The sequence below is a fragment of the Anolis carolinensis genome, chromosome 6, assembly GCF_035594765.1.
Source record: "Anolis carolinensis isolate JA03-04 chromosome 6, rAnoCar3.1.pri, whole genome shotgun sequence".
Taxonomy (NCBI): Eukaryota; Metazoa; Chordata; class Lepidosauria; order Squamata; family Dactyloidae; genus Anolis; species Anolis carolinensis.
The window spans coordinates 118,243,661-118,314,304 of NC_085846.1; the positions used below are offsets into that span (position 1 = coordinate 118,243,661).

The window sequence follows — 70,644 nt, forward strand, 5'->3', positions numbered from 1 at the left end:
GCCTCAGCCCGGCATTCACGACGAACGCAGCCATCCGCACTGGCATTTCCTTGGCCCCGAAGGCAGCAGAGGCCGGCCGAACGGAGGACGACAAAGCAAACATTCCCTTGACCGAACAGAAGAGTCCTTAGGGCTGTGACACATGCAGCAAGCGTTACGTAAGCTCCCCACAATTGGGAAGCATTTCTGAACATGTGCAGATATACGATAATATAATACAACGTCCGCTTTCCAGCCGCACAGAGGAGACAGAGGGCTGTAGGGTGACCAGGGCTGTACATTTATTCGAATCCTCATGTATTTACACAGCAAGAAAGGCGAGACCAGAGATGCCCTGCTCGGAGCTTCCGTAAACACCAATCCTGGGACCGACTCCCCTGACGGTCACTTGGCCATCTCTTCGGCCACCGCCTTGCTCATCTTGTCCCGCAGGAAGGCTTCCTTCTGCCACTCCGACTTCAAGTCCAGGAATTCGTAATAAGGGACCTGCAAAGGAAGGAAGGAAGGAGAGCGGGAAATAGGTCAAGGATGAAGCCCTGGATTCAAGTCACAGCAGGCATGGGCCAACTTTGGCCCTCCTTCCAGGTGTTTTGGACTCCAACTCCCAGCATTCCTCACCGCCTCAGGCCCTTCCTTTTCCCCTTCAGCTGCTTAAGCGACATGCAACATGATGCAAACATGCGCCCACCTCCACTGAGGTGTAAAGCAGACTGACTACAAAATGGAGTCTTGTGTCTGAACATGCTCAGTACAATCCCATGTCTATAACCCCTCCCACACCACATGCTTAAGCGGCTGAGGGGGAAAAGGAAAGGGTCTGAGGCTGTGAGGAATGCTGGGAGTTGGGAGTCCAAAACACCCCAGCTATGTCCAGGCGCCCAGCCAGGGACCATTGCCGCATCCCTTTTCTGCTCTGGTGGCTCTCAATGCTCAGGATAAACAATCTGAAAGGAATAAAGGCTCAGACCGCCATGGGAAAGGGAAGCAATGTACACAGGGAAAATTCAGCCATGGGTGGAGGGTGCAAGATAGGGCTGGACTGGATGGCCTTTGGGGGTGCCTTCCAACTCTGGGATTGTAGGCATCTATATGGAGGTTGGACTGGATGACCCTTGGGGATCCCTTCCACTTCTGAGATAATATGACTCTATGTATCTACCTATCTATCAAGGTTGGACTGGATGGCCTCTGAGGGTCTCTTCCAACTCTGGGATTATAGTAATCCATCCATCCATCTATGGAAGTTGGATTGAATGATCCCTGGAGGTCCCTTCCACCTCTGAGATTATATGACTCTATCTGTCTGTGTTTATCTATGGAGGTTAGACTGGATGGTCTTTAAGAGTCTCCCCCAACTCTGGGATTATATGACTCTATCTATCTGTCTGTCTGTCTATCTATCTATCTACAGAGATTGGACTGGATGGCCTTTGAGGGTCTCTTCCAATTTGGCGATTATGACTGACTGACTGACTGACTGACTGACTGACTGACTGACTGACTGACTATCTATCTATCTATCTATCTATCTATCTATCTATCTATCTATCTATGGAGGTTGGACTGGATGGTCTTCGGAGGTCCCTTCCAAATCTGGGATTGTAGTTTTTCGGGCTTTCCCCTGTGTTTGCCGCCCCAAGTCCACACGGAGAGATGGAGGCAGGATAGAAAAATTAAGTTGTTGTTGTTGTTGTTATTATTATTATTATTACTATTATGCAATACAATGTAATAATAATTATAATTCACTATTATAATTGTATATTTATATTACATGCAATATTACTAATAATATTGCAATATATTCATATAATATATTGTATGTACATATAACTTGTAAACCGTCCTGAGTCCCCTTCAGGGTGAGAAGGGCGGGATATAAATGTAGCTAATAATAAATAAATATTATTGGAAACTATCCATCCATCAATCCATCTATATATGGAGGTTGGACTGGATGACCCTTGGGGTCCCTTCCACCTCTGGGATTATAGGACTCTATCTAATCTATTTATCTGTCTGTCTACAGAGGTTGGACTGGATGGCCTTTGGAGGTCCCTTCCAATATCTATCTATCTATCTTTCTGTGGAGGTTGGACTGGATGGCCTTTGAGGGTCCCTTCCAACTCTGGGAGTATATGACTGTCTCTTTATCTCTCTATGGAGGTTGGATTGGATGACCCTTGGGGGTCCCTCCCAGCTCTAGGCTCCTACCCTGTTTCCCCGAAAATAAGACATCCCCAGAAAATAAGACCTAGTAAAGGTTTTCCTGGATTGCTAAATATAAGGCCTCCCCTGAAAGTAAGACCTAGCAAAGGTTTTGTTTGGAAGCATGCCCGCCGAACAGAACACCAGAGCACACAGTATTGGTAAATGTACATACCATTGAGTGTTGTACATGGAAATAATGGTAGTAACAATAAATTTTTGATAGGATTCACAGTTTGTCTGGTTACGCTGGTATGTGATGACAACTACTTTACAGTATATAACAGGGGTCCTCAAACTTTTTAAGTGGACGGCCGATTCACAGTCCCAAAGACTGTTAGGGGGCCGGACTATAATGAAATTGTCCAAAATTAAGATTGTTGTAGTTGTGTGCCTTCAAGTTATTTCAGACTTAGGTCAACCCTAAGTCTAAAGTTTAGGACAGGGGCCAGGTCAATGACCTTGGAGGGCCGCATCTGGCCCATGGTCCTTAGTTTGGGGACCCCTGATCTAGACGAACTCATAAGACCATAAGTAAGCAAAGAGACCTCCAAAGACCATCTAGATGGTCTCATAAGACCATAGATAAGGAAAGGGCCACCCAAAGACCATCTAGATGGTTTCATAAGAACATAGGTAAGGAAAGGGACCCTCAAAGGCCATCTAGATGGTCTCATAGGACCATAGGTAAGGAAAGTGACCTCCAAAAGCCATCTAGATGGTCTCATAGGACCATAGGTAAGGAAAGTCACCTCCAAAAGCCATCTAGATGGTCTCATAGGACCATAGGTAAGGAAAGTCACCTCCAAAAGCCATCTAGATGGTTTCATAAAGCCATAGCTAAGCAAAGAGACCTTCAAAGACCATCTAGATGATCTCATAAGACCATAGGTAAGCAAAAAGACCTCCAAAACCAGATAGACTTAGGTCAACCCTAAATCTAAAGTTTAGGACAGGGGCCAGGTCAATGACCTTGGAGGGCCGCATCTGGCCCATGGTCCTTAGTTTGGGGACCCCTGATCTAGACGAACTCATAAGACCATAAGTAAGCAAAGAGACCTCCAAAGACCATCTAGATGGTCTCATAAGACCATAGATAAGGAAAGGGCCACCCAAAGACCATCTAGATGGTTTCATAAGAACATAGGTAAGGAAAGGGACCCTCAAAGGCCATCTAGATGGTCTCATAGGACCATAGGTAAGGAAAGTGACCTCCAAAAGCCATCTAGATGGTCTCATAGGACCATAGGTAAGGAAAGTCACCTCCAAAAGCCATCTAGATGGTTTCATAAAGCCATAGCTAAGCAAAGAGACCTTCAAAGACCATCTAGATGATCTCATAAGAACATAGGTAAGCAAAAAGACCTCCAAAACCAGATAGACTTAGGTCAACCCTAAATCTAAAGTTTAGGACAGGGGCCAGGTAAATGACCTTGGAGGGCCGCATCCGGCCCCCGAGCCTTAGTTTGGGGACCCCTGGTATATAATAAATGTTTTTTTTTTGTTCAACAATAAATATGAATTCTTCTTCATGGAAAAATAAGACATCCCTTGAGAATAAGACCTAGCACATCTTTGGGAGCAAAAATTAATATAAGACACTGTCTTATTTTCGGGGAAACACGGTATGGTCTCCAGCCTGGCTCTCTCCTCTCTGCAGGTGGAGGGAGCAGGGAGAGAACCGGGAGTGGCTGCTGCCTCCTGCCTTGAATTATTCAGAGCTTCTGGCTCCGGCTTCCTGTGAGGCTCCTCTGGTGCGGCTCCAGAGCCAGGCCCTTTTGCAGCAGCGGCTTAAGTGCTGCTCTGTGCGGAACGGGACCAAGGCTTCCTGGCTGGGAGCCCTGTCTGGCCGGGATGCCTGGCGCATGCGGAGGAGCGCATGGGAGTTGGCCCCACCTGCGCATATATGCATGCAGATACATGAATGCGACCCATTCCCAGATTCCGCACACGGCAGACCCACTTGCAATGACAGGCAGTCCCAGGTACAAGTACATTTTTAAAGTATGACTCCAGCCATACATACATAAACATACACATCTATATATATAAAAGAGTGATGGCATCACGGCAGCGGACAAAACAACAAAAGTAAACACCCCACAACCTCGAAAATTGACATCACAACCCCTCATCCATGCCTCTAGGTTGATACAACAAAAAGAAAAGAAAAATAAAGTCCTCATTAGAGGGAGAGGAATAATTGCTTTTATCCAATTGCTGCCAGTTAGAAGGCTAAGCTCCTCCAACTTGGTCTCCTAGCAACCCAATAAAAATAATAAAAAACACTAAAAATTAATACAATAAAATACTATAATAACAGAAAATAACTAAAAATAATACAAGAAAATAATAAAATATAATAAATAAAAATATAACTTACAATAAAATTAATAAAAAATTGCAAATAACGTCAAATAAAAATTACACAACAATTTTTAACCAATACCACCACCACTTTGCCACAGCAACGCGTGGCCGGGCACAGCTAGTATACATATAAATAGGTAAAGGTAAAGGTTTTCCCCTGACGTTAAGTCCAGTCATGTCTGACTCTGGAGGTTGGCGCTCATCTCCATTTCTAAGCCGAAGAGCCGGCGTTGTCCGTAGACACCTCCAAGGTCATGTGGCCACGGGCATGACTCCATGGAATGCCATTACCTTCCCGCTGGAGTGGTACCTATTGATCTACTCACATTGGCATGTTTTCGAACTGCTAGGTTGGCAGGAGCTGGCGTTGTCTGTAGACACCTCCAAGGTCATGTGGCCACTGGCATGACTACATGGAACGCCATTACCTTCCCACCAGAGCGGTACCTATTGATCTACTCACATTGGCATGTTTTTGAACTGCTAGGTTGGCAGGAGCTGAAGCTAACAGCGGGCGCTCATTCCGCTCCCGGGATTTGAACCTGGGACCTTTCGGTCTGCAAGTTCAGCAGCTCAGCGCTTTAACACACTGTGCCACCACCAGGTGCCCTATACATATACAGTAGAGTCTCACTTATCCAACACTTGCTTATCCAACGTTCTGGATTATCCAACGCATTTTTGTAGTCAATGTTTTTAAAACATCGTGATATTTTGGTGCTCAATTCGTAAATACAGTAATTACTACATAGCATTACTGTGTATTGAACTACTTTTTCTGTCAAATTTGTTGTATAACATGATGTTTTGGTGCTTAATTTGTAAAATCATAACCTAATTTGATGTTTAATATACTTTTCCTTGATCCTTCCTTATTATCCAACATATTCGCTTATCCAACATTCTGCCGACCCGTTTATGTTGGATAAGTGAGACTCTACTGCATACATACATATATATATATATATATATATACACATATATATTTAGCGGAAAGATGAGGCATAAATCTATATGTCTGTTTGTTTGTTGTCAGGTGAAGTGGCCCTCTGGGATGTCACTGGGAAGGAAAAGTGATGTGAGGAAAGAAGGAAGGAAGGAAGGAAGGAGGAAAAGAAGGGAAAGAAAGGAGAAGGAAGGCAGGGAGGAAGGAAGGGAGGGACATGTGTGTGCCATGAAGCCAATGTGAAGTAGACCTCCTCAGAGCTGGGGAAGAGAGAAAGCAGGTGGGCAGCCTTCCCAACACCACCTGGGCAAGGCCAGGTAGATCAGCTAGTGCTCCAAGTATCTCTATCTAGTCTTAAGACAAGCCTTTCCCCGTCTCTGCAGAACACGAAGAGACTCACGTCAACAACCACGAAGCCTGCGGCCTGGACGTGCCTCCTGGCCATGGCGAAGCGGCCCAGCAGGTCTTTGCTCCGGTTGCTGAAGTTGGGGAACTCCCAGGTCAGGAAGGCCAGCCTGGAAGAGAGAGAGAGAGAGAGAGAGAGAGAGAGAGGAGGTCAGGACGGGAGGCCTCTCTCTTCTGGGGCAGGAAGGGGACTGAGGCCTACAAACGAGCACATCCCTCCCTCCCTTCCTTCTTCTTTTCCTCTTTTTTCCTTCCTTCTTCTCTTTCCTCTTCCCCTTCCTTTCTTCTCCCTCCTCTTCCCCTTCCTTTCCCTTTTCCTCTTCCCCTTCCTTATTTTATTTATTTATTTATTTATTTACAGTATTTATTTTCCGCCCTTCTTTCTCACCCCGAAGGGGACTCAGGGCGGATTACAATGAACACATATATGGCAAACATTCAATGCCAACAGACAAACAACATACATTAGACAGACTCAGAGGCATTTTTAACATTTTTCCAGCTTCATGATTCCGGCCACAGGGGGAGCTGTTGCTTCACCGTCCAGAAGTGGCTGTACTTCCTCATTCCTTTCCTTGTGTTTTGCTGGCAGTTTTATGGTGTTGTAAATTAGCCTCCCGCATAAAGCGTCCCGAAATTTCCCTAATTGACAGGTGCAACTGTCTTTCGGGGCTGCATAGGTCAACAGCAAGCCGGGGCTATTAATGGTCGGAGGCTTAACCCGACCCGGGCTTCGAACTCATGACCTCTCGGTCAGTAGTGATTTATAGCAGCTGGTTACTAGGCAGCTGCGCCACAGCCCGGCCCCCCTTCTCCCTTCCCTTCCTCCCTCCTTCCCTTCCTTTCTTCCTCCCTTCTTTCTTTTCTTCCTCCTTTGCCTTCTTTCCTTCCTTCTTCCCTATCTTCCTTCCTTTCTTCCTTCTTCCCTATCTTCCTTCCTTCTTCTTTTCGTCTTCTTTCCTTCTTCTCCTTCCTTTTTCCTTCTTCCCTTCCATTCCCCTTTCCCCTTTCCTTCCTTTCTTCCTCCCTTCTTCAATATCTTCATCCCTTCCTTTCCCTTCCTTTCTTCCTCCCTTCTTTTCTTCCTCCTTTGCCTTCTTCCCTATCTTCCTTCCTTTCTTCCTTCCCCCTTATCTTCCTTCTTTCCTATTTTCCTTCCTTCCTTCTTCTTTTCGTCTTCTTTCCTTCTTCTCCTTCCTTTTTCCTTCTTCCCTTCCATTCCCCTTTCCCCTTTCCTTCCTTTCTTCCTCCCTTCTTCAATATCTTCCTTTCCCTTCCTTTCTTCCTCCCTTCTTTTCTTCCTCCTTTGCCTTCTTCCCTATCTTCCTTCCTTTCTTCCTTCCCCCTTATCTTCCTTCTTTCCTATTTTCCTTCCTTCCTTCTTCTTTTTGTCTTCTTTCCTTCTTCTCCTTCCTTCCTGCTTCCTTTTTCCTTCTCCCTTCCATTCCCCCTTTCCCTTTCTTCCTCCTTCAATATCTTCCTCCCTTTCTTCTCCTTTCCCTTCCTTTCTCCCTCCCTTTTCTTCCTCCCTTACCTTCTTTCCTATCTTCCTTCCCTCATTCCTCCCTCCTTTCCTTCCTTTTCCCTTCTCTTCTTCCCTTCCTTCTTTCCTCTCTCCCTCCCTTCTCTTCCCTTTCCTTCCACTCTTCCTCTTCTTCCTGATTTCACCTTCAAAGGGATGCCACCTTCTCTCCCAAACCCTGCTCAAGAGCCCTGCTTTGGGTGTGTTTTTCTTCTTTGAATGCAGGCCTGGGCCAACTTGGGCCCTCCCTCCAGGTGTTTTGGACTTCAACTCCCACCATTCCTAACAGCCGGTAGGTCCAAAACACCTGGAGGGAGGGCCCAAGTTGGCCCAGGCCTGTTCTAATGCGTGTCTTTCCCGCCCAGGGATCACATACACAAACACAAGACTCAACTCACCGTTTGACCCCCGAAAGGAGAGGCTTGGACGCCCCAGATCTAGGCAGAAGAGGAGCAGCAGGAAAATCTGCCAAAGGCAAAGGCCGGTTGTCACTGTCAAGCACCATCTCGGCCTCTGCAAAGAGACAAGGAGAGAAATCCATCAGCCTGATGGTCTCCCCAAGGGAACAAAGTCGGATGCTACAAATTGCCACGAAGACACATTCCTGGCAGTGGAGTTTACGTCCTCTAAGCCAGTTTGATCTTAGTGTTTGTGTTTTATATTATTATTATTATTATTATTATTATTATTATTATTATTATTATGACACAGCAATCGGCAGGAATTTCTGCAGTACAGCGGTTTAGCCCATATAACACTAATACACATTATTATTATATTATATTATCTTTATTTATACCCCACCCTATATAACACTAATAGTGTTATATTATTATTATTATTATTATTATTATTATTATTTTATTATGGCACAGCAAACAAGATAGATATGCTGGATTTCATATCACAAAACCACAAGTTGAACACTTCCCAAGTGTCTAGGACTGTGTGATGTATTTTCGGATGAGGCATATTATTATTATTATTATTATTATTATTATTATTATTATTATTATTATTATATACACAACTAGGTTAGTACACAGCAAACAAGATCACTATGCTGGCTGTTGTATTGGGATCACAAGTCGGACACCTCCCAAGTGTCTAGGACTGTGTGATGTATTTTCGGATGATGCATATTATTATTATTATTATTATATACACAACTAGGTTAGTACACAGCAAACAAGATCACTATGCTGGCTGTTGTATTGGGATCACAAGTCGGACACCTCCCAAGTGTCTAGAACTGTGTGATGTATTTTTGGATGATTTATATTATTATTATTATTATTATTATTATTATTATTATTATTATTATTATTATTATTATTATTATATACACAACTAGGTTAGTACACAGCAAACAAGATCACTATGCTGGCCTTTGTATTGGGATCACAAGTCGGACACCTCCCAAGTGTCTAGAACTGTGTAATGTATTTTCGGATGATGCGTATTATTATTATTATTATTATTATTATTATTATTATTATTATTATTATTATTATTATATACACAACTAGGTTAGTACACAGCAAACAAGATCACTATGCTGGCCTTTGTATTGGGATCACATGTTGGTGTGTGTGTAGGACTATGTGATGTATTGGCGAATAATTCATGCAGATCTGAGTAAGTTGGCCTTTTGCAACTGACAGATGGTAATTTTGATTGTTTTCAAGTTCTGGCCAAGGTCTTCAGGCCCTGCACCCAGTGTGCCAATCACCACTGGGTCCCTTGATTGGCTTGTGCCAGAGTCTTTGCAGTTCGATCTTCAAATCCGCGTATTGTGTCAGCTTTTCCAGTTGCTTTTTGTTGATTCTGCTGACATCTGGGATTGCAACATCAACGACCCATACTTTCTTTTTTAACACAATTATGAGGTCATTATTATTATTATTATTATTATTGACACAACAACATTGTATGACACAGAAAACAAGATAGATATGCTGGATTTCGTATCACAAAATCACAAGTCAAACACTTCCCAAGTGTCTAGGACTGTGTGATGTATTTTCAGATGATGCGTGCAGATCCCAGCAGGGTGGCCTTTTGCAGTTGGCAGATTGTGATTTTGTCAATGTCTATTGTTTCCAAATGCCGGCTGAGATCTTTTGGCACGGCACCCAATGTGCCAATCACCACCGGGACCACCCATACTGGTTTCTATTATTATTATTATTATTATTATTATTATTATTATTATTATTACTATTAATATTCTTGTTTTTATTAATTATTATAGGGTTGTTGTGCATTTTCCGGGCTGTATGGCCATGTTGCAGAAGCATTCTCTCCTGACGTTTCACAACCTCTGAGGATGCCTGCCATAGATGTGGGCAAAATATCAGGAGAGAAAACTTCTGGAGCATGGCCAGACAGCCCGGAAAACACACAACAACCCTGCGATTCTTGCCATTAATATGTTGTAAACTGCTTTGAGTCCCCCCAGGGGTGAGAAAGGCGGTATATATAAATATACTAAATAAATAAATAATAATACAGTAGAGTCTCACTTATCCAAGCCTCGCTTATCCAAGCCTCTGGATAATCCAAGCCATTTTTGTAGTCAATGTATTCAATATGTCGTGATATTTTGGTGCTAAATTCGTAAATACGGTAATTACAACATAACATTACTGTGTATTGAACTACTTTTTCTGTAAAATTTGTTGTATAACATGAAGTTTTGGTGCTTCATTTGTAAAATCATAACCTAATTTGATGTTTAATAGGCTTTTCCTTGATCCCTCCTTATTATCCAAGGTATTTGCTTATCCAAGGTTCTGCTGGCCCGTTTAGCTTGGATAAGTGAGACTCTACTGTAATAATAAATAATGATTGCCATTTATTTCCAAAGGAATATGTGCCTAGAGACTGGGTGCAGTTACTTCCAATACTCTCAGAGTCTGGTGGAAGCTCTTTCCTTGGAGGTTTTTCAACAAAGGTTAGATGGCTATCTGTCAGGGGTGCTTTGATTGTGCTTTCCTGCATGGCAGGGGGTTGGACTAGATGGCCCATGGGGTCTCTTCCAACTCTATGATTCTATGATTCTAAGATGACCACTACAAGAAGGGAGTCATGGTTCCACCACCCCCTGGCCCTCTCTCAATGCAACGCAAGTGTTGGGTTATCTAAGCAATCATGCATGCATTTTCAATGTGGGATGGTTTATGTAGTTAGTTATGTCTGTTGCTTAGTAACCTGTGCCAAGATGCATTACAGAGTTGAAGCCACCAATTAAGGGTTTTGCATATGAAATGGGAAATGGGTGTATCCTTTCTGGGGACACACAGGAAGTGATGTACAGATGCCTCTTCCTGTCTCTTCCTCTTTGCTCCTGACCATGCCATGCTGATGTTCCTGTCTGTTAAGAGATATGTAGTTTCCTGAACTGTTTTTCTTTGGAACTAAGATGTTTTTTGCCTGTATGACCATCATCATACAAGATTGTGAGTAAACATATTTTTGCTATTTTATTTGATGTCTCTGATGCTTATTTTATGCGCATGACTTTTTAAAGGGAAAGGGAGGCTGGATATTTTGTCTTACTGTTTAATTTCCTTTTACCTCTGCTCACATAAACCCCTAGTCGTCTGCGTTTTTACTGCTCTGCACGAATGTTTAACCATATTGGAATCATAATCTTAACAGGTTATGAAAATATATTCCTATGAGCAAGAGACGGATGGGACTCACCCAGCAGCCATCCCCAGGGAGTGTCCACCTCGAAGCGCACCTTCCCTTCCTCTCCGGCCACGGCTCTCAGCGCTTCCCGGAAGCCGCTCTGCAAAGGGCTGGCCTTCCGCTCTCCTTGCAGCTCCTTGACCCACAGGGACCCCTCTTCCTCCGGCAGGAAAGGCCCCTCGTAGTCGGGGCACTCCAGCCGGGCCGTGGCGTTGATGTGCAGCAGCTTCAGCTGGTAGTTCCGGCCCTTTGGGGACTGGTCACCTGCAAGGGGTCAGAGAAAGACACCTGAGGCCAAAGGGCAGGAAAGGGACAGGCAGCGAACATTATGTATTGCCAGAATCACTGGGGTGTTGTGTGGTTTCCAATGTGTTCTAGCAGCATTTCCTCCTGATGTTTTGCCTGCATCTGTGCCTGGCATAGTCGGAGGATCCGATGGTGGTCAAGCAATTTATTTATTTATTTACAGTATTTATATTCCGCCCTTCTTTCTCACCCCGAAGGGGACTCAGGGCGGATCACATTATATACATATAGGTCAAACATTCAATGCCCATATACACATAGAACCGAGACAGACGCAGAGGCAATTTAACCTTCTCCTGAGGGGATGTTCGATTCTGGCCAGAGGGGGGAGCAGCTGCTTCTTCATCCACTGTGACGGCACTTCCTCATTCCAACGTCGTAAATTAGTTAAATTTGCCTCCCCACTTTATAAGTGGTAATTTATATCCTGCTTGATAGATGCAACTATCTTTCGGGTTGCTAGGTCAGCAACGAGCAGGGGCTATTTTTTATTTTTTAATTGACCACGGGCTGGCCTCGAACTCATGACCTCATGGTCAGAGTGATTTATTGCAGCAGGCTGCTCACCAGCTTGCGTCACAGTGCAGTGGATCTATACTTGTGGGAATGTCCAGGACCAATGTCTTTTAACCAAGCGTGAAGGGTGAAATTAGCAAGCCTGATTTGCAAGGATGATCATAAGTGATGTTGCGTCCCTTCCCGTCCCCATTTTGCAGATGTTTTAGGTGTTCCCTGTGTGGGCCTGGGGTGGTTTTGCTCCCCACCTTTGCGGCTGATGAGTACGTTCCCTTTCCTTCTTGAGAGACAGTGCCACCTCGTGGCTGCTTCTTAATTCCAGCTCCTGACTAAAGGAGAAATACTCATCTATAACTAGAACTCCTGTATTCTTCTTCATCAGACATCATGACTTGAGCTGATGGGAGTTGTGATAGTTGTGATACGGTAGGTTTTGTTTAGTTAGGAGAGTGAGTTTTGCATCTAGATCAGGACTGGGCCAGCTTGGGCCCTCCCTCCAGGTGCCTTCCCAAAGCCTTCCTTGCCTGGAAAAGGCCTCAAAATGGCCAAAATTTGCCCATGGCTGGTGTAGACACACACCTTTGCTCTCTCTTAAAGTCAGTGTGTTTACCATTCATCACAACACATATATGCAGACTGACTACAAAACGGAGTCCTGCATCTGAACATGCTGAGTACAATCACATGTCTATAACCCCTCCCACACCACATGCTTGAGGGGGGAAAGGAAAGGGCCTGAGGCTGTTAGGAATGGTGGGAATTGGAGTCCAAAACACCTGGAGGGAGGGCCCAAGTTCGCCCATGTTTGATCTAGATACAAGTCTTGTGGATCTGATGCCTGACTTTAAAATGTCCTTGTAATGAAGTGTGATTTTTTTAGTTTACAGATGTCATGTATTGTGTTTTAAAAGGGTCAATATTTCAGTTATTGCATCTCTGCACTCATGAGTTGGTTGCCATGGAGAAGTGGGCGGAGCCAACTGCCATTTTGGTGGAGAAGTGCAGATTTGAAAAGAAGCAGTTAGTCTGTGCCCTGATGAGGTACAGTGAAGACTGATCCTCAGTTGAAGGGATCAGGGAGGCTCAAATGCTTAATTTTGAGTCAGTTTAAAATAAGTTTGGTGACTTATTTTAAGGTAGTCTGTCTCCTGATAAGGAACAGATAATCTGTGATTGCAATTCACAGGGTGACTGCAGTTTAAAGCAGTAGAGAAAGAAGTGACATTTTAAGGCGTTTGAAACACCTCAGTCTAGCTTTGCAACTGTTAATCAAAGTGCCTCTAAAGAGAAAGTTACTGTAACCATTAAGCTTTGTGCCTGAATAAATGTGTTATTGTTCTTCAAACATCTCAGCTTCTGTCACTTATATTACCATCAAGAGTAAACAACAAGAAGGAAGAAAACCAAAATTTAAAAGGTCTCCTCTGTGTGTAGCTAGTGGCTGCATCTTCTCATAGTGGTGGCAAGCGTTGATAATCCCCTTTACATCTGGTGGCCGCATTATAAACATCTTTACATTTGGTGGCAGTGTTTAAATAAAAACATCTTTATACTGGTGGCAGTGGTTATAATTATATAATATACTAGCTGTGCCCGGCCACGCGTTGCTGTGGCTTAGTCTGGTGGTGTTGGTCAGTCTACATTAGGTTGTATTTATGCTGTCACCTCCACCCTTCTTTATACTCACATTAGTAGTAGTATTTGAAGTCTGTTACCTTCTTCAATTTTTGTGTTGATTGATAATTGCTTGAGATCCCTGTTGTCTTTGGTTTGTTGTTAGTTGTAATGTCTGATTCTGCTGAGTGCGGTTTATATTTTTATTGTGGTACAATAGTCTTTTTTTTGTTTTGCCTGTGTAGCTGTTTATTATTGTTGTTGTTGTAGTGGTCATGAAGGTTGGATAAGTTAGATGCTACTGTATTGTTTTTTGGAGGCCCAGTGTAGCACTGACTGGCCTCTCAGCCTCAGTGCCTGGCTGTTTCTTGCCTGTGATGGTGTTGATTCTTATTGTTGTTGTCGTTGTTATTATTGTAATTGTTTTTTTGGAGGCCAAGTGTGAATGTAGGGATTGGGGAGGTGGATGAGTTGTGTTGTCAAATTTTGTATTTGTTATAGTCACAATGTGTTGTTGTGAGTTTTGTGGGTCCGGATTGTGGTTTTGTGGTGTGGTTGTGTTGTTACAACTGAGAGGCAAGGCTTTTGCGTTGTGTTGCCAAGTTTTGTATTTGTGGGGCATTTAGTTGTGTGCCAAGTTTTGTATTTGTGGGGCATTTAGTTGTGTGCCAAGTTTTGTATTTGTGGGGCGTTTAGGTGTGTGCCAAGTTTTGTATTTGTGGGGCGTTTAGTTGTGTGCCAAGTTTTGTATTTGTGGGGCGTTTAGTTGTGTGCCAAGTTTTGTATTTGTGGGGCGTTTAGTTGTGTGCCAAGTTTTGTATTTGTGGGGCGTTTAGGTGTGTGCCAAGTTTTGTATTTGTGGGGCGTTTAGTTGTGTGCCAAGTTTTGTATTTGTGGGGTGTTTAGTTGTGTGCCAAGTTTTGTATTTGTGGGGCGTTTAGTTGTGTGCCAAGTTTTGTATTTGTGGGGTGTTTAGTTGTGTTGTTATAGTCACGATGCACTGTTGTGTTTTGTGGGTCCAGATTGTGGTTTTGTGATGTGGTTGTGTTGTTACAACTGGGAGGCAAGGCTTTTGCATTGTTTTGTCAAGTTTTGTATTTCTGGGGCGTTTAGTTGTGTTGTTATAGTCACGATGCACTGTTGTGTTTCGTGGGTCCGGATTGTGGTTTTGTGGTGTGGTTGTGTTGTTACAACCGGGAGGCAAGGCTTTTGCATTGTGTTGCCAAGTTTTGTATTTCTGGGGCGTTTAGTTGTGTTGTTATCGCATGATGCATTGTTGTGAGTGTTGTGGGTCTGGATTGTGGTTTTGTGGTGTGGTTGTGTTGTTGTAACCTGGAGGCAAGCCTTTTGCATTGTGTTGCCAAATTTCGTATTTCTGGGATGTTTAGTTTTGTTGTTATAGTCACTGCGCCCGCAACGTTATCCTTTTATATATATAGATATAATTAATTAATACTCCCTCTCCACAGTCCTTTACCCATTCCCCAACCTCAGAGCCACAAATGCTGTTTGGGTTGCCATTCCCATTATCCACAGATTAAATAATAATTGCACCGGAGGAACGAGAGAGAAATCCCATCTAGGCATCTGCAGGTCTTTCTAGGACAGGCCTGGGCTAACTTAGGCCCTCCCTCCAGGTGCTTTGGACTCCAACTCCCACGATTCCTGCTCCAGATAATATTTCATTGGAAGAGTCTGGCCCCAATGCTTTTGGGTGTTGGCTTGTGATTTCCTTTTTTTTTTCATCATTTTAAAATGTATTTGTTATGCAATGCTTTTGACACGAAATAAATAAATAAAGTCTGGCCCAACCACCTCTGAGTCTTCCATGTGTAAGAAAACCCTCTGGAATGTGACTTTGAGTCCCATACAAACGCACTGGACCCTCTGGGCCTACCTAAGAAGCGAGCGTGGAAGGTGGGCTCCAGCACCTTCTGCAGGTGGGCAACCTGGGCTTGCTCCAGCACACAGAGCGACCAGACCAGGTCCAGCAGCAGGTGGGGCTCCAGGTCATCCAGGCAGTCGCCCAGCCTTTCGTGGACCTAGAGACACGTAGAAGAAGAGTCAATGCTCCTGTCAGAACAGCTTCAAAGGCTAAAGAAGAGTTAACATGTGATAAAGATCCGACTTTTGCTTGGCACCTCGAAGAGGCAGCGCATTGCTGAAGACCAGCCACAGCCAGATTTGGGCTGGACTTGTCAATATTTTAACTTGTAACAAAATCCGAAAAGATTTCCTGTTCCAAGTTTAAAAGTACAGTATTATTTTCTATTTATAATACAGTAGAGTCTCACTTATCCAACATAAACAGGCCGGCAGAATGTTGGATAAGCGAAAATAATAATAATAATAATAATAATAATAATAATAATAATAATAATAATAATAATTGGGTGCCGTGCCAAAAGATCTCAGCCGGCATTTGGAAACAATAGACATTGACAAAATTACGATCTGCCAACTGCAAAAGGCCACCCTGCTGGGATCTGCACGCATCATCCGAAAATACATCACACAGTCCTAGACACTTGGGAAGTGTTTGACTTGTGGTTTTGTGAAACGAAATCCAGCATGTCTATCTTGTTTGCTGTGTCATACAACATCGTTGTGTCAATAATAATAATAATAATAATAATAATAATAATAATAATTTATTCATTTCTATCCCGCTTTTTTCCTGTGGGTGGGATTCAAAGCGGCGTACAGCATATAAAATTCATACAAATACATTAACAGCAATATATAATCAATTAAAACATCATATCCTGATTAAAACCCAATTAAGATATCAAATAAAACAATTTTAAAAAACTTACAGCAAGCACCATATTAAAGATAACCTGAAGTTATTTGTCAATTACAGTAGAGTCTCACTTATCCAAGCCTCGCTTATCCAAGCCTCTGGATTATCCAAGCCATTTTTGTAGTCAATGTTTTCAATATATCGTGATATTTTGGTGCTAAATTTGTAAATACAGTAATTACAACATAACATTACTGTGTATTGAACTACTTTTTCTGTCAAATTTGTTGTATAACATGATGTTTTGGTGCTTAATTTGTAAAATCATAACCTAATTTGATGTTTAATAGGCTTTTCTTTAATCCCTCCTTATTATCCAAGATATTCGCTTATCCAAGGTTCTGCCGGCCTGTTTAGCTTGGATTAGTGAGACTCTACTGTATTATTAAAAAAATTATCAAACTGTCAGTGCCTATTTTCATTTGTCTGGGAAGGGCTGGCTCCACAGAAAGGTTTTAATTTGCAAACGAAAGGCAATTAAGGAGGGGGCTGATGTTGGATAATAAGGAGGGATTAAGGGAAAGCTTATTAAACGTCATATTACGTTATGATTTTACAAATTAAGCACCAAAACATCATGTTTTACAACAAATCATCAGAAAAAGCAGTTAAATACATGGTAATGTTAAGTAGTAATTACTGTGTTTACAAATTCACGAATGTTTGCTCATGCCCCAGCACCGCAAATAAAGCAATTACGTACCACTTTATAGAAGGCCTCTTTGTTGCTGGGTTGGAAGTTCAAGCGAGCAAAAGCGAGGATGACGTTGCTCAGCTGGACCGGGGTGACTTTGCCTGCGTTGTCCATGACGTACTAAAAAGAGAAGGAGAAACACAGGAGAAGAAGCGGTGAGTGTCTTCGCTACGAACTATTCCATCTTACTTTTCCATTCATTCATCAAAGAAACAGAAATCACAAAATGCCAAACAAATAGTTTCAACCAATGCATTAAAGAGCTGCAAATCCTATAGTGCTCTGGCCTATTTTCCAAACTCAAAAGTTCCTCCAGCAAACCTGGACTTCTATTTTTTCCCAATTCTCTCAAATGATGAATGGCTTGTTCTCAGAACCTGTTTATTTATAGGATTTCGAAATTCCATATTGCTAAGGTGGCACTGTAACTGTCTGCCGGGTTAGTAGCCAGCTGCAATAAATCACTGTAAAACTTTATTTATATGCCATTCTATCTCCCCGAGGGGACTCAGGGCGGTTTTCAATCATAAAACAACAACGTACACTACTCACATTGGCATGTTTTCGAACTGCTAGGTTGGCAGGAGCTGGGGCTAACAGCGGGCGCTCATTCCGCTCCCGGGATTTGAACCTGGCACCTTTTGGTCCGCAAGTTCAGCAGCTCAGCACTTTAACACACTGTGCCACCAGAGACCCCCACATTGCAATATATTGGTGCTAAATTCATAAATACAGTAATTTAGCACATTGCAATATATTGGTGCTAAATTCATAAATACAGTAATTACTACATAACATTACTGTGTATTGAACTGCTTTTTCTGTCAATTTGTTGTAAAACATGATGTTTTGGTGTTTAATTTATAAAATCATAACGTAATTTGACATTTAATAGGATTTTCTTTAATCCCTCATTATCCAACATCTTTGCTTATTCAATGTCTTGCCGGCCCATTTATGTTGGATAAGTGAGACTTTATTGTGTTGTTGTTGTTGTTGTTATTATTACCTGAAAGTCCAGTGAAGTCTCCTTCTCAGGGGGGGGCTGGACTGGATGGCCCTTGGGGGTCCCTCCCTCCCCAATCTAGGGCTCTATAAGAATGGCAAGCGATGCTGGAGGCCCCCCTGGCCCCTGGCCCCCTCCCAGCAGCTCACCTGCGCAACGGCCTCAAAGAGGGGCAGGTTGAGCCACTTGAGGTAAGCAAAGGACTTGACGCAGCGCACCACTTCGACTGGGGAGAGCTCAGGGACGCGGGGCTGGAGGTCGGAGGCGATCTTCTGGAACACCTGCGTCTGGTGGAAATTCAGCTTCCCTGGGGAGGGAGGGAAGGGAGAAACAGATGGTGAACAAGGAAAGGAAACTGAGCACAGAACAGGATGCGGTGGAGCGCGGCCAAAGGGGAAAGAAAGAGGCCGGGAATGGGAGCAAAGTAAAATATCCCCCCATGTATTTGGTGCCTAGAGCAGAATAGACCATGCAAGATATGAGCCTATGGTAAGGAAGAGGAGATAAAATACTCAGGATACGCTGGCATGATTAAAACCTTACTGTTATTGTCTCAGGGTAAAGAGTAGATAGACCAGGCATGGGCAATGGAGATAGTCTGATTCAGTTCCTTGTATTTTCCTTGTACTGCTCTTTCAATTTCGAGTCCCAGTTATCTTTAGAACATCCGTTCGTATATTTAATTCTCCTTTTAATGATATAATAATAATAATAATAACCCAAATGATTCATTGGAACTTATGCCTCAAGTACCACCTCCCTGCAGGAAAGAACTGGTGGGATCACAAACCTGCAAAAGTATTGGAAAATGAGCACACAAAGATACTGTGGGACTTCCGAATCCAGACTGACAAAGTTCTGGAACACAACACACCAGACATCACAGTTGTGGAAAAGAACAAGGTTTGGATCATTGATGTTGCCATCCCAGGTGACAGTCGCATTGACGAAAAACAACAGGAAAAACTCAGCCGCTATCAGGACCTCAAGATTGAACTTCAAAGACTCTGGCAGAAATCAGTGCAGGTGGTCCCGGTGGTGATGGGCACATTAGGTGCTGTGGCAAAAGATCTCAGCCGGCATTTTGAAACAATAGACATTGACAAAATTATGATCTGCCAGCTGCAAAAGGCCACCCTGCTGGGATCTGTGTGCATAATCCAAAAATACATCACACAGTCCTAGACACTTGGGAAGTGTTCGACTTGTGATTTTGTGCATGTCTATTTTGTTTGCTGTGTCATAATAATAATAATAATAATAATAATAATAATAATTCTTACCAGTCTCTCCTCACAACTTGAGGCAGGTCACAACAATATGCTCTGCCAAGTAATAGTCTGCTAAGGATCCAAACTATTTTTGTTATTTCCCATTGACTGTGCTCTTTCCAACCTTCCAATCCCTTTGCATGGCAGGAAAAGGAAGGCATGCACTTCTGCATCCCATCTGCACTGCTGTGAACATACTGTACTGAATAGAGCAGTGGTTCCCAACTTGTGGCCCGTGGATCACCAGTGGTCCACAAAAACAAAAATATCGTTTGTGGCTCACCGTTACTGCTACGGATAATAACACAGCCCAACCAAAAAAAAATCTTGGTGTCTTCGTTTTTAGGCCTGTTCCTGGGATTATTTGGGGTGCTGATTCAGAAAATTGCCTTGGACGGACCACATCAGCTCTAGATGATTAAATATGGTTTTCTGCTGGTGACTACTGGACGGCATATGTTCTGTGTCAGAAACTAGACCTGATGTGGTCTATCCAATGCAATATTCTGAATCAGCACCCCAAAACGAATCTAAAGTTGACCAAAAACTGATTTTTAACCCTTTTGGTATCAATGTTAGAGAGCGGTCCCTGGTCAAAAGAGGATTGGGAATCACTGGAATAGAGAGAGGCGAAAGAAGAGGTCCACCCCGCTCACCATAGGCGAAGGCCAGGTCCAGGAGGATGGTGGGGCTGAGGGTGAAGTGCTTCTGGACCAAGTGGTAGGACAAGGCCCGGAGCAGCGGGACGGAGCGGCGGTTCTGGAGCGCCAGGGCCAAGGCCACTCTCCGGGTATCTTCTGGGCTGAACTGCTCAGCCATCTCCAGGCCCTGAGGGCGAATACAGCCGGGGTCAAATACACAGATCTCTCAGCAAAGGGGTGACATCAAACGGCATGGTTTCCCCCAAAGGAGGAATGAGTTCAAAACACAATCCCCTTTCTAGCTGTGATATCAGGATGGACCAACTGCAGTAGGCATGGACCAACTTGGGCACTCAGGTGTTTTGGACTCCAACTCCCACCATTCCTAACAGCCTCAGGCCCCTTCCTTTTCCCCCTCAGCTGCTTAAAGTGTGTTGCATAGAGTTTATAGTAATAATAATAAAATGTTATGTTGTCAATGGCTTTCATGGCCGAAATTACAGGGTTGTTGTGTGTTTTTCGGACTGTACGGCCATGTTCCAGAAGTATTCTCTCCTGACGTTTCGCCCACATCTATGGCAGGCATCCTCAGAGGTATATACCTTACAACTTCTGAGGATGCCTGCCGTAGATGTGGGTGAAACAACAGGAGAGAATACTTCTGGAACATGGCCATACAACCCAGAAAACACACAACAACCACATAATAAAAGTTTATTTGTATTTCACCCTCTCTCACCAGGAGGACTCAGGGCGGATTTGAACATACAACGGCAAACATTCAATGCCTCTGTAAAAACAAATGAATACTGACATAAAATCCCAGAAAAAACCACATGTGAAAAACCCCACATATAAAAACATTAAAACCTCACATCAAATTAAACCTAATATCAATGAATGAAATCACAAACGTAGTCAAACAAAAATATGATGACTTAGAATCTGCACAAATATCCACATTAATCACAAAGTTGTATATATTCACAGAAGAGTTCATGATATAGTATGTGGTATAGTATGAGTTAGGACTATTTTTAATGTTCACTCTTAAGCAACCAGATATATTTATTTATTTATTTATTTATTTACAGTATTTATATTCCGCCCTTCTCACCCCGAAGGGGACTCAGGGCGGATCACATTATAACACACATAGGGCAAACATTCAATGCCCATAAACACATCAAACAGGGACTGAGAGACACACACAGAGGCAAGTTAACCTTCTTCTGAGGGGATGTTCGATTCTGGCCACAGGGGGGAGCAGCTGCTTCATCATCCACACTGACGGCACTTCCTCATTCCAGGTCGTAAATTAGTTAATCTTGCCTCCCCACTTTATAAGTGGTAATTTATATCCTGCTTGATAGATGCAACTATCTTTCGGGTTGCTAGGTCAGCAACGAGCAGGGGCTATTTTTTATTTTTAATTGACGGGTGCTCACCCCGCCACGGGCTGGCCTCGAACTCATGACCTCATGGTCAGAGTGATTTAAGACAGCTGCGCCACAGCCCGGCCCCATTTATACCATTTATTTGACACCTACCAATCCCCCGCTGCCTGTTAACTGAGAGTCTAGTGTGCTTTAAAAAAAAAAGGAAGCCTCTTAATAATCATCATCATATAATCATCATCATCATCATCATCATTATCTTTATTTATATCCCACCACCATCTCCCCAAAGGGACTCAGGGCGGCTTACAAAGGCACTCCAGGGTGCACATATAACATAAAATAGGTTAAACGGTACATAAGTATAAAACAAGTCACATAAAATTATAACAATTCTGTGTTCCCTTGTCTCCCTTAATAGGAATCCGTACCTTGTCCTCCAGGCGCTCCATCAGGACGGGGGAGAGTGCCCCCACTTTGCCCATCAGGCCCACCACGGTCCTGGTGTCCTCGATCTCCGTCCAGCGCAGTTCCAGCTGCTTGACCAGGTCACTCAGCAGCACGCTCTGCCCTCCCTCCGGGGCTCCGGCGGCCACCTGTTCGGCCAGAGAGGCCAGGTGCCGGAAGCTCAGCCGCCGCAGCCGCCAGCGCACCTCCTGCTCCACCGACAGCAGCTCCTTCCGGCGCCGGTCCAGGCCCAGCAGGTAGAGGCTGCGCAGGAGGTGGGTCAAGGCGGCGTTCCACACCCGGGACACCTGGGCAGGGAACATGGGAGAACGGGCTTGATCTGAAGCCATTTGGAGGGGTGACTTGCCTGTGCAGATGGACTGTTCCCAGTCCCACCAAAGTGGCCAAGCCCTTGGACATGCATCTATTTGCCGAATGCTGATAGCCAGATGCACTTGTTTGCTGCTGATCTCAACTCTAAAATTGCAAACTGCTGATAATAATAACAATAATACAACTTTATTTATATACCTCTCTATCGCCACGAAGCCCCGGTGGCAAAGTGCGTTAAAGCGCTGAGCTGCTGAACTTGCAGACCGAAAGGTCCCAGGTTCAAATCCCGGGCAGCGGAATGAGCGCCTGCTGTTAGCTCCAGCTCCTGCCAACCTAGCAGTTCGAAAACATGCCAATGTGAGTAGATCAATAGGTACCGCGCCGGTGGGAAGGTAACGGCGCTCCATGCAGTCATGCTGGCCACATGACATTGGAGGTGTCTACGGACAACGCCGGCTCTTCAGCTTAAAAATGGAGATGAGCACCAACCTCCAGAGTCAGACATGACTGGATTTAACGTCAGGGGAAACCTTTACCTTTACCTATCTCCCCAAAGGGACTCAAGAGTGGTTAGATAAGGCCATTCTCTTGACATTCTGGGACACTAATGTGCTTAATATAGGCATGGGCCAACTTGGACCCTCCCTCCAGGTGTTTTGGACTTCAGCTCCCACAATTCCTAACAGCCTACCGGCTGTTAGGAATTGTGGGAGCTGAAGTCCAAAACACCTGGAGGGAGTGACCAAGTTGGCCCATGCCTGGTTTAATATGTTGTTTGTTTATTTAATCTATTTTCCTTGTCTTAACACATCCTATATCTGGTCCAGCACTCAAACTACGATGCCACACTTAGGCTGGAGTACATAATAACTGTGATGTAGTAGTTTGAGTGTTGCACTAGATATAGGATGGTAACACTTGGGCTCAAAACAGTACATGGGAAAAGGATTCAAGAGAATAAGCCACAGACTGAGCGTGAGTCAACAGTGTGATGCTGCAGCTAAGACGCCCAATCTGGGTTGCATCAATAGGACTATAGTCTCTAGATTGAGGAAACTCCATTCTGCTTTGGTCAGACCTTCTCACCTGGAATAATATTGTGTCCAGTTCTGGACAAATAACTCAAGGAGATGGACAACATGGAAGGTGTCCAGAAAATGGGGCACCAACATGGGAAAATGTCTGGAAGCGAAGCCCTATGAAGAATGGCTTAGGGAGATGGGGATGTATAGCTTGAAGAAGAGAACTTCCTGATGGCAAGAGCTGTCTGGAATCATCTGTCGGGAGAGCTTAGATTATGTCTTCCCACCTCAAACTACAGGAAAGGAGATTCCACCTGAACATTAGGAAGAACTTCCTCACTGAGAGAGCTCTTCAGCAGTGGAACTCTCTGCCTCAGAGGGAGTGTGGTGGAGGCTCTTCCTTCTTTGATGGCTTTTAAGCAGAGGCTGGATGGCCATCTGTCAGGGGTGCTTTGAGTGTGATTTTCTTGCTTCTTGGCAGAATGGGGTTGGACTGGATGGCCCGTGAGGTCTCTTCCAACTCTAGGATTCTATGATTCTAATGTATTTTATACAATTAGTTTACTATTATAGTAGAGTCTCACTTATCCAACATAAACGGGCCAGCAGAACATTGGATAAGCGAAAATATTGGATAATAAGGAGGGATTAAGAAAAAAGCCTATTAAACATAAAATTACATTATGATTTTACAAATTAAGCACCAAAACATGTTTAAAAGAAATTGACAGAAAAAGCAGTTCAATACACAGTAATGTTATGTAGTAATTACTGTATTTACGAATTTAGCACCAAAACATTGCAACATTTACTACAAAAACAATGACTACTAAAAGGCAGACTCCATTGGATAATACAGAACATTGGATAAGTGAAGCTTGGATAAGTGAGACTCTACTGTATTATTATCCTGCTTCCCCTCTGGTAAAGTGACTCAAGCTATATATCATAATTATATGGTATGGTTCATATTACGATATTTACATCCTACTTTGTTTTCAATCTGGCACCCAAAGCAGCTTAAGAAAGTCAAACTCTCCACAAAATATGACAATAATGTTCCCGTTAGACAGAACAGTGACCCCCAATTCCTCCTCTCTCCCCCCTCCTCCTCTAGGCTTGAAGTTTTTTTAGCAGCATCAGCATTGTTTCTAGAAGGGGGGTGGACTGGATAGACATTGTGGTCTATTGCACTATGTAAAACAATTTTTGTTCCTGGGTTATAAATGTCATTTCCCGACTGGGTCTATAATATAAACATGGGAAAAGTTTAATAAACTGCAAAAACATTGTTTTTTGCGGGAGTTCTTCAATGAATATCTTATCATAGAGTTTCAGCCTTTTCAACATAGTTTGTGGCAGCCACAAAAACGAAGTTTCTGAAGTAGAACGACTTTCAAAGTAAGGACCGCACAATTAAACAGGAAGTAACACTTTCAAAACAGAACATCTTTCAACCTTGGCTACATAGCGTTGTTCTTATTGTCATTGTTATTATTTCTACCCTGCGTTATCTCTCGAAAGAGAGACTCAGCAGCCTCTTCCACTTCCATTATTCTATTAAAGAGCAGAGCTGAGAGAAGCAGAACCCTGGGGGGGGGGGGGGGGGGCTCCAGCATCTCAATCTACAGAAAGACTTCAGCTGGAAGTCTGCCTAGATTAAGGGCAGGTCTTGAGGGACTTGCATCATCCTAAGTAGCAAAATTTATTTATTTATTTACTTATTTACAGTATTTATATTCCACCCTTCTCACCCCGAAGGGGACTCAGGGCGGATCATATTACACATATAAGGCAAACATTCAATGCCTTAACATAGAACAGAGACAGAGACAATCGCAGGCTCGGACTCATGACCTCTTGGTCAGAGTGATTTGTTGCAGCTGGCTGCACACCAGCCTGCGCCACAGCCCGGGCAAAATACCAGAGTACCGTCATTGTAGCCATGTCTGACTACATAGGATTCCAACCACTGTTTCCAGCAAGAAGCATGGGCCTTACCTGCGTGTGCACAGTCTGAAGCAGCTGCTGGAAGCGGACATCTTCCATAAAGCTCCCAGGGTCGAGTTTCTTCTCGGTCACCATCCGGGAGAGCCGCGTTATGATCAGGGCGGCCTGGTTTCCATTTATGGGGTAAATGTCCACTAACTGCAAGAGTTCCTCGGCCGTGGGGGCCTTGCCGATGAGGTGGTCCAGGGGGCTGAGCTCCGGGAGAGCCCTGTCCGGCGGCTCCTTGATGGAGGGCTTGTCCGTCTGCACTGAGCCGCTACAAGTGGTCACTAAGGCGAGCGGAAGCTGGGATGAAACTCTTGCCACCTGGATCCTTGCGGAAACAGTGCTGGCCTGGAGGCACAACGGAGAGGAGACCCTGTAGAGCCGGAACCAACGCTGGGCCAGCTTGGCAGCCATCCTGTGAAACAGCCCTGGAAACAAAGGTGCGCTGGAAGGGTATCAGCTCATGGCCTCTGAGGAGATATAAATGGTTTATTAGGAACATTTATTTCCAAGCCTAAGGAAGGAAGAGGGTGACCCTACAATACAGGAACAACACTAGTTCTGCTAAAATTATAAGAATGATATTGAGAAACTAAAGAGAAATATAAAGACAGCAACCATCTCACACAACCTTTTGTTATCAGCAACCATGAATGAGCATAATAAGCATTTTTCGACAGAATTAAACCCTTAGTCCTCCTAATCTTTGGACCTCTGGATGTTTTGGACTCCCAATTACCAGAAGCCTAAACCAACACAGCAACGAGAATGGACAATTGGAGTGAAACAAGCTTGATTCCCCATCTTTATCTCTTATTCTGAGGGTCCTTGCCATTTGTCGGCTAATTCTAGATTCTGTTTGGAGCCACTTTAACTAATTTCTCATCGCACAGATTATGATATCTGTGAACCAGGCAAACCAGATCAACATAAACACTTCCAATATATTGATGCTGGAATGAACACATTCTTTTGGAAACTTTCTAGGCTCTTTTTTTTTTTAAATAAATAAATGCATATAAATTGCTAACCAAAACCCACTACAAGGCAATTGCAAGGCATGGGAATATTGTATGTGTGTGTGTATTACTATAAAATTTGTAAAGACAGTCCTTTTCCACACACCAATTATAAAGGGACGAGCTTTAGCTTACCAAGTTAAAACACCAGCTGCAGTTAATGTTACCTATCTGGTCATTACAGTGTTTTTGTATTTTGTGTTTTTAATTCGTTTATTATATTTGAATATCATGTGTGATATTGTTTTTATATTGGTTTTATCTGTCATATTTTGTTTTGTTTGGGCTTGGCCCCGTGTTAGCTGCCCCGAGTCCCTTCAGGGAGATGGTGGCGGGATAGAAAAATAAAATATTATTATTATTATCTTGTCAGTTGACAGTTCAAAGCCCAGGTCAGGGAGAGCTCCTGACCTTTAGCCCAACTTCAGCCTACCTAGCTACCTTTTGCTTCAAATAAACACATCGTTGTTGAGCATGGGAGTTTCTACAGCAATGTGATGCAACTGCACTCACTCAGGAAACAGAAGTTGCAATAAACAGTTAACAAGCTAAAGTTACAGATGGGGAAACTATTGATTCAGACCTCACCTTTTTTTTTTTATAGTAAACACCTTAGTTTGGCTGCAGGCTTGTCATTTTCTCATTAACTCTCATTCTGCAATAAAGGAACAATAAAAGAAAGGAGTTTTATGATATTCTCTATGCATTATTATTGTAACAGCTTCTCCCGAAAGCAATAGAAAATGGGAGAGAAAAGGTGCACCTATACTGTAGAACAAATACAATTTGACAACAATTGAATGGATATAGTCACAATGCTATGGCATCTGGGAGTTATAGTGTTGCGAGGTCCTTAGCCTTCTTTGCCAAAGAGGGCTGGTGCTTCACCAAACTACAGATCCCAGGGTTCTATATAATTGGGTTATATAATGTAGCTGTACCCAAAGATTATAGAATAGAAAGACAATTCAAAGTGCTGGCTTTAGCCTATAAAGCTCTAAACGGTTCAGGCCCAGCTTTGAATGTATCTCCCACTATGATCCGTCTCGCAGTTTAAGATCATCAGGGGACACCTCCTTCGCAAGTGTGATTGGTGGGGACAAGAGACAGGGCCTTCTCAGTAGTGACCCCCTGTCTGTGGAACTCCCTCCCTAATGAAATCAGGTTAACTCCCTCCCTCCTGTCCTTTCGTAAAAAACTTAATACTTGGTTGTGGGACCAGGAATTTGAACAGCAGCCGCAGCATCAATAGTAAAAATGCTAATGGGCGGACCTGGATCATGACTTGAATTGCACTTTTAAATTGATGTTTATATGGATGCTTAATTAATGTTTAATGTGTTTTTAATTGTAATTGTTCCAAATATTATGTTTCTAGCATCTAATGATTGCTGATTTGTGAGGCCGCCCTGAGTCCCCCCTCAGGGGTGAGAAGGATGGGATAGAATTGTCTGAAATAAATAAAAAATAAAAGACCCGACATTGTCTTGTCGAAGGCCTTACTGAAATCCAGTCCAATGGAAAGGGATGTAGGAGTCTTAGGGAGCGGTCAACCCCCCCCCCCTGTTTAAACAGCTCCATTGGCTACCAATAAGTTTTGGGTCCCAATTCAAGGTGCAGGTTATCACCTATAAAGCCCTAAATGGTTCAAGACCTGCCTATCTTCGTGACCGCATCTTCCCCTACAAACCTGCACGATCCCTAAGATCAGCTGGGGAGGCTCTCCTCTTGCTCCCGCCTCCGTCACAAGTATGATTGTGGGGACGAGGGAGAGGGTCTTCTTGGTGGTGGTCCCCCAGCTCTGGAACTCTCTCCCCAGGGAGATTAGACTAGCGCCTACCCTGTCCACCTTTTGTAAAGATCTAAAAACCTGAATGTTCCACTATGCAGTCCCCCAGGTAAGTTTGGCCTGGCCATGGCCTAAGTCTAGCCCTTGCACTTTCCCAGAGATATAGGGTTCCACCTTACATTGCCCTCCACCCCCAATTTCATCATATGGCTCCTGGACTTTATCTATTAGTCCTGTCTTTGCAACTGAATTGCACTAGTCCTGCTAAGCCCCTCATCATTGTTTATTATTCAGGTCAGTGTTTTGGCTTGATGGTGTTATTTTGTGTGCTGCTGAATTTGTTTATTAGATGTTGTTTTTATGAATTCTGTGCTGCATTTTAACTGTGTTGTTTGGACTTGTCCCCATGTGAGCCACCCTAAGTCCCTTCGGGGAGATGGAGGCGGGATATAAAAATAAAATTATTATTATTGACACGACGACACTGTATGACACAGCAAACAAGATAGATATGCTGGATTTCGTATCACAAAATCACAAGTTGAACACTTCCCAAGCGTTTAGGACTGTGTGATATATTATTATTATTATTAGAAACAGGAGTCCACAGCAGACACTCTGCTGGCTGTTGTACTGGATCACACATGAAACACTTCCCAAGTGTCTAGGGCTGTGTGATGTATCGGCGAATAATGTGTGCAGATCTCAGTCAGGTGGCCTTCTGCAGCTGGCAGGTGGGGATTTTGCCAGCGCTGATTGTGTTCAAGTGCAGGCCTTTAGGCCCTGCACCCAGTATGCCCATCACCACTGGGACCACCTTGACTGGCTTGTGCCACAGTCTTTGGAATTCGATCTTTAAATCCTCATATCTGTCCATATCAGCTTATCTGTCCGAACGTGTCTTCCGCTACGACCCATCTCGAAGCTTAAGATCATCAGATGAGGCCCTGCTCACAGTCCCATCAGCCTCACAGGTGCGGCTGGCGGGGACGAGAGACAGGGCCTTTTCAGTAGTGGCTCCCCGCCTATGGAACGCCCTCCCCAGTGAAGTCAGGCAGGCTCCCTCCTTCCTATCCCTCCGTAGGAAGGTTAAAACTTGGTTGTGGGGCCAGGCTTTCAAATAAGAATTAGCAGTGCTAATTATTATTATGTACGCCAGAACTCAATTGACAGACCCAGTCTCTTGAACTTGAACACACCCATTTGTATTTTAGAATGTTTTTATGAATGTTGATGTAAGTTAATAATTTTAATGAGATTTATAGTATATTGTATAATTTTTATATGTGTGTTTATTGTAAGCCGCCCTGAGTCACCTCTCGGGTGAGAAGGGCGGGATATAAATGTTGCAATACATAAATAAATAAATAAATATCGTGCCAGCTTTTCCAGTTGTTTCTCTTCAATCCTGCTGTCACCTGGGATTGCAACATCGACAATCCATACTTTGTTTTTTAACACGATTGTGAGGTCAGGAGTATTGTGCTCCAAAACTCTATAATTATTATATAATAATTATAATTATATAATAATTATTATAATAATTATGAGATGATAAGCTGAGCGTGAGCCATGATTGTGAGGCAGCGGCTAAAAAGTCCAATGTGATTCTAGGCTGGAGAGCCTACAGGTGCCTATAGAGCAGGCCTGGGCCAACTTGGGCCCTCCAGGTGTTTTGGACTACAACTCCCACAATTCCTAACAGCCGACAGTCTTTGCAATTCGATCTTTAAATCCTCATATCGTGCCAGCTTTTCCAGTTGTTTCTCTTCAATCCTGCTGTCACCTGGGATTGCAACATCGACAATCCATACTTTGTTTTTTAACACGATTGTGAGGTCAGGAGTATTGTGCTCCAAAACTCTATAATTATTATATAATAATTATAATTTTATTATTATTATTATTATTATGAGATGATAAGCTGAGCGTGAGCCATGATTGTGAGGCAGCGGCTAAAAAGTCCAATGTGATTCTAGGCTGGAGAGCCTACAGGTGCCTATAGAGCAGGCCTGGGCCAACTTGGGCCCTCCAGGTGTTTTGGACTACAACTCCCACAATTCCTAACAGCCAATAGGAATTGTGGGAGTTGTAGTCCAAAACACCTGGAGGGCCCAAGCTGGCTCAGGTCTGGTCTACACTGTGGAATTAGCGCAGTTTGATACGCCTTGTATTGCAGGCCTTGTCCAACTACACCTCCCATGATTCCACAGAATTGAGCATAAACAGTTGAAAGTGGCGCCACAATCCACACTGAGGCCTAGTTCTGTGCCCAAACCACCACTCGAGCCTATCTGCTTATCCAAGTCGCTCCCAGTCCGGCCCAGTCGCTCCCAGTGCCCTCCAGCCCCTCACCTGACCTCGAAGAAACCACGCCAGGAAGCCGGGAGACAGAAACGAGGCGGCGTCGCTGTCAGACGCCGTCACTTCCTGCTAGAAAGAGCCTCTTCAGGCATTGTGGACTCCATCTCCCAGAAACCCTTCCCGTTGTCCAAGGCGGCTGAGGCTTCTGGGAAATGAAGTCCGAAAAAAACCCCACACCAGCCAGAGAGGGATTAGTCTTTGAAGAGCCTCCATTGGTCACGTGATGCTCCCAAACCGGAAGCGGCTCCTGCTGCGGCCCCTCCCTCTTCTTTTTCGTCTGAGGGAAGCTTCCGGTGGCGGCAGAAGCGGCGGAGGAGGTTGGTGGAGCGGGATGTAGCGGCCGGAGCTGTCCGGTAAGGGCTTGCGGGCGGGGAAAGAGGCCTCGAGGGAGGCCCATGCCTTTTTGAGGCCTTTTCCATGCAAGGGAGGCGTTGGAAAGGCCTTTGGTGGGTAGTCTAAAGCAGGCCTGGGCCAACTTGGGCCTTCCAGAGGGTTGTGGACTCCAACTCCCAGCATTCCTCACAGCCTCAGGCCCTTTCCTTTTCCCCCTCAGCCGCTTAAGCGGCTGAGGGGGAAAAGGAAGGGGCCTGAGGCTGTGAGGAATGCTGGGAGTTGGAGTCCACAACCCTTGGAAGGCCCAAGTTGGCCCAGGCCTGCTGCAGATCGAGACTAAAAACACACTGAGACTGAATCCAGACAAAATATAGATGCTTGCCATCAAGGGCCCTAATCTGGGGGTGGAGGCGTGTCAACCAGTCCTGGATCCGGATCCCACTCCCCCTGAAAGGCTGTGTTGGAGGTATTCCTAGATCCATCTCTCCAAAGGTCAGCCCGGCGAGATGTAGCAATGGTCAGGAGTCCTTACTGTCCGCTTTGGCTGATGCGCCAGCTGTGCCCCTTCCTAGGATGCTGTGATCTGCTTTGAGAGAGGAAAGAGAGGTATAAATAAATAGGACTATAATAATAATAATAATAACAACTTTATTTTTATACCCTGCTTCCATCTCCCCGAAGGGACTCGGGGCAGCTTACATGGGGTCAAGCCCAGATAAAAACAATAACAATATAAATAATAATAATAATACTTTATTTATACCCCGCCACCATCTCCCCGTGGGGACTCGGGGCGGCTCACAATGTTACAAAGTAACAGCGCAAATACACCAACAATATACACAGTTTAAAACACAAGAAGATAATAAAACAGAAGTTAAAACAAAGGTTTAAGCAACAGTAATAATATCAAACAACCACCAATGCCATTCAGTCAACTTCAAAGGTGGTGGTGGTGGGGTCGACTATAGCAGCAATATAAGATAAAATCATTAGATTAAAATACCCTGATGAAAGGAACCTAATATTAATTCAGAATAGAATTATAGTGTCTTTTCTCCACATCAAATGGAGAAAAGACATGCACAATTATAAAAATTAAACATTAACATATAGAGATAAAATAGCAAACTTAATAAAACATGATTTAAATATAGAAAGGTTATAAAATTAACTGGTTAAAGTGCACCATGTGAATTTTGTAAACATGGGGTAGCTGATAAAGTGCTGCAAATTCGTGAGAGAGCAACTTGGGATGGTAATGGACCCTGTGGCTATATCAAATTAACGAGGCAAGAAAAGTGCAACCCGTGAGGAGATTGTCACAGATACAGGATTTGTGCCTACAGTGAGGAAATGGTCACAGATACAAGATTTGTCATGAAGATGGGCAATCCTTATCCAAAAGCCAGGTTTTCAAGCTCTTCCTAAATGCTACCATAGTGGGGGCTTTCCTAATTTCCCTGGGGAGCGAGTTCCAGAGCTGGGGGGCCACCACGGAGAAGGCCCGCTCTCCCATCCCCACCAACCGCGCTTGTGACAGGCGGAGGCGAGAGGAGGGACTATATTATTATTATTTACATAAAGTTTTTTGTATTGTGTACCAGCATTGAATTTTGCCAGATTGTGAGCCACCCTGAGTCCCTTTGGGTGAGAAGGGCGGCATAGAAATGATGGAAATAAATAGGTTTTCCCTCGATGTTAAGTCTAGTTGTATCTGACTCTGGGGGTTGGTGCTTATCTCAGTTTCAAAGCTGAAGAGTCGGCGTTGTAGATACCTCCAAGGTCATGTGACCACTGGCATGACTGCATGGAGTGCTGTTACCTTCCCGCTGGAGCGGGACCTATTGATCTACTCATATTTGCATGTTTTTGACCTGCTAGACTGGCAGAACTTACTTACCATATTTCTGCCCTACTCTTCTCACCCCTACGGAGACTCAGAGCGGCTTACAGTTTGGCCACTTCAGTGCCACATTGCAAATACAGACGCTGGAGCTAGCAGTGGGAGCTCACTCCCTGTATTCGAACTGCCAACCTTTTGGTCAGCAAGTTCAGAAACTCAGTGGTTTACCACACTGTGCCGCTGGTGGCTCATTTTTATTATTATTATTATTAATATAGTATGTATATATTGTTTATATTATTATTTATTCCCCGCTTTATCTCTTCTGATGGAGACTGAAAGCGGCTTACAATTAAATGTATGACCGCATAATTTAAAAATATACCATTATGCAATAGAAATAGAATTAAATATTAACCGTATTGAAAAAATCACAGTTAAAATCCATTAAAATATATTCAAAGCTAAAAACCACAGCATTCCTTGACTTGAACTTAACAGAAATCACTTTTATATACTGTACAGACAAATGCAGACATTGGAGGTTATTCTTATATATAGATAGCTTAGCTTCCTGGCAATGCCCGGGTTTGATCTTTCATAATGATAAACATCAGAAATAGTCAATGTGTTGTTTTCGGTTTTATGAATGGACACATTCGGAAATGCATAAGGATGTGGGTGAACTACAACTCCCATCATCATCTGTCATTGCTCCCAAACTGCACCAGTAGTTAAAGTTGATCATGATGGGTCTGTGTGCCAAGTTTGGTTCAGATGTATCATCAATTGTTTTCACGGTGCTCTTTGTTTGTGGGTGAACTATAACTCCCAACATCCAGATCAATTCCCTCCAAAACCTGCCCATCCTTAAAGTTGGTTAAGAGGAGTCAGTGTGCCAATTTGGTTTAGATCTGTCATTGGTGGGAGTCGTAGGTCTCTCTCGATGTGGGAGTCGTCCTGAAAAATGCATACAAACATAGATAGATACATAGATCGATACCTACAAACATATTTTCACTTTTATTCATATAGATAGAAAAAAGGTATCTAGATAGACAGATATGTGTGCATGCACATATAGGCAGAATAGATAGTTGGAAGTCTGTATGTAGGCTGAGCCTCTTTTTTCCAAAATGCTTGGGGCCAGAAGTGTTTTGGATTTCAAATTGTTCTTGGATTTTGGAATATCTATATTTACATAACTGTATGTCATGTGGTGCCTGGGAGATGGGAACCAAGTCTAAACATGAAATTCATTTATGATTTATATCCACCTTATTACACATAGCCAGAAGGTAATTTTATATCCAGTATTTTGAAATAATTTGGTGCATGGAACAAAGTTTGTGTGCATTGAACCATCAGAGACCAAAGGCGGGCAGTTTCAGATTTTGGGACTTCTGATAAGGAATACTCAACCTGTATGTGCATGTGTACACATGCATGGAGTGTGTGTGTGTAAATAAATACACAGATGGTGGAATAGATGCTTTTATATATACAAGTGTTTTCAACTATAGATTTTTTGCTCTTTTATTGAATTCTTGAATATTTGTTTGTATTAATTTCATTTCATTCTCCCATTGTATGTGTTTTGTTTTCATTTTACTCTCCATATGCAAAATCCTAATAAAGAACTTATAAACTAAGATCCCAGCAGTCAAAGAAATCAGCACTTCTTGACACAACTGGCATGGACCATGGAGTTCCATTTTAACTGCTTGTTTTGTCTTTGAGAATCCTGGGGTTTGCAGTTTGTATTATTTAGGATTCTGAACCAAGGAACTTCAGTGTCCCTCCAAATTACAAATCCCAGGATTTCAAAGGATGTCGCCATAGCAGCTAAAGTGGAATCAGCTGCTTTAAATTATATATTACAAAAGGGGTTCTTGTGCCTTTGCCTTGTTGAGGGGGCGGCAGAAGAGGTTGTTGTGGATGACGATACTTTTCTGTGTTTTGAGCACAGTTTCTCTGGAAGTAGGGCTCGGATGTGGGTCTTTCTCCACTTTGTTTCCTTCCCTTTTTCTCCTGCCCTTCTTTCATTCTGAGGTTGCCTAACCATGGCCACCCGCTTGAAAGATGTGCCAACGGACAGCATTGCTTGATGCTAAGTAATCGGAGGCCATCTGATTGCATTACTGCTATTGGGTTTCGAACTCATTATCTGACTTAATTTGGGTATTCATCATCCACAGGTTTTGTTTGGTTTGAGCAGAGTATTCAGCCAGCTATTGGTTCCTCTCTGCCTCTCTTGTCTTCTGCCTGACAAGCAGAACAGGAAACGCTTGAGATGGATATTTGCATCCTGTAGTTATTCTTCATTCCCCAGATTTATGGTCTTGCAAGAACCTCAGAAAATTAGGAGGTGTTGTTTTTATGGACGAGAGCACTTGTAGTGCCACCCGCCCCAATTTGGAGAGTCATTGGGTGTAAGTGCTGTAATTCAAAAACAAGCTTCTCTGGTTCCATGGAAAAAGCTTTCCTGTTCAGAAAACAATTTTCCACTTACAATTGATAATATCAAGAATTACAGAGTTTTCGTGTTTGTTTTCTTCGAGTTTCATCCAGGTGAATGTCACTGTTTGAATACTGGTGTAAAACCAATTATTGTTTTAAGTCCTGTAGAGTTGTTTGGGACCAGGTTTGGTAGCCTTGCTTGCTATTCTCAGCATAGCGAGAGATCAGCCAGAAGCATCCTCTCTCTGCTGGTGTTACAGAAAGACAGGAACGTGAAAGTAAGTGTGGTGTTTGTTTTAGCTCTATTTTGGGAGCCAAAGCAGATGATTTGTCCCTTCTCTGGCCCCAAACTGAAGGGGGATAGTGTAGGCTTACCTTTGCACCTGCTGGCTGGCTAAAGAGAAATCCAATGCGCCTTCCACCTAAAGTAGGATGCTGGAAAATCATTTTATTTGATCACTCAAAACTTGTTGGCCCTCTTCCTTGGCACCTCAAAATACTGGCTTTGTCACTTTCATTGAAGTGTAGTAGCTGTAGGTATTCATGAAAATTATGCATACAGGAGCTACTTGCAACATAATGGAAGACTGGATTTTCTATATGCCCCTGAGAGAACTGTATTGTTCTTCAGGCAGCTACACAGTTGTAACACCCCACCTTCATTCCCATGGCTGCATCCTGTGGAATCCTGGGATTTGCAGTTCAGGGAAGGTGCTTAGAATTCGCATCCAGAGAGTTGTACCAGTTTGATGGGCCCCAGGGTGCTGCCATGACTGTTAAAATAGGACTGTAGCTCTAAGATTGTGTAGTCTAGAAGACTGATGAGTGACTTTTGGATAGAATAGTAAAGGTAAAGGTTTTCCCCTGACATTAAGTCTAGTTGTGTCCGACTCTGGGAGTTGTGCTGATCTCCATTTCTAAGCCAAAGAGCTGGCCTTGTCCATAGACATGTGGCCAGCATGACAGCATGGAGCGTCGTTACCATCCCACCTGAGCGGTACTTATTGATCTACTCACATTTGCATGTTTTCGAACTGCTGAGTTGGCAGTAGCTGGGGCTAACAGCGGGAGTTCATTCTGCTCCTCGGATTTGAACTGCCAACCTTTCGGTCCTCAAATTCAGCAACTTAGCTGTTTAACCCACTGTGCCACTAGGTTAGCCTTTAATTTGCATTCTTAGGACACTTTAATCAGGAGTTTTATTTGTATCCTCTGCTTTACCATTGGAAAAGATGTGTGAAGTCATAGGAGTCAGTGCCTTGTGATAGTGCAGTGCTCATACTCAGTAAATAAATTGAAATGATTGGGCCTCTCGCAGTGTGTCTCCTTCGGGAGAGATAAAGCGAGGTATAAATAAATATAATAATGTGCGTGTTTGGATTCTTCATTGGGTTGTTTTTGTTTCTGCAAATAGTTTGCACCTTTGAGATCTGTAGACCCCTATCATGCTGGGAAAGCTGTCTTTAGGAAGCAACCAAAGAGAAACCAAAATATAAAGAGAAGGTAACACATGCATAAGGAAAAACTGTTAGAATGTGAGCCCTTTATGTGGGACTTCACAAAGTCCACAAGACAAAGTGTTAGGGGGATTTGAAAGATTATTTTCTCATGCATCTCCATTAAGCCTTGACACAAGAAAGCTGTTGCTTTTGTGGCACAAGGAGATCTTTTATTTGTAGCACGATCCTGCTTTAAGCCTTTGTTCAGCCAAACCTGAAACCTTAAGGCAGAAAATTTTTCAATAGAAGTTCAGTGATTATTATAGTATACTAGTTCCCAAATTATTGATTTCCTTCATAGGCTGGTTCTGCACACTTCTTGTGCAGTACTGTAGTTGTCTTTAAAACTGTGTTCTGTGTAAAGTAGAGCTGCCAGGCTGTGTCAGTAACTAGTTTGCTTGGTTTACAAACAGCAGATATGAAAATATATCCATAAAGGCCTGTGAGATTGAGAACTACGATTGGGGATTTTAGGTCACACTTCCACTGTTCTGTCTATGTGTAGGGAGTACTAATGAGACCTGTTAGGACTAGTGTCAGCATTTTCCTCTGAAATGCCAAAAAGCACCCCTGCCCACAGCAGTTGCACACAGAAGGTGGAAAGGAATAAAGATGAGCATACTGCCTTTGAAGCACTGCAAAATTCTGTGTGAGGTGGGATTTAAAACAAATCTGTGCCTGTCTTGAGAAGCATGTTCTTAATTGCAATACATAATCCATAGGTGCTTGGGGTCACACATGTTTGAGACACGGGGTGTTTGTGTGTCTAAACTAAGCAAAAGGTGAACTGTAAATGAAAAAGAAATCAAAATGGTATCATCCTTTTGTAGGCTCCTTAAATGTTTTGTTGGATAGCTATTTGGGCCACAGGGACAGCAGAACTACATGGGAAACATTAGGAGAGAGATTAGAGTGCCTTGCGACAGAGCGGCACTTAAACAGAGTAGGGGAAATGTCAAACAAGCTTTTCCTGTACCATAAGAACAAAAAGTGTTTACTCCTAATCCTTGGAAATCCTGTTTCTAGGCTGTGCAGAGCTGGAATGGCAAGCTGGGTGGAGCTGTGAGCCGGTGGTCTGCAAGGGGCATCCTCTTTCCTGACAACACAGAGGTACAAACAAGACCTTTCCTGCCTTCTTTCCCTTTCTCACTGTTTCTTTTCTCTGTTTAGAGTGTGGTTCCCTTAACTGTACTGATATATTGTTCCCTCAGATTAGTTGAAGCTGAGCAGTTCAGCAAATAATTGACAGGGTTTGTTTTATTAATCAGACCTGTTGACCTGGGTCCTTCAAGTGTTTCTTAGACCTCAGGGCAGAGGGCATTTGCATTTGTGAAGAATTTGCTTTCCTTTCTAAACTGCCAAGTGGGTGGACTTACATAGTTTGAAATCTCATTATTGTCTTGATTTAGCTGTGGCTAACACTGGGTTACCAGTTCCTTCTGGCATAGGAACCTCAGACAAAAACAGCAGCACTTACATCCCTGCCTTGGCTTCATGAGTCACCTCTTCTACTGGGAAAAGTTGCAAAATGCCAAGCTGTACAGCTGAGAAACTTCTGTTCCTTAGAGACCCAAATGTCTGGTAGTTTCTGCAACTGCTTGCTAAGGACCACACCTCCTTGTCTGTGTAAATAATCATCCTTGCATATACTGTTGTCTGAAAAACATAGTCTTTACATATATTGAAATCTTTCATTTAAATGTCGGTAGGCTTGTAGGAATTGTATGAATTGAAGTCCAAACTGCCTGGAGGGCCAAAATTTGCCCATGCCTACTCTATGAACATCCTGCTGCAGCTTGCCTTGGGTCTCAGCAAAATATCTGGTGCTGCATTTGGGGAAGGGGTAGTGGGCAAAGAAGCAGCCTCCCATTCACAGGTCCTCAGGGAACATTTTGATCTGCATCCTTATTTCTGTTGCTTTCCGTGTGACCAGCTGGCGCCTGCTGACTTCTCTTTTCCCCTTCAAAATATAGAACACTTGTCTTTTCTGGGCTGTGAGTCATATCTTGAATAGTCTCAAATTAAGAACAAAATATAGCCTTACTGTATAGACTTTGGCAAGGATTTGAACCCACAGTTTATTTTGATTTTCTAGTTTCCCTGTTTGCGAATGTCAATCTTTGAACTGGCTTTTGGGACATACTCGGTGTTTGCAGCCACCATAAATTCAACAGATCTGCCCTTCTGGCTTGATTCCTTTGGAATGCACATCTGAAAGGTTCCTTCATATTCTGCTCCCATGTGATGTAAACATTTGAGAAAGCAACTTGATGTGCATCGGCCTTGTTTACTATTCTGGTAGCATTGTGAGATTTCCCCCTGATTTTTAGTAAAAAGGCTTCATTGTTTAATCATTCCATAGGCAATTTCAATGTTTTTGTCTATTTACAAAAAAAGTTTCGTAACAATAGTCAACTGTTTGCAAAAATTGTAGGTGGTTAGTGTCATATTGTTAGCCGTGTCCCTTCCTCTCCCATAGGAAATACATTATTTGGGATGGAGACTGCTGTGATACAGGGACACCTCACCCAGAAAAAAAAGCGAAGTAATGTGACACCTTAAAATTTAACAAATACATTATGACCTAAGAGTTTGTGGACACAGATTATGTAATAATCTTCTCGTTTGACAGAACTTTATATGCCTGATTGGGTATTGGGGATTGAGTGTAAATGGGGAAAACAGAAAGAAAAACGATAATCAACTAGGCAGCCTTCCTTCCTCCTCTCCTCTCCTCTCCTGTCCTTCCTAAACTAGGATTCAAGGCAGGTCACAAAAAATTAAAAATAGATACAGATGGAATAATTGAATCAGAGTTGAAAGAGGCCCCAAAGGCCATCTAGTCTAACCCCTGCCCTGTAGGAAAAGCACTATCAAAGTATTCCTGACAGATGGCCATTCAGCCTCTATTTAGAAGCCTCCAAGGAAGGAGCTTCCACCAGACTTCGAAGCAGTTTTCCACTGCTGAAAACTCTTACAGTCAGGAAGTTCTTCCTAGTTTACGCGGAATCTCCTTTTCTGCCATTTGAACCCATGGCTCCATTGAGTCCTAGCCTCCAGGGCAGCAGAAAGGAAGCTTGCCCCTCTTCCTTATGACATCCTTTCACATATTTAAACATGGCTCTCTTTAATTATATCTTACAATCTTAACTTTGTGGTTTTATCTGGGGATGTTTACCCTGCAGAAGAGAAGGTTGAGAGGAGACATTTCTCTTCTGCAGTCTAAACGTCCCCAGCCTGACTTTAAATGATCCCATAGATGATATTAGTAAAACGTCCGAGACTCCTTTGTAGGTTCATCACAAAATGCACTCTTTTCAGTGAATTTTAGTTTGCAAGTTCATTCCTTTATTTCCTGTTTCTGCCTGTCCTCTGAGGACCTCCTTCTGCCATCTTCTTTGAGGAGGCGGGAGGGTCCACTTGCATTTTGAGTTGCTGCATTATATGAAATAAAAGGAGCTCAGATAAACTGCAAAACATCCAGTGTCCTTTTGTACTCTGTTATCTTTCAGCATCTAGGCCAACATAAGGGAGAGAGCTAAGGCCAGTTTCTGTTATACTCTTTATGGAAGCTTCTGTGCCGATTTTCAGTTTCTCCCAGCTCTAGCAGCTGTGAAAGGCATTCCAATCGGCTGTTTATGAGATAATTGTTTATTTTCAAACCCGTAAACTGGAAGCCATCAAGGTTCTCCCTGAGGAGCTCTCCTGTGGCTTATCATGCATGAGATGGAAATCTATTCTTTGATCGCAGAGCTCCTTTACTTCTGGGCTTTTTAGCCTCATGCGCTTTGAGGTGCCATTTCCCCTGCAGCCTTGCCAACAATTTGGACTTAACCCTTTTTTTTTTGCTTGTCTGTGCAATACAGCGAAACCAACACTGCAATGCTTTTGAAATTGTTTCTCTTGTTGAGGCAGAAATTGACCTCAACAGATGTGAGTTCCATCAATTGGACCAAGAGGCCTGATTCTTAAATCTTCTTGAAGAATGTTTCAATACAAGACATGGCTTTCTAACAAGGCATCTTATAAGACTGTGTCTGTAAATAGGTGTGTCTGTAAATAAGGCAGTAGCCAATAAAGCTGTTTTAAGAAGGCAGCTCTATGCAGAAATGCAAAGAAGTACAGCCAATTATCTGAACAGCAGTTATTTGCAAAACAGTTAGATCATGGGTCAGACATCACTACATCAATAAGCTGATTCATGCATGTACTGTGATGGAAATCCTTGATGATTGTTCTTTTCTTCTGAGTTATTTTTACTATTGTGCAGATTTCACTTATCACAGGCATAGACAAACTTCTGCCCTCCAGGTGTTTTGGACTTCAACTCGCACAATTCCTAACAGCCTACCTGTTGTTAGGAATTGTGAGAGTTGAAGTCCAAAGCACTTAGAGGGAAGACCAAAGTTTGGCCATGTCTGATTTACTGAATTGCCTACAGTTAATCGGCAGAGATTTTCTTATGCCTGAGCGGTTTCTGTGCTTGCCTGGAAATCAAGCCTTAAATGTCTGTGGGTGGATACCTTCAGAAAGAGATGGTCCTCTGAGATCGCACCTTTTATTTCCTAGCACGGCTGTCTGTGTGTCGGCAGGGCCTGCCTTCCGCCTGAGAGGTCTTACAGCCTTTTCCGGCCAAATGTCGTCCCGCAAGGCGTCCGTGACCAGCCAAGGAAATGGACCTTCAAGCAACGTCCGGGAGAGGGAAGATGTGGAGCTGGCCGAACTTGGGCCGCTCCTGGAGGAGAAAGCGGAGCAGCCCACGACCAGTTCTGCCAATGTAAGCCATTCCCCATCAGAATTGTTAACACAAAGACCTGTGCAGTAAAAAAGCTTGGCCACAGCAATGGCTTTGTAAGGTGTACAGACCTTGATCAAAGCACTTGTGCCTTCAAAGGGCTGTACTCTCAACCATTCAAAACAACAAGGTATTAATGGGGCCTCTGGCAACAAAGTGCACCTGAAGGTTGATGTATGGGAAGGGAAACCCTCCCAAACGCAGGAATTGTGTGAGTTAAAACCCAAAACACCTGGAGGAGGGCCCAGGTTTGCCCATGCTTGATCTAAGTGTTCTAAGATTCTTGCTGTGTCTTTTCAGAGTAACCAGAAATATAATGTGGAATCCTATTAGCAGCTTTGTGGCTCTAATCTTGCCCAGGAAAATGGCACCTGGTGCAATCTTTAAGTCTGACCTCTATTTAGCGGCATTGACAATCCCTATAGGATGGGATGTCGTGCCTCGGAAAACTTTTATTATTTTAAAATTCTTTTTTTAAAAAAAACTTTGTACACAGTCTTAAAATGAGAACATTTAATCGCGTCCAAGATTCATTAGTTTTTCATCAAAAGAGATCAAGGAATCCAGTTCCCCCTTTAAGACTGAATGAGAAGAAATGTCTGGCGCAAGCATGCATGTTTTCAATGTGCTTCATCAGGCATAGAAGAATCCTTCCTGCTTTGGCTGCTACTAGCTTTCCTTGGATACCAGACAAGAATTGGATTCTTTTATCTCTTGTAATGCTTGAACAGCCTAACTTGGTTCTCTCTTTCATTTTGCAAACAACTTTGGTCTGGAAATGGCTAATCTTAAGATGTTCTATGGATTTAAAAGAGCTGAATACAAATTTAGACCAAGATCAAGTCCTTTAGCACACAGTATTGTTTTTGGACACTGAACAACACAGCTAAATACTATAAAATCCTGTGCTATTTCCTAGAAACATAATATAGGATGTCATGAAACTCCTTTTGCACAATGCGGTAGAAGTCTTTGCGTAAACTTTGTAATACCACCAGTTTGTTCTGGCTGCTCAGAACTGTTCCTAGCACAATGCAACTCAGAATATGTTTTCCTCCTGGTTGTTTCCCTCCTCCTTGCTCCCGAGGATTACTCTGTCTTTCTCTTCATGCTGGAAATGTCGCAGGAGGGCAGGGCTTTGAGGGCGGCGAGAAGGCATCCTGCGCTGGAGCTGCCGCTGCTGTTGCTGTTGAGGGAAATGAACCGTTGAAAAGAATCCGTTCTTTCTTTCCTGCCTTGGCCGGCAGCTAGTTTTTCTTGGCCTCTGGCCAGGAGGAGAAATGGAGCTGCCAATTTTGGTTGCCCTCTCAGTTGTAAGAAGCAAAAGCCTTTGCCTTAATCCTTTTGCTGAATTCAAAGTAAATCTGGGGATTACTCCTCTGGTAGAGTTCAGCAGTTATGCTTCCAGCAGAGTCTCTCCTTGAGGGAGTTCCCTTTGAGCAGCCCGGGATTAAACATGGAAGTGCGAGGTGTGTCTTTGCAACCAGCATCAGGACTTCCTCTCCATTCCAGGTGCCTGATGCTCCAGCTTTGAGGATGGGCTTAGTTTTTAGATATCACTTTGTACGCTGTGCATTTGGGGCCTGTTTTCCCAGCATTCCTGCCTTTTCCATGTGTCCTCGTCCCTTCCATTGGGACTAAAGGCTTCTTCTCTCTTCCCAGGCCCAAGACCAGCCATGCCCTGCGCCCCAGGAGGAAGAGGAAGAGGAAGTGCGGGTGCTGACCCTCCCCCTGCAGGCCCATCACGCCATGGAGAAGATGGAAGAGTTCGTCTATAAGGTAAACCGCCTCTGCCTTCAAACCACTGTGGTGCTCTGGGGTGTTTCTTCTTTCATGGTTAGAGGCTAGACAATGTTGTTGATGTTGTTGTTATTAGTAACAGAGTTTTTGGATACACTGAGTGGAGGGCACCCCTTCCTCTTGTTTTGAGTTTGGGTGTTATGTCAGAAATAGAGTGTGAGCCAGTCAAGAGGTGAAAGAATCCCAGTGCTCTGGCCAAGTGCTATTGTAACTTTTTTAAGAGATGGAGAAGCCTCTATGTTTGAATAGAGGAAATTCCTAATTCTCTTCACACATCCGTTCCATCTGAACAGGTCTTTTGAGTTTCAGATTCCACTTCTTGCACTTATTAGATGGTGGGTTTTAGGCAAGAGGAGTTAAAGCCGCTGATCCCTGCTCTTGTGGCTGGCTACTTCTCAGTTGCAGCCTGTGGTGGTCACTCCTGAGGCACAGTCTGCCACAAAGACTTTGAAGCTGTGGAAGAATCTGTGCCGAGGAGAATCACAGAGGCATTGTGGCTCCGCCTTTTTCTGCTTGTCTGAGATGTAGAAGCGCCCAAGCAGTATGTCACAGGCTGAACTGATTCAGGTTTGTCTGTACTAGGAGAGAAAGGGCTTGGCTCTTTTGCACAGCTTTGTCAAGTGGCTTCAGCCGTACGAGGGTGGCTCGCTGCTCCGGATCCCAGGACCCGCCGGCTCATGTCCTCCTGCCTGTTTTGGTGTCTTGCAGGTGTGGGAAGGCCGCTGGAGGGTCATCCCTTACGACGTGCTGCCCGACTGGCTGAAGGATAACGACTACCTGCTCCACGGGCACCGGCCCCCCATGCCCTCTTTCAGAGCCTGCTTCAAGAGCATCTTCCGCATTCACACCGAAACGGGCAACATCTGGACACACTTGCTAGGTAATTTGGCCTCTGGTTGGTGCGCAAAACGGCCCAGAGCTTTTTATTCCCCCCCGGTGGGTTTTCCTTCCTTCATTCCTTTTGGAGGAATTGTGGGAGTTGAAGTCCAAAACACCCCAAGAGAGGCCTGAAGTTTGCCCATGCCTGGGAGACTAAGACTTTGGAAACAAGGTTCAGTTTTCCAGTCATGGAAATTCTCTAGGGTGACTGTGGGCAAGGCACACTCTCTCAGCCTCAGAGGAAGGCAAAGGCAAGCTTTCCTTAGATAAATTGTTCTGGGAAAACCCCATGGTATGGTCACTTTAGAGTTACCCTAAGTCAGAAACAACTTGAAGGCACATAACAAAGAGGCAAGGTGGGAAGTGGATGTGGAAATTGCAAGAGGAGGGAGATCTCACCCTATTTAAAAATCGATGAGCGATTCTGTTAAAATTTGAGTTGACATACGTTCAAAGTTAAACTATCCCCAAATCCAAATAGAACACCTGGTGTTTCACTCCCTGCTCGCTTCTGCTGTTGGTGTGGAGTGGAGCTCTTAAGCAAATAAGTAGTTTTGGCTCCATGTTTGTACACTTTTTGTCTGAGTTTATTGCTTTTTGTGAATTTCCCTGGGAATGATAAAAACATATGTTTAGGAAAGAGGTGTGTTTAGTCTTGGTGTTGAGGTCTTTAACCTTTCTGTACTCATAAAAATATTGTTTTGAAGAAGAGAAAATACATCACTGAGTATAAGAATGGAATCCCTGTGTTTTTCCAGAAGTGCTCCATGCTTTAGGGTGGAGCATCCTTTTGCATGATTTTAAAAGTATTGTTGAAAGTCACATGAAAAAAATGTTTCTTTATTTACTTGTTTTGCTATAGCTTTATTTCAGAAGCCTTTATACCATTCTGATTTAAGGACTCTCACATTTGACGTAGGAGAGTCAATAAAATAAAACAAATGTTGTCTTGCATGAGTTAGAAAGATTGGAAGGCTGCCAGCGCGCATTTTTTTCCTGGTCTCTGTGTCTCCACAGCTTCAGCTGTAGTTGTGTTGCGTACTTTAATAAGGAGCATGCGATAGCTACTGTTTAATCTGCTTAAATGTGCCAGCTCTTGTTTGCAAAATCTTCGAAGATGATGACAATGATCTAGATCCTTTTTAGTTCGGGTTCGGTTTTGGGACTGAGACAGACTTGATCACCTTAATTGCAGGCATGGACCAACTGCTGTTAGGAATTGTGGAAGCTGAAGACCAAAACACCTGGAGGGGGCTGAAGTTGGCCCAGGCCTGCCTTCATGGATGATTTTGCCAGAAACCTAATGGAGCAGCTCTTTTTGAATTAGGAAGACCCAAGTCTCAGTTGGTCCTTTTTATTATGATTGTCAGAAATACTGTTTGCATTTGGGAAGCTTATGCTCTGGGCAGTGTTTCTCCCCCTCCTTTGTTGGTTATGTAGTTAATAAATTCACGTGTGTTCTGTTCCCTTGGCTCTTGTCCCCTGGGTTTTTATTGCATCGGTTACAAGGGACAGAAGACGCTTTGCCAAGGCTTTGTCAAGCGAGGCATAAATATTTTACATAAGGGACTGGCTAGACGTCTGTGGCCTGATTGGGAAGATGTCTAGAGTTGGGGAAACTTTGCTATCCCAGTCCCATATACCTGGTCAGGGAATCATAGGATAATAGAGTTGGAAGAGACCACATGGGCCATCTAGTCCAACCCCCTGCCATGCAGGAAATGCACAATCAAAGTACCCCTATGTTGTTGTGTAAGGCCTTGTGTGGCCTGAAGGACTCAGAAATATTACCTGACCTGGCCTCCTCCAGTGCAGACAGCAAGACAATATCATTGCACTTCAGACTGACTTGGGAACATGGCAGAGTTCAGAGCTAATATTGCTGCTGCTTGTGAGCCATTTTCCAGGCTCTGTTGATATGTCCTGATACTGTCGTGATATTTATCAGATGGCTTATAAGTTATTTATTGAAATCGTTCTCTCCAAAGGATATCAGGGTGGCATACATATCAGCTAAGCTGAAAGAATAAAAACAAAAATTTGTTAAATATGACATTTACTTCATTTTATATTTATTTTATTGTGATAGTCAACGAATAAGCTTTTATGGCTTGACATGTTCTGAATTAAGGATTATGCGCAAGGGTTTTTGGATGAATGGGTTTAACCACTTTGTTTTATTTGTTTAACGCCTAATTGTTTTTAATTGCTTTATGTTTTATTCTATGGTATTGTTATTTATTGGCACTGAATCTTGCCAGATTTGTAAGCTGCCTTGAGTCCCCTCGGGTGAGAAAGGTGGGATAGAAATAATGTAAATAAATAAATAGTCTGTAGAAAACCCAAATCCAAACTAGAGTTAAAGAGGTAAAATATTAAGCAGAATCGGCAGGGAAAGCTCACAGTCATTTCCAGCTGAACTTGTGGACAAGATGGAAGTTTAGGATGGGATGATAGATAATATCAAGAGGACCTATTAATCCAAAGGCTTTGAGCCTATGAGCCCTTGGCTTTGCAGCAGCCCTGACCCAGACATTCAGAGATTCTTAACCCTTTCAATTGAGGCACAGTTTCTCTCCCAAAAGAGAGCTTTGGAAGGTTGCCAGACTGCACAGTTTTGTTGCAAAACGTTCTCCATATTCTGAAATTTAGAGGGGAAAATCTCTTGGGTTTTTTGCATGTTTAAATGTCAGCCTAGACGTGTGGTTGTGTCCATATGAGGGAAGTCGCAAAATATTTTCCAGGATCTTGAGAGAATGAGAGGAGCTTATGGGGGCAAGAGAGCAGAATATATCCAAAACACTTCCCTGAAACCATGTAAACAAAGATGATTTGGCCAGCGTGGCACACAGCACTCCGCCAACTGAGAAGTGCATTTGTCCAGCCATTGAGATGTGGTTCTGGAGTCTTCAAAAGCTTGTGCTACAATTTTTAAAAGTCAGCTTGAGAGGTGCTTCCGGATCCCTTTATGCCTTCCTAATGCTAAAACATGCTAATACATCTCTTTCTCTCTTTGAATCTCTGAAGGCTTTGTGCTCTTCCTGGTGCTGGGGATCCTGACCATGCTGCGGCCCAACATGTACTTCATGGCCCCTTTGCAGGAAAAGGTGGTCTTTGGGATGTTTTTCCTCGGAGCGGTGCTGTGCCTCAGCTTCTCCTGGCTTTTCCATACGGTCTACTGTCACTCGGAAAAGGTCTCGCGGACATTTTCCAAGTAAGTTTTTTGTTTGCATGAAACAGGTCTGACCAGAGGGAGCCTTTGCTCCGAATATTGTTTATCTCAGGTGATTGTTTCTCAGCATTATATGTCTTGCAAATATGTTTAGACCAGGCATGGGCAAGCTTTGGTCCTTCTCCAGATGTTTTGCACTTCAACTCCCACAACTTCCAGAATTGTGGGAGTTGAAGTCCAAAATACCTGGAGGGAGGGCCCAAGTTGGCTCATGCCTACTTTAGACTACTATCTGGTGGTTTCAGTCAAACTGAGCTCTTTCTTTCTTCTTTCCTTCCTTTTTGGATTGCTAGGTTGGATTACTCTGGGATTGCCCTGCTGATCATGGGGAGCTTCGTGCCCTGGCTGTACTATTCCTTCTACTGCTCTCCACAGCCTCGACTCATCTACCTCTCCATCGTGTGTGTGCTGGGCATCTCAGCAATCATTGTCGCTCAGTGGGACCGGTTTGCAACGCCAAAGCACAGGCAGACGAGGGCAGGTAGGGGAGGATCAAGGGACAAATTCTGGCCCTAAATCCCTCACGACTCACTCAGAGGCTGGGATTCTTTTGGCAAAAATCTTGGAGGCACTAAGGGCTTCAGCTCCTCTGAGATAAGCATCATCATTATTATTATTATTATTATTATTATTATTATTATTATTATGTTTATTTATACCCCTCTCCACAAGAAGACTCAAAGCATTGCTCTAAAAGGGACGGCCAAAAACATTTAGCTTGCGATTTTCAAAATAGGGCAAAGGAAGAAAACAATACTGGGGCCAGGCACTACAAGAAGACCTCAGGCTGTTGTTGTTGTTGTTGTTGTTGTTGTTGTTGTTGTTGTTGTTATTATTATGGTTATGGTTATGGTTATGTTTATTTATATCCTACTTTTTCTCTCCACAAGGAGACTCAAAGCAGCTTACACTAAAAGCATTTCAGTACAACTTACGGAAATATTAAAACAGAATCAAACATTATTAGTATTAAAAACAATTATGTTAAAATCCATTAAAACATATTGGAAAGTTGTTCTCAAAATGGTTACCAGGAGCAACATTGTGTCACTTCCAGTTACCATTTTGAGAAGAACCATGAAGAAATGAGAAGTCTTCAAGGTGGAATGGGATCTCTGCATATTTTTTTCTCACACTTGGAGGAAGAAAATAGAAGTGAATTCAGTTAAAAGTTGCCTTGAGTCCCCTCGGGTGAGAAAGGCGGGGTAAAAATATTGTAAATAAATAAACAAGATTTTTTTTGTGTTGTTGAAGGCTTTCCTGGTCAGAATCACTGGGTTGCTGTGTGTTTTCCGGGATGTATGGCCATGTTCCAGTAGCATTCTCTCCTATCGTTTCACCCACATCTATGGCATGCATCCTCAGAGGTTATGAGGTATATACTCACAGCAACCCAGAGGTTTTTTTAGATTTTGAGCGTTGCAAAAGTAGGCTAGAGAGACCACATGTGGATCTGTAGCTTTCCCTTCTTGACTTTTGAGATGCTCTCCTCTCCTTCTGAAAGCCGTTTGCCTTTTGAATACAGACTAATCTCTCCCTCTGTCCTTTCTCCTCCCTCGCAGGGGTCTTCCTGGGCCTGGGCCTGAGTGGTGTGGTGCCGACCATGCACTTCACCATTGCAGAAGGTTTTGTCAAGGCCACCACCGTGGGCCAGATGGGCTGGTTCTTCCTCATGGCTGTGATGTACATCACAGGGGCTGGACTCTATGCGGCCCGCATCCCCGAGCGCTTCTTCCCCGGGAAGTTTGACATCTGGGTAAGCTTGGCTTTCTGCGTCAACACAAATGATTGGTTCTATTTTCCTTCTTCTTGTCCTTTTCCTTCCTTCCTTCCTTCCTTCCTTCCATCCTCTCCCCTTCTTTTTCTTTGGAACATTGCCCTGCCAATCCTGTGTGCGTGTTCAGGCATTGCAGAAAAGCACCCTCCAAAGAGAACATTACCCTGTTTCCCTTAAAATAAGACATCCCCAGAAAATAAGACCTAGCAGAGGTTTTGCTGAATTGCTAAATATAAGGCCTCCCCTGAAAGTAAGACCTAGCAAAGTTTGTGTTTGGAAGCATGCCCAACAAACAGAACACCAGAGCATGCAGGATCAATAAATGTACATACCATATACATGGAAATAATGGTAGTAATAAGCAATTCTTGATAGGATTCACAGTTTGTCTGGTTATGCTGGTTTGTGATGACAACTACTGTAAAGTATATAATTGTTCATTTTTTGTTCAACAATAAATGTGAATTCTTTTTCATGGAAAAATAAGACATCCCCTGAAAATAAGGCCTAGTGCATCTTTGGGAGCAAAAATTAATATAAGACACTGTCTTATTTTCGGGGAAACACAGTAGTACCTGCCACTGTTTTAACATTTAGGATAGGTCTAGGCCAACTTCGGTCCTCTCTCCAACTGTTTTGGACTTTGACTCCCACAACTCCTAACAGCCAGTAGGCTGTTAGGAATTGTGGAAATTGAAGTCCAAAATACCTGGAGGGCCCAGGTTTCCCCATGCCTAGTCTAAGACAGTGAGTATGGGCATCTTAAATACCTCCATTTTTAAACACATGTGCCTGAGCTTTCAGTTTAAAACATACAGAGAAAATGTGAGGCGAAATTTGTATTTTGTACTTCTGTGGACTCAGTGCTTCATTGGGATGCAGTAGACTTGAGTCCACAAAAGCTGACATTACCAACTTTCACTCCGCAGCAAGAATGATAGTGCTGGAATGGGTCCCAAAGGCCATCCAGTCCAACCCCCTTTATTCTGCCAGGCAGGAAGACACCATCCATTCCCTCCTCACAGATGGCCATCTACCTCTGCTTAAAAACCTCCTGAGAAGGAGACTCCATTGGATTCCCAGGGAGAAACAGATTCCACCATCAAATAGTTCCAACCATCAAGAAGGTTTGCATGGAATCTCTTCTCCTGCAATTTGAATCCATGGCTCCATTGAGTCCCAGTCTCCAGAGCAGCAGAAAATAAAACTTCCTCAGATAACACAAGCCAACAAAATCAAAATTGTAAACATCAGGAATGAGTTTAAATCAATTTTTATGTTGATTTTAAATATGTCTTTATTTTTTTCCATCATGGCAACTTTTAAAAATATGACAAATGGTACATTACAGCGGACTACTGTAAAGTCTGCACATTTCACATCATATTCTTGTAACACAAGCCAACAAGATATAATTTTAGGTCATTCTTACCGAGTTTTTTTGTGCTGAATTCAGAACTGTGTTAATTTTTTCTCTATCACATGTAGTTTTTGCAATTAGACTAATTGGATAATTAATGCATTTATGCACTGATATCAATTGAATCTAATTGATATCAGTGTGTAACTGCATTCATTATTCAATTAGCCTAATTGCAAAAACTACATATGATAGAGGAAAAATAAACAGACCTGAATTCAGTGCAAAAAAACTCTATAAGGATGACCCGAAATTATATATGATGAAGAATACTTGTTGGCTTGTGTAATTAAACTTGATCCCTTCTCCAAGCTTGGCATCACTAACTGTATACTGTAGTCTGTATTTTACTTGCTATTGAATTATTTAATTGTTTATTTTATTGATTGTTGTGTTGACACTGTTTTTAGTTATTGATACTTGTTTTAACCTGTTATGTTTTGTCTCTGCTTTGGGGCTGGCCCCATGTTAGCCGCCCCGAGTCCCTTCAGGGAGATTGTGGCAGGATAAAAAAATAAAGTATTAGTATTATTATTACTATTATTACTATTATTATTACTATTATTATTTTATTATGAAACAGCAAACAGGATAGATATGCTGGATTTCATATCACAAAACCACAAGTCGAACACTTCCCAAGTGTCTAGGACTGTGTGATGTATTTTCGGATGATGCGTGCAGATCCCAGTAGGGTGGCCTTTTGCAGTTGGCAGATCGTAATTTTGTCAATGTCTATTGTTTCCAAATGCCAGCTGAGATCTTTTGGCACGGCACCCAATGTGCCGTTCACCACCGGGACCACCTGCACTGGTTTCTGCCAGAGTCTTTGAAGTTCAATCTTGAAGTCCTGAGAGCGGCTGAGTTTTTCCTGTTGTTTTTCGTCAATCCGACTGTCACCTGGGATGGCAACATCAATGATCTAACCCTTTTTCTTTTCCACAACTGTGTGTTGTGTTCCAGAACTTTGTCAGTCTGGATTCGGAAGTCCCACAGTATCTTTGCGTTCTCATTTTCCAATACTTTTGCAGGTTTGTGATCCCACCAGTTCTTTACTGCTGGGAGGTGGTACTTGAGGCATAAGTTCCAATGAATCATTTGGGCCACATAGTTGTGCCTCTGTTTGTAGTCTGTCTGTGCGATTTTCTTATAGCAGCTGAGGATATGATCAATGGTTTCGTCAGCTTCCTTGCACAGTCTGCATTTTGGGTCATCAGCTGATTTTTTGATCTTGGCCTTAATTGCATTTGTTATTATTATTTTATTATGACACAGCAAACAAGATAGATATGCTGGATTTCATATCACAAAATCACAAGTCGAACACTTCCCAAGTGTCTAGGACTGTGATGTATTTTCGGATGAATTACTATTATTATTATTAGTAATTACTATTATTAATAATTACTATTACTATTATTATTATTACTATTATCCCCTGAGGCGCTCCTCAGAGGGCTTGGTTTGCCAGAATGCCTGTTTTGAATGCCTTTCTGTTTGTGGCCGTCTGGATGGCTCCGTTTCCCTCTCCTTAAAAGGCTGTGTGTTTCCTTCCCGCAGTTCCAGTCGCACCAGATCTTCCACGTCCTGGTGGTGGCGGCCGCCTTCGTCCACTTCTACGGCGTCTCCAACCTGCAGGAATTCCGTTACGGACTCGAAGGAGGATGTACCGACGACTCGCTCCTCTGAGGACCTCGAGAGGGCTTTGGCACAGGCTTCCCAAGTGCTTTTAGAGAGGGACTTCTTGACTCAAAGCAAAAAGAAGACTCTTTGACATTATTATTTTTTTTAAAAAAAAGAGAGAGACTGCAAAGTGGGCCGCAGCTGTTGCCGTCCTGGGCTCCTCTTCTCTCAGGAGAATGGGATTTCAAAGGGGGGTGGGTGGGTTAGGGTCTCTCTCCATGGGGGTCCCCTTTGGGCGAAGTGCCTCCAGCCACAGGCCCCTCTCTGGGCAAAGCAGACGGACTTTCCAGGAGTTAAAACCCTGGGACTTTTGGACACGAGAGACGCGTGGGCGGCCGGCAAAATGCAAACACACACACACACAAGGAAAAGGGCCCGTTCCCTCTCCTTTCTTGCTGCAAACATCCCTCATGCTTGAAGAGACTCTCTCCCTGCGTCCGGTCAGGCCGGAGAGAGAACGCACAGGGGCCGTTTCACTGAAGTTTTGTCTTTCTCGACAAAAGCAATGTATTGCCTAGATTACAGGCGTGGGCCAACTCCGGGTGTTTTGGACTCCAACTCCCACCATTCCTAACAGCCTCAGGCCCTTTCCTTTTCCCCCGCAGCCGCTTAAGCGGCTGCGGGGGAAAAGGAAGGGGCCTGAGGCTGTTAGGAATGGTGGGAGTTGGAGTCCTTGGAGAGCCGAAGTTGGCCCACGCCTGCCTAGAAAAACGAGAGTATTTAATATTTAACATTAAGCTTTAAAACAAAACAAAAAACAAGGCGCTATTCCCTCCAGCATCTTGCTTCTGGAGAGCTGCTGTTTGTGGTGTCGCAGGCGAGAGGTGTTGCTTAGAGGACTGTGGAGCTGTTGTCGCTTTTGTGTTAAGACCGCGGGAAAATCAAGGTGTCGGGGAGTTTGGGAGACCCTCTGGGACCTGTCTCCATCCTCCGGAAGGATGCGTAGAAGTTCCTCCTTGAGCAAAGGCATGGCACGTGACGACGGGCTTCTTACTGTTGTGTTGTGTTTTGGGGCAGGAGTTTGCCGCAATTCCTTCTGGCATCGTCCCTCTTTTCTTTTGGCCGAGATTGTCGTTCCCGAGTCGCTTGCAGGGTTGAGCGCATCGGGAGGAGATGCGTCCGGACCATCTGGCCTTGCTTTGCTTGCAAGGAATTCTTGGTTTTGTCTTTTTTGGGGAAAGTGGTGCTGTTTTTCGCTCCTCTGTCGCTTCCGTCTGCCACGGCATCGGTTTCCTTTTGCTTTGTTTATTTCTCTCCTTATTAATGTATGTCTGGTCTCTCTGTTTTTAAATGTTTCGTTTCAGACAAAAGTGACTGTAGGATTCCGGGGGCCGTTGTCCCAAAAAAGTACTGTTTCCGGGCTCTGCTTCGTCTCTTCCCCAAAGCAGTCGGCCGGAGCCTTTCTTCCTCTTCTGGGATCATGAGAAAGAGGCTAGCAGTTCCCAGGGTTTTCCCTCTGCTGTGGACTTCTAGGCTTAGCCAAATAGGCCAGCTTGTTCCCTGTTTATTGCCCTCTTTGCTAGTTCTTGATGTTTGTTATTGTTAGGCTTCTCACAGGACAATCGCGGGACCTTCCCCAGATTGATGCACTCCAGGAACTGCAAAGCTTAGAAAAAGGCAGCTCTTCCTCTTAAGAATTCTGCCGCGTTGTGGTTTATTTACGTTTGTTCCCTGTGTTTCTAGAATTGCAGTAAATTTCAAAGCTCAGTCGAGTGTTTTGAAATGCAGTTTGCTCACGAAAGAGCAGGCAAAGGGACCAAGAGGTGAATTTGTGGCAAATAGATGTGTGAATGGTGCAAATGACGTTCAGGGTTTTATACTCTTGGAGAGGACATGCATGTGGCAAATGGATGTGTGAATGGTGCAAATGACTTTCAGGGTTTTATACTCTTGAAGAGGACATGCATGTGGCAAATGGATGTGTGAATGGTGCAAATGACTTTCAGGGTTTTTTACTCTTGAAGAGGACATGCATGTGGCAAATGGATGTGTGAATGGTGCAAATGACTTTCAGGGTTTTATACTCTTGGAGAGGACATGCATGTGGCAAATGGATTTGTGAATGGTGCAAATGACTTTCAGGGTTTTTTACTCTTGAAGAGGACATGCATGTGGCAAATGGATGTGTGAATGGTGCAAATGACTTTCAGGGTTTTATACTCTTGGAGAGGACATGCATGTGGCAAATGGATGTGTGAATGGTGCAAATGACTTTCAGGGTTTTTTACTCTTGAAGAGGACATGCATGTGGCAAATGGATGTGTGAATGGTGCAAATGACTTTCAGGGTTTTTTACTCTTGGAGAGGACATGCATGTGGCAAATGGATGTGTGAATGGTGCAAATGACTTTCAGGGTTTTTTACTCTTGAAGAGGACATGCATGTGGCAAATGGATGTGTAAATGGTGCAAATGACTTTCAGGGTTTTTTACTCTTGAAGAGGACATGCATGTGGCAAATGGATGTGTGAATGGTGCAAATGACTTTCAGGGTTTTTTACTCTTGAAGAGGACATGCATGTGGCAAATGGATGTGTAAATGGTGCAAATGACTTTCAGGGTTTTTTACTCTTGAAGAGGACATGCATGTGGCAAATGGATGTGTGAATGGTGCAAATGACTTTCAGGGTTTTTTACTCTTGAAGAGGACATGCATGTGGCAAATGGATGTGTAAATGGTGCAAATGACTTTCAGGGTTTTTTACTCTTGAAGAGGACATGCATGTGGCAAATGGATGTGTGAATGGTGCAAATGACTTTAAGGCTTTTATACTCTTGAAGAGGACATGCATGTGGCAAATGGATGTGTGAATGGTGCAAATGACTTTCAGGGTTTTATACTCTTGAAGAGGACATGCATGTGACAAATGGATGTGTGAATGGTGCAAATGACTTTCAGGGTTTTATACTCTTGAAGAGGACATGCATGTGGTAAATGGATGTGTGAATGGTGCAAATGACTTTCAGGGTTTTATACTCTTGGAGAGGACATGCATGTGGCAAATGGATGTGTGAATGGTGCAAATGACTTTCAGGGTTTTATACTCTTGGAGAGAACATGCATGTGGCAAATGGATTTGTGAATGGTGCAAATGACTTTCAGGGTTTTATACTCTTGGAGAGGACATGCATGTGGCAAATGGATGTGTGAATGGTGCAAATGACTTTCAGGGTTTTATACTCTTGGAGAGGACATGCATGTGGCAAATGGATTTGTGAATGGTGCAAATGACTTTCAGGGTTTTTTACTCTTGGAGAGGACATGCATGTGGCAAATGGATTTGTGAATGGTGCAAACGACTTTCAGGGTTTTATACTCTTGGAGAGGACATGCATGTGGCAAATGGATGTGTGAATGGTGCAAATGACTTTCAGGGTTTTATACTCTTGGAGAGGACATGCATGTGGCAAATGGATGTGTGAATGGTGCAAATGACTTTCAGGGTTTTATACCCTGTAGTGCTAGAACTTTGTGGCCATGGATCCCACTCTTCATTTCGATATGCTCCTTCCTTATGAGCAAGTGCTTCTGCTTCTTTGCTAGTCTCTCCTGGCAAGACTCTCACAGTGTTATACTGGTGGATAAGGAATAGAATTATCCCTCCGCTGCTGTTGTTCCTTTTTTTCCCCTGGCTTTTTCTATTCTGCGTTTTCAGTTTGGCCAACATGAGACTGGCTTGAGCATCCCCTTCAGTGGCATTAATTAGACCTCACTGCTTTTGTATTCTACGTGATGTACTATCTTCATTATATGAGTCTGCACCAGGTCTGAGCCAACTTGGGATCTCCAAGTGTTTTGGACTTCAACTCCCACCATTCCTGACAGCCTCAGGCCCCTTCCTTTTCCCCCTCCGCCGCTTAAGCGGATCCCAAGCTGGCTCAGACCTGTCCTAAAGGGTTGCATCCCTCCACGTGTTTCACTGCTGTAAGCCCCTCTCCCCGGGGTCCTGGCCTCGCAAGGAAGCAGAATGCGATGCCGTGATTAACCTCAAGTGTAACAGAACATATCAATTCATTTAGGGTGCCTGTGAGCACCCTAAATGGGGTCTGATGGAACTTGTTTTGCAGGACAGAAGGTGTGAGTTGGTGTCTGGCTGCAGGTCCTTCCCAAAAGTTGGTGTCTGGCTGCAGGTCCTTCCCAAAAGTTGGTGTCTTGGCTGCAGGTCCTTCCCAAAAGTTGGTGTCTTGGCTGCAGGTCCTTCCCAAAAGTTGGTGTCTTGGCTGCAGGTCCTTCCCAAAAGTTGGTGTCTGGCTGCAGGTCCTTCCCAAAAGTTGGTGTCTGGCTGCAGGTCCTTCCCAAAAGTTGGTGTCTGGCTGCAGGTCCTTCCCAAAAGTTGGTGTCTTGGCTGCAGGTCCTTCCCAAAAGTTGGTGTCTTGGCTGCAGGTCCTTCCCAAAAGTTGGTGTCTTGGCTGCAGGTCCTTCCCAAAAGTTGGTGTCTGGCTGCAGGTCCTTCCCAAAAGTTGGTGTCTGGCTGCAGGTCCTTCCCAAAAGTTGGTGTCTGGCTGCAGGTCCTTCCCAAAAGTTGGTGTCTGGCTGCAGGTCCTTCCCAATAGTTGGTGTCTGACTGCAGGTCCTTCCCAAAAGTTGGTGTTTGGCTGCAGGGCCTTCCCTTGAAATGGGCTTCCCCTGATATGGATGGGGATGTTGTAAAGGATGGACTAGTTTGTGAGTCTGAAATAATCAACGAGGAAGGACATTACTGTGTTTCTTCAATTCTGAGATGCCGTTTATTTTCAGACACACCCTAATTTCAGTACCAACAGAAAAATTAGTTATTCCAAGACACAAATAAAAATAATAATACTTTATTTTTCTATCCTGCCACCATCTCCTCGAAGGACTTGGGGAGGCTAACATTGGGCCAAGCCCAAAAACAGAAACAAAATATAACAAGTTAAAACCAGTATCAATAACTAAAAACAGTGTCAGCACAACAATCAAATAAAATAAACAAAAACGTAGCATACAATATAATATAATATAACAGACTCTTTCTAGAGATGTGTTTTCGAAGGCTTTCATGGCAGGAATCACTGGGTTGCTGTGAGTCTTCCAGGCTGTATGGCCATGTTCCAGAAGCACTCTCTCCTGACGTTTTGCCCACATCTGTGGCAGGCATCCTCAGAGCTTGTGAGGTCTTGCCTAGTTTCCAACAGACCTCACAACCTCTGCCATAGATGTGGGCGAAACATCAGGAAAAAATGCTTCTGGAACATGGAAAACTCACAGCAACCCACTGTTTCTAGAGATGTTTATATGGAGGGAAATGTGCATCTTAGAATTGAAGAAATAATGGAGTAAATGCCTCACATTAAATGGAATATTTTGCAAAGAAAGGTGCGATAGGCAGGACAGGTGACAGTGGTTTTGGGTACAGATGGGTTTTGGATTGTGTGTCTGCCTCTTTGTGTGTTGTGATCACAAGGGTGAGACAACAGTGGCGGCTTCCATTCAGATCCAGTCTGAAATGGGAGTGTACTGGCATCTAACTGGGGTTTGTTTTTAAAACACAAGGAGAAAGATGCTTTTGCAGCAAGGTCTAAAGACAAGATTTCTATGTTTATATTTCTATGCTTGTTTGGATGGGAATGTATGGTGCAGAGACAGAATGGAGCCTGTCTTTTATTTGTCAGCAAATGAAGGGGTTTGTAAGTGTCGCTTACAAACTTTTTTCAAAAGTAGGACTGGGTCGGTGCATTTAGGACGAGGAAATGCATAACAATCGGCGTTGTATCAGTAGGACACTAACGAGGGCGTTTCAAGTACGAAACCGATAGTCGGAAAGCAAACAAACTATTAATGACATAGATCTATTATTACAGAGGCAATTATAGTCAGATTAACGCTCTAGATCTATTACGTACGTAGCGGTGTACATGTTCAAACAAGAAAGCAGATGTATTTGGATATATGTGTGCTTCTTCCAGGGCGGAGAAGAACCTTGTTGTGTTCCTAACTATGGACTTTTTGTTCAGTTTGTAAACTAGGGAAGATTTTAAGATGTTTATCAGCAATAAACATTTTTAAATTAGTAGACCTCGACGGCGGCTGCGGAAGAACTTCCTCCTCCGAGGCGGTGGCAAGAATTCCCCAAATAGGCCACCGTCCTTAAGCTGTGCAAGCTGCTTCCCCTAAGCCGTCTCTTATAGGTAACGCTATTACCTATTAATCCCAAGGCGCTGTTGACATATATATATGTGTGTGTGTGTGTGTATATACCCTCCGCGCCAGACAACAAACACTGAGCTCCTAACAATGACTGCCCTACTTTCTCCCAAATGCTCCTCTGGATAGAAAGGCAATTGCAGCTGTGGAAATGCTATTTCCCAGGCCAGCAGAAATAGAGAACGTTGAAATGACCTGAGGCTTTGTCGGGTTCTCCCAGTTGTGATGTGGGTCAGTCTTCCACCAGAAAAAGCACCAAGACACAACTGGTTTTATTGTACAGAATACTAGAACCTTCTCTTTGGCCCATTTATATAGGGGCTCTCACATACCAGAGGGTAATTGAGGTTTTATGGATTGTTAGGTTCTCTTCTCCCAGTTGTGCTGTGGGTCAGTCTTCCACCAGAAATTCAGCAAGACACACACTGGTAGATTCCAACAGGTTTTATTGTACAGAATACCAGAACCTTCTCTTTGGCACATTTATATAGGGGCTCTCGCATACCAGAGGGTAATTGAGGTTTTATGGCTGGCATCTGTTCTTTGTCAGCCAACCAGAGATGTCAAAGATTGGAGATCATGGCAGGCTTCTTTGTTTTGGGGTCATTTCTCAATGTGAAACACTAGCTGGATAATTGGGCTTGGTCCCCATGTGAGCTGCCCAGAGTCCCTTCAGGGAAATGGGGGGGGGGGGGGATACAAGAATAAATTATTATTATTTTATTATGACACAGCAAACAAGATAGACATGCTGGATTTCGTATCACAAAATCACAAGTCGAACACTTCCCAAGTGTCTAGGACTGTGTGATGTATTTTTGGATGATGCGTGCAGATCCCAGTCGGGTGGCCTTTTGCAGTTGGCAGATCGTAATTTTGTCAATGTCTATTGTTTCCAAATGCCGGCTGAGATCTTTTGGCACGGCACCCAGTGTGCCCATCACCACCGGGACCACCTGCACTGGTTTCTGCCAGAGTCTTTGAAGTTCAATCTTGAGGTCCTGAGAGCGGCTGAGTTTTTCCTGTTGTTTTTCATCAATCCGACTGTCACCTGGGATGGCGACATCCATGATCCAAACCTTTTTCTTTTCCACAACTGTGATGTCTGGTGTGTTGTGTTGCAGAACTTTGTCAGTCTGGATTCGGAAGTCCCACAGTATCTTTGCATGCTTATTATTATTATTATTATTATTATTATTATTATTATTATTATTATTATTATTATTGGCTTCCTGACCTAGGCCAGGTAGAAGTCACAGAACATGCTTTATAGATTTATTATAGGGATAAAAGTGGAATAAAATATAGGTTATAGAGGAAAGAAAAAGAGGCCTGAGAGCTTGATGCAAAAGAGAGGGCACCGCTCTATCTCATTTGGGCTTGCTGCCCTTGGAAAACTATAAATCCCTAACTACTTCTTGTTTTGTTAAGGGCAGGGGTAGTGTTGTTCAATAACTTTATTATTATGTTTATTTATCAGGCTTCAAAACCAGTTGCACACAGTATTCTTCCAGCCTAGGCTCAAGCTAGGAATGCTTCCAGTTTTCTCTATAGCAGGCATGGGCCAACTTGGGCCCTCCAGGTGTTTTGGACTACAACTCCCACAATTCCTAACAGCCTACCGGCTGTTAGGAATTGTGGGAGTTGTAGTCCAAAACACCTGGAGGGCCCAAGTTGGCCCATGCCTGCCCTAGAATAAAACAAAACAGAAATAAATAACTTCTGGATACTCCCTGCTGAAGCCAAACTCTCCAAATAGGACGACTCTTCCAGCCTCTGCACCCATTATTTTGATCTCTAGCCATTCTAGGCTTTGGGACTTCAACTCCCAGAAGCCTCCGCCGCCTTGGCCAACGACGAGGCATTCTGGGAGCCGAAGTCCAAAAGCGGCCGCTTGAAAAAGGAGAACGCCGCTGCCATCTTTGCTGAGGGCACAGTGCAGCGCCGCCATCTTTGCTGAGGGCAACTTGACGCCATTTCTCACGCTTTGCCTATAAAGGCTGTTCTTTTCGGGATGTGGGCGCGGACCTTCATTTGCATGCCGCTGCGGGATAGGCTGAGAGGAAGGCGGGAAGACACAAGCCCCGCCCCAAGAGCTTATAAATATATCCCGCAAAAGCCTGCTTTCTCATTCTGAGGCAGATCAGTCCGGGCGCCATCTTGAGTCTTATCTTTCTATGATTTGCATTTAATTCAAGGATTTCACACACCAAAAAAAGCATTTGTTTGTATTTAGATCTACCTGTGTGAATAATTTTGACATTCCTCAAAGGGAAAATGACTAGTTTAGAGTAGGCCTGGGCCAACTTGGGCCGCCCAGGTGTTTTGGACTTCATCTCCCACAATTCCTAACAGCCAGTAGGCCCAAGCCTGGCTTAGAGCTATTTCATGTTAGCATGTAAGTCTCATTAATTCTTAAGTTACTTTAGTAATTACTTGTTCCTTTAGCATTAAATCACATTATTTTGAGCTATTTCTTGTTCCTTTTGCATCTAAATCTCATGAATTTTTAATCAGTATGAGGAGCCATGAATAAGCAGCCCTTAATGAACTAAAATAACTTCATTTCTTGACGACTAAAATGACAACGATTTACATTAACACTAAAATATGAATATAATATTCATATTATATTGTAATACAATATAATGCCAATACAATGTAAGAATATTATATATTTTACATGTAACATTACTAATAATATTACAATATATTGATATAGTACAATATAGTAATTTATTGCCAGTATTGCACTATGCTAATACTATAATATGAGTAAATTTAATTTGTAAGCCACTCTAAGTCCCCTTCGGGGTGAGAAGAGCAGCATATAAATGTAGCAAATAATAAATTAAAAATCACAGATATTAATGGCTGTATTTTTATGCCTTTAGGCCCAATCTAAAACATAATGTATTTAATACATTTTAAGTAATTTTATTTAAAGGGAGGGGATAAAGCTGCAGGGAGGGAGAATTGGGACTATTTTAGCATTGTTTTCATTTCATTCAATGTCTTCTATTTTTAAATTTTGGAGAGTTCCAATAAACTTTTCCCATTTTTTAAAATTTTAGTACCAATTAGGAAATGACATTTATAACCTAGGGACGAAAACCTTACTGTTACATAGTGTTAAGTATTCATGATGTACAAATATGCTTTTTATTTATATTGAACGAACACAATGGCCAATAACTCACTGCTAATCATATATTTATCATAGATTTACTTCAGAAATCAAGAAATTTCATTATTGGAGTATTTCTGTACTGCCTCCTCTTTAACAAGGGGCTCCTGAACAAATTGAAATAATTGAAAAATAATTAAAAATGTTGGTCATTGGTATGTGTGTGTATATGTATACACACACACCCCATACATATATAGACACATACATACAAGGGTGTCCAGAAAGTATCTTTACCATTTAAAGTCTCTAAGGGCCTTTCACAATATCTGCTCTGAACTGGAATATATGGCCATGTGGACTCAGATAACGCAATTCAACGCAGATATTCTGGGTTATACAGCTGTGTGAAAGGACCCTTAGAGATTTTAAATTGTTAAAAGACCTTGTTGACACCCTGTATATGTGTGTGTGTGTATATATAATAAACACACGCAGGGTGTCGATAAAATCTCTTTACCATTAAATGGTAAAGAGACTTTATGGTCACCCTGTGTGTGTGTATACATATTTATTTATACTTGTATGTATATGTACAGTAGAGCCTCACTTATACAACATAAATGCACTGGCAGAACGTTGGATAAGCGAATGTTAGATAATAAGGAGAGATTAAGGAGAAGCATATTAAACACCAAATTAGGTTATGATGTTACAAATTAAGCACCAAAACATGTTATACAAAAATGTGTTGGATAATCGAGAACGTTGGATAAGTGAGACTCTACTGTATATGAATGTATATGAATATGTATGTATGTATATAGACACACACCCCTATTTAAATACTCATAAAAACAGCTAAAAGCAGGGTTAAAAAGCCTGCCATGGCTCAATGCTATATAATTCAAGGAGTTGTAGTTTGGCAAGGGCAGGGAAGGACAAAAGGCCTTGGAAAACTACAACTTATTATACAAACACATATATAATATAGTATATAAAATATTTTTATCGTGTTAGAAGCAACTTGAGAACATACTGCAAGTCGCTTTCAGTGTGACAGAATTGGCCATCTACAGAGACGTTGTCCAAGGGATGTCCTGGTGTGTTACCAACCTCCTGGGAGGCTTCTCTCATGTCCCTGCAAGCTAGAGCTGACAGACGGGAGCTCACCCCGTCTTGTGGATTCGAGCTGGCAGCCTTCAGCCCAGCAACCCAACCTTTAGGTCAGCAGCCCAGCCTGCACAAGGGTTTAACCCATTGCGCCACCGTGGCTCCAATAATAATAGCATTGAGCTTGTACTGCAAAACTATTAATTCTACAGTGCAGATATTCCCGCTTCATATCTGCATAGATAAAATAAGTGTACATTTTAAAAAATCTCTTAATTTCAATGTAATTTTCCTCATGTTTTATGCTGTAGGCACTACGTAGTGTCATTTGTAAGCCTCCTTGAGTCCCTCCAGGGGCTGAGAAAGGCGGGATATAAATATAGCAAATAAATAAACAAGGGTTAAGATTTCAAGCACTGGTTTTTATTAAGTCCCAACAAGCTCCTTCTTTTCCCTCCCCGACTAACTACTTAACCTTTTGAAAACATGATTGAAGTGCAACGTGCGAAAAGAGAAATGGTTAATTTCCTGGACGATGGAGGAGGAGAAGTATTGGAGATGCCTTGTGCGGATGGCTTCTGGAAGACCTCAAGACAGACCTTCTTCGGGTTCTTTTGTGCAGCTTGTTGTGGAGGGAAGGTAAGAAACGCCAGGCGATGGCGCTCAGTAGTCCGGCCCTTCTTTCTTCAGTTTGCTGTAGTCGGTGGACACAGCAAAGAACTAGGGAAAGGGGAGAAAAGGCAGGATTGCATTTGCACAAGAAAAGGTAAACAGCAAAGGATGGGCTAGATTACAGGCATGGGCAAACTGGGGCCCTCCTTCCAGGTGTTTTGGACTTCAACTCCCACTATTCCTAACAGCCTCATTATACTCATTATAATAACTCCACATTAGAAAAAACAATAAATGTAAACATGACACTCAGTAAAAACATTATTGCACAGAGCGAGCGTATACCTGGACCGATTAAATGACCAAGTTGCTGAAAATGTTCAGTATTTGTTCTAGTTTCACTTAGACCATAGCTGCTATGGGGTGGCAGTTATGTTAATCCTCCTCCCCTCTGTACGCTAAGGTGCATAGATGTGGCTTTAACAGTTTCTTAAAGGCGAGGAGGGTGGGGGCATTTTTATTTCTTTAGGGAGGGAGTTCCAGAGGCTGGGGGCGATCACGGAGAAGGCCCCTCTCTTGTTCCCACCAGCCACACTTGTGACGGGAGTGGGACTGAGAGCAGGGCCTCCTCATCTGGAATTTTATCTTCAGATTTAGAATAGACTTGGGGGAATACGATGCTACAACTCCCCAAAGTACCATATTTCCTCGAGTCTCAACGGGCCATTGGATCTAATGTGTGCCTTAATTATCAAAACCCTGAAACCAAAACAAGTATTTGCTGCTGAATGTCGTGCACTGCGGCTAAAGTAAACCCGTTGTAATTTGGCCATGAGACTTGCTGCCTTTGTAGAATTTCTTCTTTGAAAACAATTTTTTTAGAGCTGGCATTGGCAAACTTGGGCCCTCACTCCAAGTGTTTTAGATCTATATAATAGCATTAGAAACACAAATCCCTGTGAATAATAATAATAATACTGTAATAATAATAATAAAAAACTTTATTCATAACCCACTTCCATCTTCCCAAGGGGACTCGGAGCAGTTCACATGGGGACAAAGCCCAATCAACAGATAAAACAATACAACAACAGCATATATAATTAAACCAATAACAATAAAATAGCATTCATAAAATAAATCAGCAAGGATCAGGACTAAACAGTGGGGCTATTAAGAAATTAAAAGGGAAGGCAAGCACGTACAAAAATGCAAGACAATTGACTTCAAAACGCAAGGCAATGAGATTCAGGAACAGGGTAAAGAGCTGAGGGTTACGGCAGTAAATAGTTAAGACTGGATGGTGATAAAAACGGACAATACAAATTGTATTGTATTTGGTTTTGTGTATTCTACTGTAAGCTGCTTCGAGTCTCTTTTTGAGAGAGAAAAAGCAAGGTACAAATAATAATAATAATAATACCACCTCTTTGATATAATCCATCTGATCCCTGCATCCCTATTTGCAATTTGTAGTAAAGTGATGGCAGAGGGTTTTATTTTAACAAACTGCTAAATTACCTAACTGAACTCCTAATGTTTATTTTGGAGTTGATACAAAAGGCAAAGGCATCTGGCTTTATTTAGATCTCCCGTCACTCCTATTTCTTGAGTTTACATTAGCTCCGTGCTTTTCTAGCAAACAGAGCCAGGCATCAGCTTTTAAACAAGTCCAAATAAGGGAGAAATGCTCCTTTTGGCAAAAAAAGCGATGATGCCTTAAATACTGCAGCAGGGGAAGAGGGGCCTGCACTTATAGCAAGCCACAAGTCAATTCTGCATTATGGGGGAAGTGGTGCCTAAAACAAGAAAAAACCGAGGCAGAATAAAGCATATTACTATTATTATTATTATTATTATTATTATTATTATTACCTGCTTTATCTCTCCTGCAGGAGACTCAAACTCCATGGCATTTCCTAAAGTTCCTAAATTTGTATTCCTACAGTTTCTTCGTAAACACACCTTCTGGCTCTCTCGGAAATTGTATATCATTGTTTCATTATAAAGAAAGGACAATTAAACATTCAAATTATTTTGTAGCAAGCTGTTTTGTGGATCACCAAAAAAATATCTGGAAGATGTCATTGAATAGTGACTGATGTAAAAATATTATTATCTGAAAGCTATTTTAAACTCTTTGGTTCCTGCTCACTTTAAGTTCATATATGTCACTTTTTCAAAGGTTCTTGTCCTCACTCATGTTTTCTTCCACACAAGATGCATTGTATCATTATTATTATTAATGTTTGTTTGTTTGTTTGTTTGTTGCTTTTCTCTCTGGCTTGAGACCCAAAGCAGTTATGCTCTCCTATTAGGGAAGTCTAAACCAATTCTGACGGCTTTGTCAAACTACAACTCCGATTCCATAGCACTGAGCTACAGTGATGTCAAACTGCATTAAGTCTACAGTATAGATGCACCCCTGGAAATCCAGATTGGCAATTGTGGAGACTGAGAAAAGAGCTTTCAAGAATGCGCTGTACTCACAACCTGTCCTTTTCTCAACCATGGAAGTATCTCAAATTGCCTGTAATTATTAATTTTATCACACCTTTAACTTTTGGATGGCATCAGTCTTAAAAGCTGTAACTGACTTTGTAAACGGTCCTGAATCTTGGATTGGGAAGAAGGTGGAAAACAGGAAAAATACAACTGCAACACTTCTAATAATCGACACATCAGGTGGAAAAGGCATGGCTGGCTTCAAAGACAATTCTATCATTTTAAGAGCTCATTTCCAGGACAATCAGAACCAAAATTGGGATACTTTTGCACTGTACCTTGTACTGGTCATTGGGACCCAGCTTGTTCCAAGGCTCGGGATTATTCTTTTTGTCCCAGCTGCATAGAAAAGTGAAAATGGTTCAGAATAGGACATAACTTGCTGGCCTTTCAGTTATGGTCTTGTTGCCTTATAAGAAATGGCCAACTTGGACCCTCCAGGTGTTTTGGACTTCAACTGGCACAATTCCTAACAGCCTACCGGCTGTTAGGAATTGTGCCAGTTGAAGTCCAAAACACCTGGAGGATCCAAGTTGGCCCATGCTTAGTGTAGACACACTGAGAAAGGGATCAAGTATTAGCTTGAAGCCACAGTTGTCTCAATTTCAATATTTCCAGAAAGAGGTGGGACATAAGGGCAATAGATAAGCTAAATGAATAAAACCAGAGGCCTTGTTCAAAACAGGAGCTGATGCGAAATACTTGCCAGACGTCAGGATTTCGGAGAGCAAGACGCATGATGTAGAGGGCGGCCCCGGTCCCTCCAGCTCCGATGAAGATGAAGAGAGGAATCAACTGCAGGGAAAACAACAAGATTCCATCATAAAAACTAGGAACGTGACCTGACTGTGGATCGTACTGCACTATGTAATGCCATTTTTGTTCCTGGATGATAAATATCATTTCCTAATTGGTTCTACCATAAAAATATAGGAGGAAAGTTTATTAAACTGCACAAACTTCATCTTTGCAGGAGGGACATCCTGCTGTAGCACATTTTGCTATCGTTTTTCAATGAAGATCTCATCGTTGAGTCTCGACTCATTCAACATAGCTTGCAAAACTAAACTCTCTAAAGTAGAACAACTAATTTCAAAGTAAGGACTGCAGAGTTAAACAGGAAATAAACACTTTCGAGCCAAAAATAGAACATTGTTCAAATTTTGATATTAAATGGTAGCCAAGTGGCCCCATCACCATTTAATGATATCATCTGTCATTAAATGGGCCTCTGTTTAAAAAGGAGTCTCTTGTTTACAGAATGCTTTTTTCCTGCAATTACTAGTTTCTGGGTAGTCAGGTTCAAGGCAGACCTCCATTTAAGGTTGGTTTAGTATTTATTTTTCTGGCATTGAATGTTTGCCTTTAATGTTGTAAGCTGCCATGAGTCCCCATGGGTAGATAGGGTGGGATATAAATAACGTCTGATTGATTGATTGATCTGTGGTCCATCCGTCCCCCGCCATGGGGAGGTCACACTCAACCCCAGGAGGCACTGACAAAGATTTGCAAAATAGCTGAAATTGACAAAACTTAGCAAAGAGAAGCTATGACAAGCTTTTAAAGAAAAATCAGGACTTGTTCTTTGCTTTTTCACAAGAAGTCGGAGGGATTAATAATTCCTTCCTTTGAGGCTGAGAGGGTGTAACCCAGGCATGGGCAAACTTCAGCCCTCCAGGTGTTTGGACAGCAACTCCCACAATTCCTAAGAGCCTAGCAGCTGTTAGGAATTGTGGGAGTTGAAGTCCAAAGCACCAGGAGGTGCTTTATTTATTTATTTATTTATTTAATAATATCCTGCTTCATCTCTCCCTATGGAGACTCAAAGCGGCTCACAAACACATTACAACTTCAAATAACCAAATATACAATAATAAAACAGTATATCATATATTAGTACAGTAGAGTCTCACTTATCCAACACTCGCTTATCCAACATTTTGGATTATCCAACGCATTTTTGTAGTCAATGTTTTCAATACATTGTGATATTTTGGTGCTAAATTCATAAATACAGTAATTACAACATAACATTACTGCATATTGAACTACTTTTTCTGTCAAATTTGTTGTCTAACATGATGTTTTGGTGCTTAATTTGTAAAATCATAACCTAATTTGATGTTTAATAGGCTTTTCCTTAATGCCTCCTTATTATCCAACATATTCGCTTATCCAACGTTCTGCCGGCCCATTTATGTTGGATAAGTGAGACTCTACTGTATATATTATCAGTAGTAATTGTATTAAATATATTAGTATTACTATATTGCAATATTATATATTGTATTTTGTATTACTATATTACAACATTATTATAATATATTTTGTATTGTATTATTGTATTACATTACAATATCATTATCAATACATGTATATATAATATACATATATTAACATAGCAAAATATTAGTATAATATATTACTATATTGTTATATACCACTATACTGCAATATTATTAGTAATATTACTTGCAATGTATAACGTACAATTATTATATGATTATACTGTACTATATTAGTATAACACAATATATATAATACCCTACCAACATGTTATAAGTATGATATAATATATTGCACTATATCATAAGTTGCAATATTTATAATCTATATATATCAAAGGGTAAATGCACTTTTTACTTTACCCTTTTATAGATATAGATTATTGTATATACCAGCCTTGGGCCAACTTGGGCCTTCCAGGCTTTTTGGACTACAACTCCCACAATTCCTAACAGCCTACCGGCTGTTAGGAATTATGGGAGTTGTAGTCCAAAAAGCCTGGAAGGCCCAAGTTGGCCGAGGCCTGCTCCGCCGACTAGGCCGCGCTGCCTCCACTCACGCTGGGATGTTTCCTAGCCTGGCTGGCCATGAGACGGAACATGATGGCGGAGAAAACACGGAGCTCCACGAGAGTAACGCGCCCTTCTCAGTCTCCTTCTCTCCTTTCTCCGCGTCGTCTCTCTCCTTTGGTACGCATGCGCTCGGGCTCAAAGTCAACCCTTGCTGGCTTTTCTTCAGATCAGGCAGTAGTTTAGACAGACCGGAGGATTTCCCTCCCTCTGAATTTGCCCCGCCTCAAAACAAAACAGGCACTGCCCTAGACGACTAAAGACAGAGAGAGAGAGAGAGAGAGAGAGAGAGTACGAAGGCGTAGAGTGCGCAGGCGCAACTGAAGCGAGTTGAAGCGAGCCAGAGTCAAGGCCTCTGCGCATGCGCTTGTGAGCAGCGTTGTTGCCATGGAAACAGTAGCGGAGTTGGGCCTGGTGGATGGAAAGGAATGGCGTGAAAGGGTTTCCTCGATGACAGGATAATGGCTGTTTCTCCCATTGTGGGAGTTGAAGTCCAAAACAACTGGAGGCCCAAGTTTGCCCAGGCCTGTTCTATTATTATTATTATTATTATTATTATTATTTGCGACATTTATATACCGCCCTTCTCACCCCGAAGGGGACTCAGGGCGGTTTACAAGTATATATACATACAATATATTATATTATACAACTATATCACAATATTATTAGTAATATTGCATGTAATATAAATATGCAATTATAATAGTGAATTATAATTATTATTACATTGTATTACATCATAATATTATTATTAATATTACATGTATATACAATGTATTATAATATTAGTATAGTATAATTATTATACTTATAATATTATTATTATTATTATTAATTATAATATTATTATAATATTATAATAATATTATAATAATTATAATATTATTAATTATTATACTTATAATAATTATAGTATTATTATTACAGTAAAGTCTCACTTATCCAAGACTTGCTTATCCAACATTCTGGATTATCCAACACATTTTTGTAGTCAATGTTTTCAATATATGATATTTTGGTGCTAAATTCGTAAATACAGTAATTACTACATAGCATTACTGCGTATTGAACTACTTTTTCTGTCAAATTTGTTGCATAACATGATGTTTTGATGCTTAATTTGTAAAATCATAACCTAATTTGATGTTTAATAGGCTTTTCCTTAATCCCTCCTTATTATCCAAGTTATTCGCTTATCCAAGCTTCTGCCGGCCCGTTTAGCTTGGATAAGTGAGACTCTACTGTATTGTTCCCTCTAGCTTTTTTGTTGCTCCTTCAATGCTCAACATTGACACAAATGACCAGTTTCATCTATGCTGACGATCGTGCCATCACCGCCCAAGCAGGGAGCTTTGAAATGGCTGAACCGAAGCTCTCTGAAGCGTTAGGTGCTCTTACTGGCTATTACAGGGGAAATCTGCTGATTCGTAATCCATCTAAAATGCAGATGTGTGCTGTTCGCCTTAAGGACAGACAAGCATCTCGAGCTCTGAGGATGACCTGCGAAGGAATCTCATGGGAGCATTGCAACACAACAAAATACCTGGGAGTCACTCTGGACCATGCCGTGACTTATAAGAAGAATTACTTGACTGTCAATAACATCATGCGAAAGCTGACGGGCACAATCTGGGGATCACAACCAGACACAGTGAAGACATCTGCCCTTGCCAATGGGATTCTGTCCTACATCAATAGGGGAATAGCGTCTAGATCCAGGGAAGTCCTGCTCCCCCTTATTCTATTCTGCCTTGGTCAGACCACACCTGGAATCACACTGTGTCCAATTCTGGGCACCACAGTTGAAGGGAGATGTTGACAAGCTGGAAAGCGTCCAGAGGAGGGCGACTAAAATGATTAAGGGTCTGGAGAACAAGCCCTATGAGGAGTGGCTTAAAGAGCTGGGCATGTTTAGCCTGCAGAAGAGAAGGCTGAGAGGAGACATGATAGCCATGTACAAATATGTGAGGAGAAGTCCTAGGGAGGAGGGAGAAGCTTGTTTTCTGCTGCCCTGCAGACTAGGACGCAAGGGAACAATGGCTTCAAACTACAGGAAAGGAGATTCCACCTGAACATCAGGAAGAACTTCCTCACTGTGAGAAGAGCTGTTCAGCAGTGGAACTCTCTGCCCCAGACTGTGGTGGAGGCTCCTTCTTTGGAGGCTTTTAAGCAGAGG

General features: G+C 42.8%; 3 protein-coding genes across 13 annotated transcripts; 1 reads left to right on the top strand and 2 right to left on the bottom strand.

Moving 5' to 3' along the window:
- Positions 1-264: 264 nt before the first annotated feature.
- Positions 265-30,502, bottom strand: tbrg4 (transforming growth factor beta regulator 4). 6 transcript variants are annotated; one of them, XM_062957572.1, is made up of 12 exons: positions 30,356-30,501; positions 26,804-26,866; positions 25,199-25,663; positions 21,827-22,150; positions 20,014-20,185; positions 18,236-18,393; positions 17,090-17,200; positions 15,481-15,625; positions 11,160-11,411; positions 7,850-7,964; positions 5,925-6,039; positions 265-486 (listed from the first exon to the last, which is right to left on the bottom strand). In XM_062957572.1, exons 3-12 carry the CDS (start codon positions 25,604-25,606, stop codon positions 385-387), a joined length of 1,902 nt encoding a protein of 633 aa, XP_062813642.1. In that variant the 5' UTR covers positions 25,607-25,663; positions 26,804-26,866; positions 30,356-30,501; the 3' UTR covers positions 265-384. The 6 variants fall into 6 exon arrangements, with proteins under 6 accessions (XP_062813642.1, XP_062813641.1, XP_062813647.1 ...); XM_062957571.1 differs by having other exon boundaries at positions 25,199-25,662; positions 26,800-26,866; XM_062957577.1 differs by having other exon boundaries at positions 30,361-30,471.
- Positions 30,503-30,595: 93 nt separating this feature from the next.
- On the top strand, positions 30,596-58,130 carry adipor1 (adiponectin receptor 1). 6 transcript variants are annotated; one of them, XR_009999728.1, is made up of 10 exons: positions 30,596-30,717; positions 37,529-37,612; positions 41,072-41,279; positions 42,960-43,076; positions 43,806-43,977; positions 47,004-47,190; positions 47,502-47,689; positions 48,771-48,964; positions 51,966-54,715; positions 54,783-58,130. XR_009999728.1 is itself a non-coding variant. In XM_008123997.2 (9 exons), the coding sequence occupies exons 3-9, from the start codon at positions 41,139-41,141 to the stop codon at positions 52,092-52,094; spliced, it is 1,128 nt and encodes a 375-aa protein (XP_008122204.1). In that variant the 5' UTR covers positions 30,596-30,717; positions 37,529-37,612; positions 41,072-41,138; the 3' UTR covers positions 52,095-58,130. The 6 variants fall into 6 exon arrangements, 4 of the variants coding, with proteins under 4 accessions (XP_008122204.1, XP_003229814.1, XP_008122205.1 ...); XR_009999727.1 differs by having other exon boundaries at positions 51,966-54,579; positions 54,647-58,130; XM_008123997.2 differs by having other exon boundaries at positions 51,966-58,130.
- A 4,764-nt stretch (positions 58,131-62,894) lies between these two features.
- LOC103281795 (cytochrome c oxidase subunit NDUFA4) lies at positions 62,895-68,621 on the bottom strand. The gene is made up of 4 exons (XM_062957581.1): positions 68,456-68,621; positions 66,317-66,405; positions 65,889-65,949; positions 62,895-63,213 (listed from the first exon to the last, which is right to left on the bottom strand). The coding sequence occupies exons 1-4, from the start codon at positions 68,495-68,497 to the stop codon at positions 63,157-63,159; spliced, it is 249 nt and encodes an 82-aa protein (XP_062813651.1). The 5' UTR covers positions 68,498-68,621; the 3' UTR covers positions 62,895-63,156.
- Positions 68,622-70,644: the final 2,023 nt, after the last annotated feature.

What these genes read in the sequence shown, in the direction of transcription:
- tbrg4 (XM_062957574.1), bottom strand. Translation starts at nt 25,606, where the DNA reads ATGGCTGCCAAGCTGGCCCAGCGTTGGTTCCGGCTCTACAGGGTCTCC. An exon ending in AAGAGGCCTTCTATAAAGTG is followed by an intron (nt 15,626 to 17,089) that starts GTACGTAATTGC and finishes ACGTGTCTCTAG; the next exon opens with GTCCACGAAAGGCTGGGCGA. An exon ending in TCCCTGGGGATGGCTGCTGG is followed by an intron (nt 7,965 to 11,159) that starts GTGAGTCCCATC and finishes GTCTCTTTGCAG; the next exon opens with AGGCCGAGATGGTGCTTGAC.
- LOC103281795 (XM_062957581.1), bottom strand. Translation starts at nt 68,497, where the DNA reads ATGTTCCGTCTCATGGCCAGCCAGGCTAGGAAACATCCCAGC. An exon ending in CTCCGAAATCCTGACGTCTG is followed by an intron (nt 65,950 to 66,316) that starts GCAAGTATTTCG and finishes TTTTCTATGCAG; the next exon opens with CTGGGACAAAAAGAATAATC. An exon ending in GTCCCAATGACCAGTACAAG is followed by an intron (nt 63,214 to 65,888) that starts GTACAGTGCAAA and finishes CCCTTTCCCTAG; the next exon opens with TTCTTTGCTGTGTCCACCGA.
- adipor1 (XM_008123997.2), top strand. Translation starts at nt 41,139, where the DNA reads ATGTCGTCCCGCAAGGCGTCCGTGACCAGCCAAGGAAATGGACCTTCA. An exon ending in GTCTCGCGGACATTTTCCAA is followed by an intron (nt 47,191 to 47,501) that starts GTAAGTTTTTTG and finishes TTGGATTGCTAG; the next exon opens with GTTGGATTACTCTGGGATTG. An exon ending in GCACAGGCAGACGAGGGCAG is followed by an intron (nt 47,690 to 48,770) that starts GTAGGGGAGGAT and finishes CCTCCCTCGCAG; the next exon opens with GGGTCTTCCTGGGCCTGGGC.